Source organism: Hyperoodon ampullatus (assembly GCF_949752795.1).
Source record: "Hyperoodon ampullatus genome assembly, chromosome: 6".
NCBI lineage: Eukaryota > Metazoa > Chordata > Mammalia > Artiodactyla > Ziphiidae > Hyperoodon > Hyperoodon ampullatus.
The window spans coordinates 86049992-86122080 of NC_136919.1; positions in this window are offsets into that span (position 1 = coordinate 86049992).

Genomic DNA, 72089 nt, shown 5'->3' on the forward strand with positions numbered 1-72089 from the left:
GAGATTGGGATTGACATATATACACTCATATGTATAAAACATATTACTAATAAGAACCTGCTGTATAAAAAAATAAATAGAATTCAAAAAAACAACAAACCAAAAACCTATTGCACCTCTAGACTTTCCTCCCTAAGCAGAGGCCCTCTCATCTATTTCAGTTAACTATTAGAGCATCCTTCAACATTTGCCTTTGTCCCTAAAGTCTCTGTACCTATCCATGCATCGCTCTCAGTTCAAGAAAATGAAACATTTTCTTATCCCCAAAGCCCACTCTTCCACATATACCCTCAATCATATTCTTTCTTAATTCATTAAGTGACATAAGCTAGGCATTATTTCCTTTTTTGTATAGTGCCCTTCATTCCTGCTTTCAACTGGTTCTTTTTCTTCTAACATACATAGTTCTCCTTAAACTGAGAAATGAAATCTTCAGTTGAGTATGTTGTGGTTCCATATCTTCATTTCCTTTTATGCCAAACGACTCAAATGATGGGGCTATGTATACTGTTCCAATTTCCTTTTCACTCACTCTTCAAATAGCACTCTAAGAAAAGTCTCCCATTCTAATTATTTTATTTAAACTGCCCTTTTAAAAGATCATCTTTGGATTTTTCCCCAATTATTAAAATAATAAATGCTAATTTCAAAAAAATCAGAATGTATAAAAGAGACCTAATCTCTAATCTGCCATCTAGGATATATGTACATGTAATAAATATAAATGACATAGAATAATTATCCTATTATAAATATTATGACATAAACCAAATAGTATATGTAATATTTATATTATGTATGTCTAATATTAATATAATTTTATAATTTATATAATATAAATATAATTATATTTATTAATATTAATGTTTGATATATCTTAACCAAACATTGGTGTATTTATAATATTTTGTATATATTATATATTGTAATATATAATATTTGGTGTATATTTATTATAAGTATTAGTATTCATGCCAAATATTTTATATATAATATAAAATTATGTTATATATAATATTTGGTGTGCATCCTAATATTTACAATTATATCTATTTTTATATTTCTTTTCACAATGAAATCATACTCCATATATACTATATTCTACTTTTTAGATGAATAATATAGTTTGGATGTCTTTTCTCATCAATGTAGGTATCATGTTAATACCAAGAGAATATTGTATTAAGTAGATATGCATTAATTTATTTAAACAACCCCTTATGATTGAACATTTGGGCTGTTTTCAGTTCCTGCCATTATACACAATGTTTAAACATTCGTCACTACATGGCATGCTTGCTTTATCCTTTTTGTTCTCGCTGATGTTGGTCTCTTCCCCATGAAAAGTATTTTCCTCTGTAGTCTCCCATATTCAGTTCAGGCAGAAAAATCTGATCTAAATTTTTAATGAAATCTTCCCATTTTACTCTCCTCACTGGTGTCTGTCTTTCTGAATTTATGAACCCACTTTCCCCCTGCATTTTTTTTAACATCTTTATCGGAGTATAATTGCTTTACAATGTTGTGTTAGTTGCTGCTGTATAACAAAGTGAATGAGCTATACATATACATATATCCCCATATCTCTTCCCTCTTGCATCTCCCTCCCTCCCACCCTCCCTATCCCACCCCTCTAGGTGGACACAAAGCACTGAGCTGATCTCCCTCTACTATGTGGCTGCTTCCCACTAGCTATCTATTTTACATTTGGTAGTGTATATATGTCCATGCCACTCTCTCACTTGGACCCAGCTTACCCTTCCTTCTCCCTGTGTCCTCAAGTCCATTCTCTATGTCTGCGTCTTTATTTCTGTCCAGCCCCCAGGTTCCCGGATTCCCTCCTGGCTAGCTGTGGCGCACTAGCCCGCTTCAGGCTGTGTTCACTCAGCCAACCCCAGTCCTCTCCCTGGGATCTGACCTCTGAAGCCAGAGCCTCAGCTCCCAGCCCCGCCCCGCCCCAGCGTGTGAGCAGACAAGCATCTCAGGCTGGTGAGCGCTGGTCGGCCCCGATCCTCTGTTCAGGATTCTCTCCGCTTTGCCCTCCGCACCCCTGTTGCTGTGCTCTCCTCCGTGGCCCTGAAGCTTCCCCCCCACCCACCCCCATCTCCACCAGTGAAGGGGCATCCTAGTGTGTGGAAACTTTTCCTCCTTCACAGCTCCCTCCCAGAGGTGCAGGTCCTGTCCCTATTCTTTTGTCTCTGTTTTTTCGTTTGCCCTACCCAGGTACGTGGGGAGTTTCTTGCCTTTTGGGAAGTTTGAGGTCTTCTGCCAGCGTTCAGTAGGTGTTCTGTAGGAGTTGTTCCACATGTAGATGTAATTTTGATGTATTTGTGGTGAGGAAGGTGATCTCCACATCTTAGTCCTCTGCCATCTTGAAGGTCCCTCCTCTGCATTTTGGTACTTAATTATATATAGTCTTCAATTATTCACACTTGTATGCATGTTAATACTGAGACCTGTCAGACGGTGAATAGGCTTCTTCTGTTACCCCCAACTGAGTACCATTACTTTGTGAAAAGATGTGTCTCCTTTTGAAGAACTTCAGGTCTCACTTTTAGGAGTTCTCTCTCTCTCTCTCTCTGTGTGTGTGTGTGTGTGTGTGTGTGTGTGTGTGTGTAATAGAGAGCTTAGAAGGGAAGGGGCAAGGCAGAGAGGTTTAGAAGTTTTATTCTGGCTTATTTGATATATGATGTTCCCAATTCCCGGAATAAATTTGGTAAGAATCACTTGTCAAATTAATTTTGTCAGCTCAATTGACATTTGAACAAGGCCATCATGTTTATGACTCTAATGGAATCATGGGGTAGCACATGCAAGAAGGGGGACATGAAAGGGGGACAAAAGTGGAGCAGGAAGTGGTAAGGAAAAGAGCTGGAGGTCTGGAAGCAGAAGTGCATCAGATGAGGCAAATGGATTGAGGTAAATTACTCAGATTAAGATTAGAGACTAAGAATCTAGAGCTTTCTTTTTACATGACTCAGGTTAGCAGTCAGATTTTGGTTCTTATCCCACACAGACCACATACCTGAAAGCTGAATACTAATTATTTACCTTTCACAGGCCTCAGTCTGTGAAGTGCAGGTAGTATTTGCTGTCCTGCCTACATCGATGCAGCTGAAATTTCCAATTATGTAACAAATACACTTCAAAAACTGTAAACTCAGCAAATCTATGGCTGTTGGCTTTTTCTAAAGATGGCTGTGTAGCATTTCCATTTCCTATCCCACATCATCTGTGACAATGTGATCTTACTACTCTCCCATCAAGAGATGGGGATCTGTATCCCCTCCCCTTGAAACTGGCTGGGTTGCGACTACTTCAACCAATAGAGTATGCACATGTAATGCTTTGTGACTTCCAAGGCTAGGTCATGAGAGGCAATGCAGATTCTGCCTTGTTTTCTGGGACATAGTCATGAGAGCCCTGAGCTACCCTGTAGGAAGTCCAGCTACCCTGAGGCTGCCATGTTTTGAGGAAGCACTGATCACATGGAGAGGCCCTAGGTAGGTGTGGAATTAAACTACCTTCAAGTGATTACTATCCTATCCTCCATCAGTCATTCTAGTCTTCTCAGCTGAGGCCCCAGACATCATGCAGCAGAGACAAGTCATGCCCTGGCCCTGGCCAAATTCCGACCCAGAGAATCACTGGCCATAATAAGATGGTTATTGTTTTATGACCTAAGTTGGAGATGGTTTGTTATGCAGCATATATAAACAGAACAAAAATCTAAGATATGACCGTAATTGTTACTAAAATAAACTGGCTTAGAAAAACAGACTAGCATCACCTGATTTAGTCTGTGACAAAAACCAAGATGAGTGAGTTGGAAGCTACCGTAGGAAGTAAAGGAGATGAGGTATCATCAGTGCTTTTTTCAGAAGTGAAGCTTTAAAGCAGAGAGTGTCTGTGGACACAGTCTGACAAATTAGAGACCCCTTGCCCTGGCATCAGCTGGGATTATGAAGTTCACCAAGATTCTCTGGCCTTGCTCTTTAACAATGGACCTGGGAGAGGTACAAGCTGTCCCAGTCCCCAAGTGTGTCTTGTGTCTCTGCCAGACCGAACATCATGAGCCAGCACATGCAAACTGTCGCCCTGATCCAGAGCAGCTGTCTAATTACAATTTTGTTATTATTAATTACAGAGTAGAAAATCATTTGTAATTAGCTCAGCCTAAATCATAGTTTAAACAGCCAAAAATTACATTACAAGCTAAAGTGTAATTAAAGCACTACACTAAAGTGTTTATTTAAACCCAGTTAAGTTACTGCAAATTTTTCAATCAGCTTCTCAGGCTGATACATAGATTTAATTAGTCTCCAGTACTGACAGTTTAGTGCATTTATTCATTAAGCGTCAATATTGCCGAACAAATCTAAATAAAATATAGACAGAGCTGCTTTAAAGGGGCAGTCACGAAACATCTGGGCGAGATAATGAGGCTGGGAAAGATGTGAATGCTAATGAGTCTCCAAGGCTGCTGGAGGAACACTGGCTCTGGGAAGCAGGGGATCTCGGTACTGAGCACATTTGCAGTGTAGGTTTCTGCTGCAGATTGACTGGAATGGTCCTGTGGGGTGGGGCAGATATCAACTGAACTCAGTTCTTGCCTGTATTCTAGGGTCGATCTCAGGTGCCACTCAGTAGAATTCTGGATAAAGATAAAAGAGAACATCCCACTCTGTCGACCTCTGGGGCTCTATGTATCTTCTTAAGAAATAGAAGAGCTTATAAAGTGATTTTCAGGATGAAGCAGCTTCTTTCTTGAAGGGTTAAAGAAAGTGATCTCTGTGGTGATAAGTATCAAGCACATTCCAAGGAATGAATTTTCTATTTGAGGACTATTGTTTGGAAAATCGTCCTTGCCACACATGCAAAAATGCCTGTGCACACTTCTAAATGAGCTCCAGATTCTTTGAAGCACTCTTCAGGGGAGCTGTACACATTCCTTGATAAGGCTGCCATTTCTCAATGCATTCTTGGTAGTTCTTTCTGAAATGCCTTCAGAATCACCCTCATCATTTCTTGCTGGATTGCCTCCATAGCCTCCAAACACTTCTCCCATTTTCCAGTCCTGTTTCCCCACATCTGTTTTTTTTTTTTCATCCTACTGCCAGAATTGTTACTCTAGAATGCAAGCCTCTTTATGTCATTGCTCTGCCTACAACTTTAGGGTAGTGCCTCACTCCCTCCAAGGTTCAGAAGCTGAAACTTCTCTCCCAAGATCCTCTGTGAACAGTCCGTTCTCCGCTTCTCTGTCATCATCTCAGCACTCTGTCCTGTGCCCTAATTCTTTAGGATTCCCTAAAAGCATCAAGATTTCTTTTGCCTCCATGCATTTTGCAACTGAGGTATCCCCATTAAGTGAACTGATTTCCTTGCCTTGGCTTGACCAAATCCTATGCATCATTCAGAATTCAGCTCTGGCAATGTCTTTGGGAAATGTTTCCTGATCTGTCCTTCACTTTAAGTGACTAGCCTCCCACAATGTTTCCATGCTTTTATTGCTTTTATATCATTTACACTATATGTAGTAATCATCTAAGTCTGCTGAGACCTATAAAATAAGAGCTTTTTGAATTCAAGGAGGTGGTAATACATAATGACTTTAGGCAGTCATTATTCATTATTAATTTCAGTATCCCCAGCGCTGTCCATGGTGCTTGTCACATCCCAAGTGCCATGTAAATATCTGATGCATGAAACATGGCACTGTTATTTTAGGTGGTATTGATGATTGCCAACCTTTACTTATTTGAAGATAGACTATATTTTTGAAAATAGTCATAAATTGTTTAAAGAAAAGATTAATAAATGGCATGGGTAACAAAGTTGTGTTATAATTTTTGGTAAAATATGAGTAAAAGTAATGTTTTGTAGAATAAACTAGATGTAAATTAATTATTTCTGAAAAATCTCTCAGTAACATTAGAATAAGGATGATACTAATTTGGGTATTTTTAAATACTTATCAAAATCAGTTTGAATATAAAATTCAAGTCAGTAAGTGGTCTGCAATTTCATCCTAGAAATTGTAGAAGGAGCTAGTCTTATACATTAAAAGCCTTGGACTCCAAAAAGATTTCTTTTTTCTTCCCTGAAAATTCCTCAGAGGATAAAACTCATGATGCCATAATTGGATATAAAGCTTGCTATACAAACACCCTCGGGAGAAAGACATGTTTTCTTAAATTTATGCTAATATAAACAAAATAAATATCTCCCAGGTTTAGGACCAAGTTAGGAGCTGAACTCTGAGACAGTGTACCTCTGGGCATAAATTTGAGTTATATTTCAAGGTCTGATAGTAGAAGTTTGTGGTACTGTTTCTTATTCCCTTTTGCTAAGATGCCATGGAGAATAAGAGCTAAATCTACAGGCTCTCTAATACAGAGAAATCAGAGCCTGGCATGTAGAGAACTGCCTCCTACCATGTGGAACACCCTCAGAGTGTATGATGGTTCTGGAATTGACTGATAGGAGCCCGTAAGATCCAATCTGGTAGTTTTAGAATTGGATTTAATTTGGGTCCAGATATCTGGAAAGAAGAATTACACCAAAGCCATGACTTCTTACCACTACTACCAAGAGATCTGAGTTCTCTTCTCCGAATAGCTGGAGTGGTATATGTCCTCAAAAGCACAAATCCTGGAGCTGTTATCCCTGGAACAAGCCCTGGCCCTTCGGTTCCTGGAGACGTGATGCCATCAGATCAGTCCTTCCAAGACACAGCTCTGTTTATGCCACTGCTCTAGTTAAAAGACTTGAATGGACCAAGTTCTTCCTCTTAATATACCTGATTTTCTGGGTATGTTCCAAGTATTTTTGGAGCCCATGGCCCATATGGTAGGGGTCTCTCCTCCTAGTCCCAGCTCTTTCTCTCTTTTTCTCATTCCTCCTCCAATCTCTGTGAACCACCAAAAGTGACAGTGCTATCAGTGGCCTGACTTCAAGCTTTCACTTAGACTTATGGTCAGCCCCCCTTAGTCACAGCCTCTCTTGGGCCCACCTTTGAATTCCCAGCATGATGCTGCCTTCTCATATACTCTTCTTCTATGGTGTTCAGATTACCTGCTTGTTTGCTATAAGATTCATTTCCCACCACTTCCCCACTCTGCTTTGTATTACAAGGTACTGGGCTATGCTGATTAGATTTCCCAGGCTCCAAGGTCTGTTGGCTTCCATTGGAGATTTACGTCATGCACCCAGAGGTGTGGGATATTGGAGGAAGGAAGGAGCAGGTGTTTGTGTGCCTATCTTTCTCTACCCCAGGTAGCTGTCATCTCCTCCATGATTGCAGCTCCAACTGGGTAGCTCTTGCTGTGGTTCCAGTACCCTCTGGGTGGCCTCAACTCATTGGTTCAGGTAACTACATTTCCTCATTTGTTTCTCCATCCCTAGGGGTGATAAGGGGTTTCTGCTGTTGCTGTTCTGTCGCTTGCCTCACGATGAGGCTTTCCAGGCCTCCTAGCTCTTTGGGAACTGGTCCCTAGTACCACAGTCCCTCTACTCAAATTCTTTTTGGGAAGTGCTGTCTTCCTCAGTAGACTGTTGTTGATACAATATAGTTATCTTCATTATTCTCCTTCTCCAGCTCACTCAAACTGAACTTTTGTTTATTGACGAGTTATTTAGCAAGATGAGTCCTTTCGTAATGAAGAACAAAATAATTCATTAACTTTTCCAGTTAAACATCTGAAAGTTTGCTTAATGTCTTCAGATGGTGTGAAACACAGTATCCCATGCCTACAGCATGATAAACAAAAGAGGAATGTGTTTGTAGGCCTTCTGCTGATGGTGCTAGAAAATCAATCTCTTGTGAGAAAAAGCTCCCAGCAATATAGATCCTTAGAACTACTTACCATTATGTCAGATGCACTTTAGCAAAGAGACATAATGTATGAATACTGAGAGAAGCACTGTTTTCTCTGTTTATACTTAAAGTCCTAAAGGTTTATAGATTTTTATAATCAAGTAAACTTTATAATTCAATAACGAGCCCTTTATTTAACCCTTACAGTAACATTTGATGTTCTGGGTCAATTTCTGTCTCTCTCATTAAAAAAGAGTAAATAAGTTCACCCATGGTTCACTCCATCAAGACATAACTAAGTATTAAGGGAGAAACTTTCATTTTGAATGTTGATATCTCCTCATTCTCAATTCCCTGAAGACTCATGTTCCATTTCTCTTCCACCTCGAGCAATGGTGATATTACAGCCAGTTCAGTCAATGAAACTCCCAGAGAAAAACACATTTCCGTAAGACTTCAGCAAAGTGTACCAGCTGCTTCAATCCCAGGACAAATTAGGTGCAAACTATGTTTTCAAATTTTTCAGTGTTAATAGTCAAGGGCTTGGCTAGATATCCAGTGTATATTGATGAGCATTGAGGAGATGATTAGATGGGGGATGCAGGTGTGTTCCAGTTGGTCAGATGCTTACCTACAGGACAGAGGGAAAAGATGCTTGGGCTTCTTTCCTGGAAGTGTGTCTGTTACTCAGAAGAGTTCACCATGGCATGGACTCCTTGCCACTCTCCAGGTAGTACTTCTGCATCCAGAGCATCATGCATTCAGTCATTCACTCATTCAAATGCTCCCCGACACTGACCCTCCCAACACCTCATGCCAATGACTTAATGAAAAGGGCCCACACTCTTCATGTTCATATGCAGATCTCTTATAACAGAAATACTTTTTGTTATACATAAAATCGTTCCTGACTACTCTAAACTGCAGTGTTGTAGTCATAACTCCTTATGGTCACGTGTTCAGGGCTGATTTCAACTGTGATGCTCCCATGTATCAAAGAGGTGGTGTCCTTACCAAGCTAGTCATTTAGTAGTTTGAATACATCCTACACTTGTCAACACATTTAATGAACGAGTTCCTAAAATGTGCCAGGCACTGTGCTGTTAATATATTGTTGAACAAGACAGACATGATTCTTAGCCCATGGAGAGAAAACAGTATTAACAAATAATAAAAATAAAGTATGACGATAGTTTTAATAGGAAAAGGGGTGAATATTATGGAAGCACACTGCAGGTAGTTTAATGTAACATAGAAAACAGAGAAGGCCTCCTTAAGAAAGTGACATTCAAGATGAGATCTGATGGATGAGTGGAAGTTATCTAGAAAAAGTCTGTGTTATCTAAAAAATGTATGTCAGGGACAGGGGAGGGAAGGGTGACAGTTCCAGTAAGAGGGAGCAACATGTACTAAGATGTGACAGAAAGAACAGTGATGAAAGAGCTGAAAGAGTTCAGAAAGGCTGGAGTGAAAGGTGGATTCCCCACCAGGTAAGGCTATGGTGGGACTCTTGGGCAGGTTTGTAAAATATATTGTAAAGTTAGAACTTACCCTAAAGGCAAGGAAGCATCTTTCCAGCATAGAGTGTCATTCTTAGAAGATCTTTCTGCAGAGTTAAAAAATTGTTTTGAGATGAGAAAAATGTTACTGCAATCCAAGTGAAATAATTGGTGATGGCCAGGAGTGAATTCTGGTAATTGAAATGGAGAGAAATGGATGGATTCAAGAGGTATTTAAGAGGTAGGGCCATTTGTCACTAACATACATTGTGCAGCTTGAGTACTTGGTTGGTTTCATATGTGTGTGTGTGTGTGTGTGTGTGTGTGTGTGTGTGTATAATTTCTATGCTGCTCATATATTCTGAACCAAAAATGAGGACCCATTGTTCATCAATGGGGCAAAATTCTATAAATTGTACCTATCTTGGAAAAATCTGGGATTTTGATATTTACACTGATCTTCCTAATTGTATTAAAAGTCTGTAAAGGATATATCATGGTGTCTTCCACAGTACCTAGCACATATTAAGCAAATGTACTGAGCATTCCTTAGTTGCTCAGTAGTGTTGTTTGGTGAGCTCAAGCATGCCTGTGTGAAATTCACCAACTCCAAGGGCACATGTTCTGACCTCTTCCTACAAGAAGGGTGGCTGGATTGTTTGTTGCTGATATTCTTTTCTTTATGACCTAGGTAGAGTTATATAGTAGAAAGTGATAAACAACGTGGTATTTCTGGAATATCTTGAGTCTGGTGACCCCTGGACCAACACTGAGTTCACCACACTAGTAGTTCATAAACACATTCACCCTTAGGCTGTGTTTGAGAGGCAGAGGGCTTTCATTTAATAGGACGCTGATATTATTGATTTTTCTCCCACGCATGGTGGGAGTGTGATAACCCAGACCTTATATTTATTAGCCCGACTAATCATTAGTAGTGGTTGAACTTCAGAAAGTTCAGGGCTTTGGTGGAGCTTCAAATACTCAAGACTGGATGCTCATCAGGAGTGGAGGGAAAACACTGAAGGTTTTTTCTTTATTCCTGAACTGTTTTCTTAGTGGTATTTGTTTTCTTTTATTCCAGCCTTTCTGTTTAGGAACAATCCTGTAATTATCTCATTTATAAATTCCTTTTCTGTACTTATTTTTGTTCCATCCAAAGGTTGTACAGAACTCTTTAACAGAAAGATTCATTTTTAAAAATTACCATGGGGGAGGGTATTATTTCAAATAGTCTCCAATGTACAACATGGTGTAGTAGAAAGAACATAGGATGTGGCAAAATACCCCAGGTTGAAGACAGTTTCATCCACTTTCAGAATAAAATTGGGCAAATGACTTATCTTTTTGGCTTTTGTGCCCTTATTTACTGAATGTGGATAAAAATAATGCAATTCACAGGTTTTTAATACTAAGTGACATATGTAAAGGGTTCTTTTGTAACACAACCTGGCATATAGTAGATGGTCAAAAAATACTAACTTTACCATCCCATTTCTTTTTATTATCAACTTATCTATTAGTCAGAGATTGAGCTGAGACTGTCTAATGCTTCTTAGCTACCACTCTCAGACTTGCAAATAATCTATAACAACCTAAAGAGCCATATCCATGATGGATTGATTTTGTATTTCCCAGTCTCGACCTAGTACATGCTCAATAAGCTTTTTTGAAGAAATTCACAAAATAAACTTATTGAAGAGGGTGTTGCTACTATAAGCAATTTAAGAGAAGGAGCAAGCCTCATTCACTGTTATATTCCTAGTCTTTGTCTCACAGGAAGGACTCAGTTAATATTTGTCACTGAATTAGTGAATAAGTGAATGACTGAAAATCATGATCTATTCCAGCTTGCAATGATTTGGTGATGCAAAGCCCTAAGTAGAGAGAAAATTTATCTATCAATGTAGAATGTGCTTTGATTGGGTAGCCTGTAAGAAAAGACATGAAAAAGGAAGAGAAAAATTTCAGAGTAAGTAGATTTGATCTGAGAAAACACCTTACAAGGACATTAATATCATTTAAAATAAATTCTAAGAATCAAGGACAGGTTTTTGAGTTAGGGAAGAAATCAGCATATTAAGTGTTTCTACTGAAAGTGTAAGTCAGTTTGTCAGTAATCTGGCATAATTTTGAGGAAGATAAGGTTTATTTTTGTACCTCTTCTATCTTTTATTCATTATCTTTTTGTTTTTCCTTCACTTTTTTTTTTTTTTTTTAAATCTCCCAAACATTGACTGTTCCCTTTTAACCACACTGCATGCTGCTTGGGGTCCTAAAACTTTTCTCGCTGGTCATTCATTCAACAATTACAACTGCTCAAGGGCAGCCTGTAGCCAAATGACTGTCTGATGGCAGGTCTGAAAGTCCATCTCCTTGTCTTGAGGCAGGACAAATTCTGTGATATCATTTATGTTCAGATCTTCCTGTAGAATTAGGGTGGGTCTGGAAATTACCCAAAATTATATTACTTCTTGACTTTTCTCCCTGGCCTTTGTCCCACTTCCTCACTGATATCTCTTGGGACTGCTTTCTTAATAAATCACTGGCACAGGTACCCTCATCTCAGGCTCTGCTTTTTGAAGACACTGGAACACTACTCTAGGCCAGGTATTTCTCTCTAACTCTGCACCTGAAAACACTACTCACTATATATCTACTGACTAATGAAGCGAAGATGATGTCACTCCAATTACTTTTGTGGTAATCTGGACTACACAAAACTTGCTTATTTCTAACCTATTCTTAATTAAATTCAGTTTCCTATCCACTTTTCATTCTAATTTCCTTTGAACATGTAGCAGCTCCTACGATCTTAAAGTTTATTTTTACTCTTTTAAGCTCCTGACTTCGACTCCAACTCAAAGATTCTGGTTTGGATTGACCAGTAAACATTCCTAATTTTAGTTATCTAATAGTTGGATGTTTTCCCCACTTGACTCAGGCCTAGGACTCTAAGTGCTTTCTTATCGTATGCAAGCTTGAAGAGGGGTAGGGGTGGTGAAGCTTCAGGTACTCCGCTAGACAACTTGAATTCAAAGATGGCTAAAACTGTGTCTTGAAAAATAGCACCAAGTTAGCAGTTATTGGTGCAGTGGCTCTAAAATTCTAAGGGAACACCCTTAAAAATGCATGGAAAAAGGAGAAGAAAATTTGCAACACTATTCCAACTCTAAGTGACAGTTAACCTACTGCAAGTAGAGATGTCCACTTATAACTAGGTCTATGGAATAGAACTGACAAAACATTGGTGGCATCTGCTGCATAGCTGCTATCTTGAAAGACAATAAGGAGATCTTTCGCCAATTATATGCTGCCTATTCCTGGAATTTAAAAGGCAAGGTCTTTTGTTCACCCTATCTAGAAAAATGGGCAGCTATCTTTCTAATGCAAAGAAAATACTTTCTACAGTGCCAGAATGCACTCTTTTCTCTAGCATCAATACCAATTCCAAGATTTTGTACCAAGCCAAGTAGCTGTTCATGTGTAAGGAAGAGAGAAAGATGCTTAGAAATGGGTAGAGGCAGAGGCAGGTGGGCATACCTGATACCACCCATGAATGATTTATTAAATAATAATGTATAGATGAGAGACAGTTGACAAGGAGAAAAATCAACACTGAGAATTTAGGAACAAAATAGGTGTTAGTATAAAATATTGTCCGGTTAGGAGTAAAGCCAGTTAAATTTGACTAAAAATTATAAATATAGTTTTAATTTTAAAATTAGTCTGAAAAGAACACATATGTATGGAGAAGTAATCTGAAGCTATAATTTGATTCTAACTCCAGATTTTATTTATTTTAATGCAGATCATGAAATGGAAGGAAAGTTTGTAGAGAGAAATAAAAATTAGTAAACTCCTCATTTTATATAGGGGGCAATTATTTTTAACTTTGTTAATTAGCTTTATATAGGATAAGGTTCTATTTTGAAAACCTTGAAAGTAACCACAAATAGATTAAGATTTATAGCTTTCAAATTACTAAGGATAAATCGAGGCAGGCATTTGGTGAAAGAGAGGGAAAAGAAAGAAAAAAGCAAAAATTATATTTTAAAGAAAAGTTTTAAAACTTATCATATAAAAATATTATAAACAGTTTAAATTACCTTAGTAAAAAAACAAAGACCCAGACTTGGCTGAAAGCAAAATTTAAATGTGTGATGTTAAATTGATATACAGTTGGCCCTCTGTATCCACGGGTTCCACATCTGCATCCACATCCACTGTGGATTGAAAATATTCAGGAAAAAAAATTCCAGAAAGTTCCTAAAAGGAAAACTTGAATCCAAATTTGTCATCCACTGGCAACTATTTACAAAATATTTACAACTATTTCCATAACATTTACATTGTATTAGGTATTATAAGTGATCTAGAGATGATTTAAAGTATATGGGTGGATATGGGTAGGTTATATGCAAATACTACACTATATTATAGGAGGGATTTGAGCATCTGTGGATTTTGGTATCTGAGGGAGGTCCTGGACACAATCCCCCATGGATGCCATGGGACAATTGTATTCTTAAAGCAAAGCATAATTAAACAAAATTTACTTGGGTTTAGAACATTAAGGAGTAAAATATAAAATAAAAGATATAATTCATAATAGATATGGAATAGTAGTTTATCATGCAGAATAGCATCAATAATTCAAAAGCAAAAATAGAAATACAAAGAGTAATTGATTCTAGCATAATTATTGCTGAAGATTTTAATGGAGTTAAAAAACTGAATAACAATTTTATATCAACACACTCACATACGCGCGCACACACACACACACACACTTGTACCTAGTTGAGACTACGTATTTTTCTTAAAATTCTGTAAACATTTCAAAATTGATCATATGCTAGGCCATCAAGATATGTAAAGATATTTTTTAAAAATTTAAATTAGAAATAAACAAAAAGAAGTTTAAACTAATAAAACACTGAAAATAAATCTTTTAAAGTAAAACAAACATAATTTTAGATAACTATTGGGACAAAAAGAAATTAAATTTAGAAATACATAATTTTAGAAAATAATTAAAATTTAAATACTACACATCAAAATTTATGAGATGTGACCAACATGGCAAAGAGAAAAAAAATGCATAGCTTTAAATGTTTTCATTATTTGAAAATAAACACTGACAGAAGTGATTAAAATGCTTCATTCAAGAAGTTATGTAAAACATAGCAAACTTGCCTAAAGAAAACAGGAGAATATGATAAAAGCAGAAATCATTAAATTGGAATGCAAAGTTAAATTGATATATCAGTATTTTGTTGAGAAAACATGGAAATAAAAACTTCTAAAAAATCTGAAAAAATGGATATGACACATAAAGAGAAAATGAAAAAAAATATGGTCTTTTCATCATTCACATCCCTGAAGACACATAAGATAACACATCTGGTTAGTAATGCAGCTGACAGTTAACACCGCCAGAGATACAGTCTTAAATCTTATTGCCTGGTTAAAAGAAAAGAAAAAAAGAAAGAAAATAAGTAATATCTCAAAAATTTCAAAGCAGTTTCTTTAGGAAATAAAGAATAAGAAACTAAAGCTTAGTCTTAAAGAGTAAGTTACATAAAATGTCAGTTAAGAAATGGTAGAGATAGGATTCAGATTTAAGTTTGCTTGATCCTAACACTTTAATCTCCGGAGAACTTGCATAGAGCACTTGTCATATAGTTCTATGTCTCACGTTTGGCTAACACACAAAGGCAACTCTAGCAGTATCAGCCTGCGTGGCTATATGTGATTTTCTCTAGCAGTACTTTGCAAGTGAATATAGGACTAGATCACAAGGTGTAGGTCCATGCTTTCCTAAGGAGAAATCTACAAAGGACACTCTAGTTTGAATTTGCAACAATAACAACAAAAGAAGGAATGCACGAGGAGCAAGTTCCTCTTCAACTAAACTTCATCAACTAAAAGAAGGACAAATCTGCATACTTCCCAAGGTCCAAATATGGGTGCTAAATAAAGAAGGAAGCAGGTCTGGGTTCATCGGAAAAGGAATACCATATAAGAAAGTTTCCTTGAGGTGGGCATAAGACCCCAATGTGTGGAGGCCAGATGGAAGACTAGGGACTGTTTGGAGGTCCTAAGTGACAGCCAGATGGGAATTCTTGTTCTCACCAAGTAGCTTCAGTCAAAATCCCAGCAAGGGATCCCTAAGGAATCCACCTAAGTGCTCCAAAAGAGGAAGAATCCGCTTTTTACACATTTTAACACATGGTATCCCAGCAGATAACACTAACCCCAGATCATTATTGCTTTGATCAAGTATATCCTGTCTGCTCTTTTCTTTCCTCCTTCCTTCACCCCAGCCTAAAGAGATCAGAGGAGCAGTTAGGGAGTGGAAGAGGAGGTGGAGAGAGGAAGAGGGAGGAGGTTGGCCAGACCCATCTTCTCCATTGCGGGTTCCAGTCTAGGGCAGATGAAAGCCAGGGAAGGAAGAAGCTTTAAGTGGGACAAGAGTCTAGAGTTCTGAGATTACACTACATGGAAATTGTTAATTACAGAAACAAGATAAATCTTATGACTGAAAAGGCTTTTAAAAACTGTTTCTGACCTGAGATTTTACCTAAAGGATGGGAAAGAATGAACTCATAGAACGTGGTTGAAATGGCAAAAAAATACCATACGTACAGACTTTCAACAGGTACATGAAAAGGGGCTCAACCTCACTAATCATCAAGGAAATGCAAATCAAAAGCACAGTAAGATATCACCTCACACCTGTTAGAATGGCTGTTATCAAAAAGACAAGAGATAAAAAGTGTTGACAAGGCTGTGGATAAAAGGAACCCTTGTGCATCGCTGGTGGGAATGTAAATGGTGTGGCCACTACAGAAAACAGTATGGAGGTTACTCAAAAAATTAAAAATGGAATTACCATGTGATACAGCAATCTCACTTATGGGTATATATTCACAGGTAATGAAATCAGGAACTCGAAGAGTTATCTGCACTCCCATATTCATTGCATCGTCACTCACAGTAGCTAGGATATGAAAACAACACTTGCACAATGGAATAATATTCAGCCATGAGAAGGAAGGCAATTCTGCCATTTGTGACAATGTGGATGGACCTTGAGGGAATTATGCAAAGTGAGAAAAGTCAGAGAATAAGAAATACTGTACGGTCTCATTTATATGCAGAATCTGAAAAAGCAGAACTCAGAGTAGAATGGCGTTTGCAAGGGGCAGGGGATGGGGTGGTGGGAGAAATGGGCAGATTTTGGTCAAAGGGTACAGTTACAAGATGAATAAATTCTGGAGATTTAATTTACAGCATGATGACTATAGTTAACAATACTGTTAAGTTGCTGAGAGATTTAATTTTAAATATTCTCATCACAAAAAAGAAATGGTAATTATATGAGGTGATGGAGGTGTTAACTAACCTTACTGTGGCTATCATTTTGCAATATATAAGTGTATCAAATCATCAGTATGTACATCTTACACTTACACAATGTTATTTGTCAATTATATGTCAGTAAAGCTAGAAGGAAACAAACACCTACAAAATCAAACCAGTAAATCTAATCATCCAATGATCGAATTTTATGCTTCTGTTGTTTTTCTTGTCACCATCTGATGTCGCTGTGGAGCGCATATTGAGTGAAGCATGGTGAAGTCCTCTAGAACTGCAGCAGCATGATGGTGACCCAGGGACATATGGCTAAACAGCTGGCACTCTAGTAGGTACTTAAGCACTGTCACAAGCAGTGTGGTGACAGAGGTCAGAGTTGCTTGCTGGACAGTAATTTCTCAAGGTTTAAAATAAGTTGAAGTCAGTGTTCCACATGATTCCCCTAAGCTACAGTAGCCCCGCTATCCCTTTAGCTCTGCACGTACAGCCCTTTGCTACATCATTTCCCAGTGTACAGAAGTCCTTTACCTTACCAGTTCCAAAACTTGTTCCATTCTCTGTTCTAGGACATCTGACATTTCCTTGTTCAAATGGTCGAGAGAAGGAGATACTGAATTGATTTTGTTATAATTACAAGATTGGAAGTAATTTCTTGCTTTTGATCATTGTAGGAGTACTGTTTATGCCATTCATTTTCGTAAAAAGAAACCTTCCGAAAAGCATGCTGGGCAAAGTCTTGATCTGACCTCCAAATGCTGCATTGTCTCCATGCAGATTAATCAATATCTTTCTGTTGCTTTGTAAATTGACAGTCTAATGCACACCAGCCTCGACCAGCCAAAAAACAGAATGGCTTTACAGCACTTGTGGATACATGGACAACCATCTTCCTCTAAGTTGTGCCTGCTGCCCAGTTCATTACTCTCATTAATGACTCCAACCTCCTGGGGAAATGAAGTGCTTTGTCACACACTGATCTTGCTTAAAAGAAGGTGTCTTCGTCCTCTGCTCTTATTATCAAACAGTAAGTCTATTGTTACTCACAGTTCACTATTAACAATGCAGGAGGCAGGGGTGGACAATGCATACCTGGGCTTTGCAATGAGGTCTGGCAGGTCTCCTCAGGGAGAGACCAGGAGAAGAGTTTCCATATAGATGTTTTGCCCAGCTTCCTCCATCTACCTCCTGCTCCCATCAAAAAGACGTCATGATTAATAAAAGATGGGTCATTTGAGCAAACTTTGAATTTGGTCTCTGAGGCTTTTATTTTTGTTGCCACAAATGGATTAGCAGAGCAGCTTCCTGGCCCCATTGTGTATCTCAGGGCAAGGCAATGACAGTTGTTTCTTTCAGCTTTGATTAGTGTTTGCTTATCTGGGTTCATTTTCAGAAAATTCTAAGCTGAGTACTTTTGTTCTTTTAAGATGTGAATGTCTCCCCTCCCCCAAAATTCATATGTTGAAGCCCTAACACCCCCCCACCCCCCGCTTTGACTGTATTTGGAGACAGGGCCTGGGAGGAGGTGATAAAGGTTAAATGAGGTCATGAGGGTGGGGCCCTTGTACTGTAAGTTCTATGATAGGAGGGTTTGTATCTGTTTCCCTTGTGAATTTATCTCCAGTAACTGCCACAGACTTGTCAAAGGATAAGTGCCCAATGAATATTTATTGAATGAATGAATTTGAATAAATGAATTCCTGTTTCATCATGGCCTAACTTATGTTAGGGCTCAAGCCAAAATCCCTCACATCCTAATTAAGGTGACAGCTCTACATCTGGCAAGATTACAGAAGATCACACATATAAAGATGTTTGGATGCATGTACTCAGTTTTGGCAGGAGGGACATTTATCAGAATCTAATCATCCATATCTGTATCAATTCCTCTGCTTTTTTACCCCCCTCCCATGCAACCCACACAAAATCTTTGTAAAATTCTTTTCCCCTTCCCTCCAGTTCAGGGATTCCGAGTTAGATGGTTGTTATCTACCATAGTTCAACCCTAGAAAATGAATCTGATCAAGCAGATCTAAAGATTGAATGAAGAGGTTAGCAGTAAATGGATCCAATCCCTGGATGGCTCTGTCTAATTATTAGCAACCTACACTATATAGAATTAATCAAATTATGAAATTATTTTGGCCAGCATGCCTGTTAATAAGTTTAATTATTTTAAAACATACATGCAATTGAATTTATTAAATTGTCACAAATTATGATCACACCTCAATTATCCACAAGTTTGTGCATTGTGAATCAGGGTCTTGTCTTTGTACTGAATGACCACACCCTAATCTAAAGAGAATAGACCTGTACCGACAGGGGTCCAGGATAAGCAGAGAGTGCTGGATACTCCAGCACCTTGAGAATTTCCCTGTTTCTAAAAATAAAAAGCACTGTTGTTGACCTGGGGATTCATACTTTCTCTAGGTTCTCTCTTCCCTGTCTCTCTTTTGTCTGCATGGAGTCTCACTGTGTCATAGAGAGAGAGAGAGAGAGGATCGCATCCTCGGAGATTTACTATTGCTGGCATTTGTCTTCCCAGGCTTCACTGATGGGGAGGGGGCCATATTTCGAGGCAGCCCATTTTGTTGATAAGCAGCCTAATGGTGGAAAGTTCTTATGTTGATATGAAATCTATGCCTTTATGCCTTTACATGGAGTGTGTGTGTGTGTGTGAGAGAGAGAGAGAACCTACTGTATGAAATTCCACCGATACAGATGACACAGTTTTATTCTTCCTTCCTGCCTCTGGCCTTTCAACCCGTACTTGGGAGCCAGTTTTTTCTTTTGCTATTTGGATGACATTTCAGGCAGCTCCTATACTTTTTTGTGGTAACTTGTAGAAATACAAACATCCTCTGGTTATTATTAGTCATTAAAAGTCTCTTTTCAGTAGTTAAATGTCTATTTTCAAGCAGTTGTCAAAATTCTGAAACTAATGCTGCTCTAGTCCCCCAGCTTCTTGGTTGCCCTGAGCTCTGAAATCCTGCAGTGGGGAAGAGCTGAAATAGTTGTCACCTGGTGGTTGGGTCCCAGCCTTTTGTGATCTCAGCCAAAGGGGAGATAAACAGATGCTCCATTTTAATATCCTCTCATGTTGATAGAAAACCCAATTCTTGCTGCTTCTGAACAATGCAGATAGAACAATCCTATCTCGCATTTACACTCAACCAGTTCAAATATTTGAAGACAGCTATTTTGTCATCGCTTATACCTAGTCTGCTTTCCATTGCCTGTTCCTCAAAGATGATGGTGGCTTTCAGACTCCTCCCCACTATGATTTTCTCTTCTGGTCATATTCTAATTTGCCATGGTTCTTAAAATGTTGACCTGTAATTGAACATAATACTCCAGATGTGGCTCGATCAGAATATAGAAAGACGATTACTTCCCATAAACCAGAAATTACACTTTTATTAATGCAGTCTAAGATCCTTGGCTTTTTAGCAGCCACATCACACTGAATTACAGAGTTGACTGTAATTCAGAATAATATCCAATTTAAAGCAAGTGCTATTCCCCTGCCAGCTGGATAGGGTTTCCCATTTAAATGGAACATTTAAGCCAAAATGAGGTTAATATGTGACCAGAGGTGACATTAGACCACCAAATCACGTTGTGCTCCTAAATTGGTTGACTAATAAGTGTCACAAATCAGCTCAAGTGAAACTGGAAGTGTCAACTACCCTGACTACTTGTCAACAGGAGGAGAAATTGGGGTGGTGGTGATAATAAGTCATTCTCCAGAATTATTCATAAGTGTTTTGTCTGAAGGAATAGGCTTATTTATTATACAACTTGTTGTCTTCAGATGTTAATGATATTTAAAATTTGGCTCCCTTTAATCTTTAAAAACAACATGTTTCTGATTTGAAAATACTTGTTCATTGTAGAAATTTGGAAAATATGGTAAAGTGTAAAGAAGAAAAATTAACCTGTATCTGCAGAGATAACTACTGATAGCATTTTTTTAGTGTCATTGCTTTTTTGTTTGAAATTGCTTTAGCAAAAGGGAACAGTCACATGAATTAACACAGGTTTATAATATTCATCTTCACTAATCAAAAATAAATGCCCCTGAGTTTCTTCAACCAGGAAGAGCTTCCCTGAACAATGTTCATGGAGGACTTGACTGATAGCTTATTATTCAAGAATTAGAGAAGTGTGATCCATAACGTGTCTGCGTCTTTGTGACACTACCATATTTGTAGGCAAAAAATAGTTGAATATTGGAATATTGGCAATATCATATGGTTCAGCATAGTCAATTTGTGACAGTCTTGCAAAGAGTTTCTTGAATTTTGTGGGTGTTAAGACAATTCTTCTGTAGTTGATATAAGTAGCTCCATTTGGCAGGAGAATGTCGGAGACTAGATAAAAGCTGCCCACTCTTATGTTTTTTAATGATTAAAATGCAAAGACTAAACAGCCAAAACACTTTGCATAAATGTTGATGTGTTAAGTATATTTTAATATACCTTTAATGTGCTTGGTAACTGGTCTTAGGTAATGTATTTCTAAATATGAGCTTTTTATTGATGGTGTCTCTCTGTTTTGCACTCTCTGTCTAATATAAATAGTGCTGACCAGGAACTTAGATGGATGTCCTCAGGAGGGGTGAAATAATGCAGGAGTTCTGTTCCCACTCATTTTCATTTTAAGGAAATCCCAGGCCTGTGTGTCCATACAAACACATTTTCAAATAGGTTGAATAAAGCATCCCTCTCTTGATCTAAAGAAAATATCTTAAGAAGAGCGGTATAAATCTAATTACTGGTACCAATCTTCCACGTGGGCAGCACTTGCGTGAAAGAGAAATACATTTCTTTGTGGTGATTATTGCTTAGTGATCAACTGTTCAATTGAATTAGCCTTAATTTTCCATTTTGCTTGCCTTTCAAGGTATAATTAAAGCCTGATGTCAAATCTCACTCCAGCTCTCATCGATAACTTCCACTTAACCACTTTTAAGAAGACAGCCAGGCTTTAGGCTCAGACAAAGAGGCTACAATTCACAACTTACTGTTTAGATGACCCTTGAAAGCCATCCCTGGTCGATAATTCAAAACAGTGTCCAAGTCTCTGTGTAAAGGGAAGGAATTAACCTTTCATGCCCTCATAGCAATGTTTCAGCTAGGTAATGTAAATCATTTAGACTGAAAACATAACAAGATAAAGAGCAAATTTTTTCTCTGAACATGAGTGAAGTGGGCTAAGAAAAGAAAAGCAGTCATTTCCTTTATATGATGCTAGAAACAGAAAGAATAACACTTCTGTGGTTGGGCTGAGAAAGCTACTTGTTAGGCTGGTGTTGGCAATGGAAGAGGTCAGAAGTGGCACCAGATAGCTGCAGGGATCACCAAGAAGCAGGTTACGTGGGAAACAAATGATGTGCAAGCTGTTATATTAACCACTGTTTCATTACTTAAAGCAGAAGAATACTCTCCTGTTTGTAACCTCCATTCATTCCCTCAACAAATCTCAAACACCTTTACACAAAAGAAGCTGAATCGAGGAGAAATTAAGTGATGGATTGGGTGTGGCACAGTAGAGTCAGAACTTGAATTCAAAACTTCTAAATCCGTGACCCATGCTTTTTCCACTAACCCACAGCTGCTGGAACGGCCTTGTGTCTTCCTCTCCATTCTCATAGAAAGCCACATAGGGGAGTACTAATATATCTACGACCAAGTGGTGGAGAGGTTCATCTCCCTTCTGAGTGCTGGATATCAGAGGTGATGACCTTTGACTAGTGAGAGTGAAATCAAATTCAGTGTCAGACATACAGTTAGCAATGAAGTCAGCATGGCACTTGACAAGTAAGTGTTATTGCGTAGTGCGGAGTTTAGTTACAGTGATGATATTTTCTCAGTTCAGTTTCTTGGAAATCATAAAATAAGTACATTCTTTTCTTTTTAATTGAGTCCAAATAGTACAGAAGGGTATAAAGTGGAAACTAAATCATCCTTCCATCCCACTTCCTCCCTCTCATGCCCACTCCTATTCCTAAACTGTAACCATTTTAATTATATTCTAGTTAATCTGGTACTTGTCACCTTACTTTAAAATAGTAGGCTCACACTTGACTCTATTCTTCGCTTTATAAATTTACAATTTTCCTTTAACTTGTATTGTAGAAGATTAAAGTAAACCCATTTTTTACTCCCTCCCATATAGCCTCCATTCCTTTTTTCTGCTTTTAAAACAATAAGTATTATATCATATATAACATATTATTATATTTTATAATAATTATAGTTAAGGACACTATTATATTATAATTTGTGTATTAAATATAATATTGTATGTTCAATTTGTAATGTATGGTTATAATATAATATATATTATTTTAATTTTTATTTTGGATACCTTTGCAACTCCAAATAATTCAGCTGTTTCAACACTCATATGTGAGACTGAAACAACAGAAAGTTTGATAGTGAGTTTTCATACATAGGTAGGGCTTGTGGATGGGGGGAGATACAGGCTTTACATGAGAGGACTTGCTATAAAGCTAGCTTCAATTTATTGCATTAAAATATGGAAAAAAATTTAGCTAAAGTATACATAGGAAATGTTCTTTATCATAAAAGATTCTGTATTTGACAATTAATGTGGGAATATTTTATATCTTATATCTTGTTAGTAGAAGTAGACCTCATTAAGTCAGGAGATTTAGACAAACATTCCCCCATCAAGAAGAAGAAAAAATTTTGGTCAGAAAGACACTTGATCCAGAAACGATAAAGGAGCAGAGGTAATTCTTGAGGCCATCACAAAGGGAAATGAGAAGGTGACTTTGAAGTGTTTGAGGAGAAAACAATAGTCAAAATATCATCCTCATTATGGAGATGTTAAACTAGGGGTAGAAGGGCAAACAGTGAGTCTGCAAGATCTCAAGAATGTGCGGCATGTTTTTTGTCTTTCTCCCTCTGGCATATTTTTGAACAGCCGAGATAAACCAAGTGTTTCGGGGTCAGCTTTGATTTGCATGTATGACTTGCTAATAACTCTGTGAAGGAAACCTGGAAATGAGGAATTGTGGAGGCCATTCGCCTGGAGGTTTCTGTGAATTAGAGTAGAGCAGGTTGCTAGAAACCACTCAGCAATTGCTTGCTCTCCCTGTCTTTTGTACTCACTGGCCGCGAGTCTTTGGCGTCCTCAGATAAATTAAAGACACGCATGCACACACAAAACAAACAATTATCTTTTACATAACTGCCCTTAGCGTAATGAGTTCTGGCCGAGATTCTGCTCTTCTGTTTCTGTCTTTCCCATCTTCAGCAGATAGAATTATCACATAAGATTTTAAGGATATCTCTCTCTCTCGAAACAGATATATGGCCTCAGGACTAGAAGCAAAGTTATTTCTTCTGATCAACACTGATTTAGATATCCATAGACACTACATTTGATCATTAAGAAAAACTGAAGCAGTTTCAAAGTAGAATAACGGTTTCATCTTGCCCATGAAAACTCACCCTCTGTGCATGCTCTAAGGAAAAACTCACCTCCTGTATTTCTCCTCTTCTGTCAACTACTTCACTTCTGACACCAGATATGTCGATTTTCTACATAAAAAGCAATGCTGTAATACCGGCTGGATGTTGTGAGATTTAACTCTATTCTGACACTGTCTACCTGGAGTTAGCGTCAGATACCACAGGTTAAGGGGTCAGTCCCACAAGCCTGTCTTTCCCTTTCCCCCAACTTCAGACGCCGATTGCAAGTCTAGGCTGTTACCTATGCTATGAATTGTTATGTTACCTGTGCTGTGACTGGCTATGAATTAGAGGTTTGCATAACCCCCTCCTCGGATTCAGTAAATTTGCTAGAACAGCTCACAGAACTCAGGAAAACAGTTTACTTAGTAGAGTACCCATTTATTGTAAAAGGATATACAGTAGTCCCCCCTTATCCATGGCATATACATTACAAAACTCCCAGTGGATGCTTGAAACTGCAGATAGTAGTGAATTCTATATATACTATGTTTTTTTCCTATACATACATAACCTATGATAAAGTTTAATTTATAAATTAGGCACAGTAAGAGACTAAAAATAATAACCAATAATAAATTAGAACAGTTATAACAATATGCTGTAGTAAAAGTCATGTGAATATGGTGTCTCTCTCAAAGTATCTTATTGTACAAATTTAATGCCTTTTCCATTTTATCTGCGCACTATCACATACCGTGGCCATAACTTTTACATTTTGGTGTATGACAGCAAAATTAGCACAAATTTATTCTTCCTTTTTCACACTTTCATGGATAGAAGATTCACTCTTATAGTAGATCTTAGCTTCCTCAGCATATGATTTTTTTTCTTACTGAGTGGAGAAGTTTCACCTTTTCCCTTAAAGGAAGCACTTTACGGCTTCTCTTTAGCATATCTGAGTTGCCAGCATCACTACTCTTGCGATTTCGGGCCGTTATTAAATAAAATAAGGGTTACTTTAACATTAGCACTGCAGTAACGAGACAGTTGATCTAGTAAGACACTACTAAGTAACTAAGGGGCGGGGTAAGCTGGACGAAGGGATGACTAACCTTCCAGGTGGGAGAGCACAGGACATACTACTCTGAATGATGCACAATTTTAAACTTATCAATTGTTTATTTGTGGAATTTTCCACTTAATATTTTCAGACTGTGGTTGACCGTGGGTAAGTGAAACTGCAGAAAGTGAAACTGCAAACAGGGAGACTATTGTAATTCAGATGGAAGAGATGCATAGGGAAAGATATGTGGGAAGGGGCGCAAAGCTTCCATGCCACCTTCAGGGGCACCACTCTCTCTGAGCTTCCACAAGTTCACCAAACCAGGTCTCCCCTTAGTTCATACATTTTTAGGGGAGACTTCATTAGATAGGAATGATTGATTAAATCACTGGCCATTGGTGGTTGATTTAACGTCCACCCCTCTCTCCACCCCTGAGGTCATGGTGGGCTGAAAGTTTCAACCCTCCTATCACATAGTTTGCTCCCCTGGTAACCAACCTCAGTTCTTGTGCTTTCTAACAGTCACCTCACTAACATAAACTCAGGTGTGGTTGTAGGGGACATACACTTCACCTTTATGGATTTAAAGCTATTTCAGGAATGGAGGACAAAAATCAAATATTATATAAAAAGAGGCCAATATTGCTCTAATTACTTGAGAAATTACAAGGGTTTCGGGACCTGTGAGCCAGGAACCAGTGGATAAGACCAAGATATATATTTCTTATTATAAATCACATTATCAGGCAAGTGTTATAAACAAAGGTGAAATTGATGAGATTAATTCCCATAGTAAGATGAACTATTTTATAGATTTATAGCTTATCATTTCTTCTTTACCAAAATATGTATCGATGCTTGGAAGGATGTATTTAAGAAGTCAGTCGCTTTTCATCATCATCAGTTTGAGGAAGAGAAGCTGTGAAAGTATTTTATTACTAAGTCCTAACATAAAACGTCATTTATGGTTCAACAGTTTTCCTTAAAATGTGCTTAATCACCAAGTATTTCACAATCTACAGTTTTCTAATATACAGTTTCTAGATAAAATTCTGGAAAGTAGAAATTTCCAAGACCTATAATAATATTTTTTATTCTACAGTTGAAGTATGCTTTGATAAACATCACCAATAGGAGACAATATTACATAAAAATAATCTACTGTTACTATAAATTTCATATAAAAGTTTTAAATTATTTTTCCTGCATTTATTAGGAATTCTTCTACCTGTATTTTTTAATTGACTTAGAAATATAAGGAGGAACAGATACTGTCTTTTAAGATTTTCCCCATACTAGTCCTTCTAATATAATTATAACACATTTCACTTGCATATAATTTTAAGGTTCTTGAAGTGACTATGAAAGGAACATCACAAGTAACCACAGTTAATTTAGAGACATTTTGATTCATCGTGATTTTTATCATATCATTCATATGTCAGTAAGCTTGTAGAGTTGAGTGAGAGTTTTGATCTGTAAATCAGTGGTGGGTAGTGTTTACCCACTGGACATGGTATGTAGTCTCTGATGACTGTCATATGTTATAGTCCATTGACTATGCAGCATTGCTGTGGTACATGTATATCCTCACAGTTTGAGGACACATAAAATTAGCAGCTTATACAATTGCTTTTAATAATGATTTCCTGAATATATATCATGCTTGAGGGTAACTCTCTCATGGATCTAGTTTCTCATTCTTTCCAATATTAGAGCTGCTTTCATCTAATTGCAAACAGTCCTCTGACATTTCCTAGACTATTTCATTATCATGTATCTGTCATTTTATCATCAGTTAATAGACATAAGTATGAACTTCATTAATTAGTATATGGTTGTTCATAGTACCATGTTAGTTGATGTGCAAAACTTCTGCCAATTTTGAGCTTTTTTATATATATTTGAGATAGATAATATTTACATGGGTACATTTTCAAGGACTTCTAGATAGCCAAATAAAATAATACACATAAACACTGCCATGAGGTTATATATTTCAAACACCAATCTGAGTAAGTCCTCTTTGATATGGGAGAGGGGATTGATGTATAATCAGGGGACTAGATAATAAAGTTCCAATTGTAGAGTAGAATTCTAGGGGAGTTAAGAAGAGCTTCATTTATTCAGCACCATGGACAGCTCTGCAAGGATCACAATGAATGAGAAATTTATGCTATAAACAGGTTCAGAATTCATCAACTTTGCTCTGTAAGGAAACAGAATTTAACTTTAAAAAAATTGAGGGATTTGGTAAGTATAAAAGTCGTAGAACAACAGCACAGTTCCATGCTAATGGTACTCACTGATTAAAGGCTGTCTGACTGAATGGATGAATGAGTGAGATGCTCATGAAATGAGTGAGTATGAAGAAATAGTGTTAAGTTCATGAGTTGGGTAGAGGTGGCTCCTACGGATAGAAAGTCTATAACTCAGATATTTTGGGTAGGGATAACTTTAAGTGATCTTATTCAGATTTCATGTTTTCATGGTCCAAATATTACCAGATTAATTTTTTTAAGGAGAAAAAAGAAGCACTGGAAAAATATGTTTCCTGATTTGGGGCTTGGAAATTGAGGTCACCATACTTAATCAGGGTGTATTTTAATAACTAACTGATGGGCTTTAAGGTCTTGGGTTATGTATGTTTCCTTCCAGACAACATAAACTACACAAAGATTAACTTCTCCAAGAACGTACTCTACACTAAATATCAAATATTTGAAATGAAAGGATTTATGGGAGGTCTTATGCTTGCTATTTTAGCATGGCCTGTCCTCTTTTGCTTATATTGTTTTTTCCTTTCTATAACAGATCGATAAATTTTACCTGACTAATAAAGCAGTTATTCAATTCTGATTTATTCTGAGTAGTTTGCGTCAGTGACTGGGAGATAATTCACAAGATCTGTCTGCTGTTTTTCTGCTAAGGGGTCTCGAAGGCTGGCCAGAGAACAGTTTATCTAATCCTTCTCTTCAACTCCTCTCCAGAGAGTCTTCATTCAGCTGGTCTGTGAAATTGCTTGGGTGGCTAGCATTTAGGAACAGGGACTTAGAAAGATGAGGGAGACAGAAAGAGAGGTGGGGAGAGGAAGAAGAGGGAGGGAGGAAGCAGGAGAGAGGGGGAAAGAATAAGAGTAAGAGAGAATTTTAATTTGGTCTGGTGGGAACAAATTTTTGTTGTACATGTTAGGGGTCAGTGTTTCCTAACAGAATGAAATAAGCAATAATGGTGGGTTAGCAAAAGGTCCCGGTTTATTAAAGGAAATGTGGTAATTTTCTCAATTGAGACAGAAGCTCACAGGAGGAAGCTTCATAAACAATGCATGGCTTAACAGCTGTCTTTTGCAGCTACAAACATTTTTAATATGGTGGGAAAAGATGGAAAGCAACATTGTAGAGTCTTCATTTGTCTCTTCTTTCAACATGTGTGCACACACACACACAAGGCAAATGTTTTAATGATTAACTCTTCAGACTTTCATTTGAAAGAGATAAAAAAATAATAAAAGGTGCCAGCAAGAACCACAGCTCCTACTGGCAAGTGGAACAGACCTATAAAGGGCTTTTATCTCCTGCCCATCATCTCCAATTGTATTGTTTACCCCCCTAAATCCTGATCAGGCACCATTACTGCACTCAGTGTCCACAGCACTCTTGTGAAGAAAAAATTAATTCTGAATTACTGGCCCCATAACTGCCTGTTCTTCACATTATCTGTCAGGAAAATAAGCAGACAATAGCTAGCTAAGTGGATTTCTTAGCCGCCATTCAAAAAGAAGGGACAGGTGTTCAATAGGGCTTCTTTCTTTCCTCAACTGCTATTTAACAATACATACAGTAGGAGTTTAATTGCCTACACCCACCTGCACCCTTGTCATTTCTTGGTTTTATTGGTTTTAATGAAAGTATTAAGTGCACTCTAGGAACAGCGGCTAGGTGACATTTTGATTGAAATATACAGGGAAATGTATAATGAAAGCAGGCACTATTACAGTTTTAATAGAAACTGAAAGAAGTAACATCCAGAACAACACTTTTTGCTATTATTATGCATATAGCTAGTCCTGAGAAGGGTAACTGGGGACTGAAAAAAAAAAAAAAAAGGTTGTTTAAAAAAAAAAAAAGAAACAACTTTTCACCTTAGCTACCTGACTTTTTTCTTCCTAGAAGAATAAAGTGGCCAGGCTTTGACATGTTTACTTTCATTAGTTACCCCTTAGGTAGCATCCATGGTCAAGTATGCCTTGGAATACCTTTCCTCTTCTCTGGAATCACAACACATTAGCGTTTCTGGAGAGAACTTAGATTCATTGGCAAAAGTGTGGGATGAAGAAAAGAACAATGATTCATTGCAGCTGACCTGGTAGAATAGGGACTAGTGACTTTTTTCACCAGCCAGCAAAGACTTGTGTTTGTCTGAACCCATCACCCAGACTCAAAATAGAGAAAGAAGAATGTCAGTGTAAAACTCGTGCTATGAATCATCCTCACTGCACATAATGGCTTTAATTTTTGCTGTATTTCAGTCATGTTTATTATAAGAACAATAGCTGATTGTGTAATAAACATAAAATAAAAAAATCATCATTCCCACATGCATGCTCATACATGCACACAAATATACAAATTACACCTTCAAATTTAAATTGCTAGTATTGGAAATTAAAAATCCCAGAAGTTTCCCATTTTTCTATTTAAAAGTTAGAATATTTTCTAGTGGGTGTCAGAGAAGGACAGGTACATTGAGAAGGTTCCTGAATGTATATAGCTATGTAAATGGGTAATGTTCATACTCCTTCTTTAGTAAGAAGTTCTCTGTTCACACATGATTTTTAAAAAAAAAGAGAAGTTTAAAATACATTACAGTGCTAAAGGATAAAGTAAAAGTGCAGTGGGACATGTGTCACATACCTGTGCATACATGGAATTGTCCCAGGTATTTTTTTGCCCAGTACACACCTAAATAAATGATCTCATTCATTCATCCATTTATTCATTCATCCTTCCATGCATCCACCCATCTATCCATCCATCCATCCATCCATCCACTTTAACTTTTTGCTGCAAGTTATAGAATATTCAGTGAAAATTGCCCTAAGAAATGAAGGTCATTTGTTGACACTTAACGAGATACCTGAGGCAGGACATTTCCACATTTGGTCCTGGGTCATCAAAAACCCAGGGATTCTTTTTTTCCTTCATATTTCTTTGCATTCATTGTATGCCTCTTTTTCATTTCTAAGCCTGCCTCTCTTGATTGCAAATTGGCTACAAGTATCACATTTTTAAAAGGCAATATTTAAAGGTAGGAAATCCAAGCATCTTTCTTTTTATTTCAGAAGCAAATCCAAGAAAGCCCAGATCCCACTGATAGAAATGGGTCACAGGCTTAATGAATTCCTAAAAAATGAGGCTTGGGATTTCCATTATTAGCTTAGACCAACCATGATTCTGGCTGTGCCAATAGTATGATGATAAATGTTTAATAACCTGCACTCTGGGGAGGAAAAAAAAAACAAGCACTGATTGCAACATTGACTGATTTCTGTGGTGCAAATACTCTCATCATGGCTGATGATTTCAAGCTACAAACATGGCTTCACTAAGGCAGAGTTGGGAAGAGAGGTGCATTAACTGGCTCCCTCAAGCCAATGTAAGCTATCTCCAGTACCCCACCAAGCTGGGTCCACATTCCCTGAGCCTAATGCCACCTAATATTGAGCTAAAGTGGGATTACTTTAGAGGGAAGTAAGGGGAAACTGTTTGGCATGTTACCTACAATGTCTGCCACATTCATTTGTTCATTCATTTAAAACATAATTTTGATGCCCCTTAGGTATCAGGTATTAAGTATGGGACACCTTTGAGGGAACTGCCTTGTCTGTGCTGCTTTATCAGGGAGTCTGCTCATTCCCACAGCTTTTGTTGCTTGGGGAGTGAGCAGTGTACCATATGACTGTTCCCTCTCATCCCCCACTAACATTGACCTGAAGGGAAGTATGTATTGATACAAGCTGATGATAGGGCCCTGCACAGGAAGAAACTGGACAAATCAGACTTTCTCTATGAGCACTTGGAAGTCATTTATCAGTATTTAATGTTGGATTAGGTAGGTTTTATTGAAATAAGGTAAGCTGGGTTCATGCAGTATGAATAATCAATAGCCTGTGGTCAAGAAAGGGAAAATGGAGAGCTACTCAAGAGTAGGAAAAAACAAGAGACTTGATGGGGGTCAGAGAGATGTAAAAAGAGTGGTGTCAGTTCCATATTTTTATTCTAATCCACCTTGAGGTCCAGCTGCTTCTCACTCCCTGTACTTGAATAAAGCCTTAAAATATATTATTCTTGTGGGCCACCATTTTATTTACTCCATATTAGAGTTTTTTTAACAATTATTTTTATTATCTCAAATGTGTTCCCATTCTTTGCCATCAAAACTGTAGTAGACACAACAGGGAGTATGAAACTACTCCCGTCCTCCATGAACTCATGATCCAGCAATGACAATACAGAAATAAACCAACAGACAATGACTTTTCAGTGAAAGAAAACGCTTCACTTAGACAAAGTACACAACATAATGGGAACACACTGGAGGGACACTTTTGCCTAGTCTTTATGAGGCAAGAGGAAGTTCTTTGATGATATTTTAAGAGTTTCAGAATTAATGTGTTATGCTATATAAGAATTCTTGTTCACTCTGGCTATAAGATTATGTTTTCGGGTATAAAATTTTTGGCCTCAACTCTGTCCCTGTTATTTCAGATTTTACATTTTGGGGACTCTTGTTTATTGGATCACTTTCAGACTCAGATAAGAAAATAACCAAGTATCATCAGCACCTTTAAGTCAAGGTAGAAACTCTCCCTAATAAAGTAAGGGAAAGGTATGTGTCTCACAACCTTTAACACAGAGCACATTTGTGCAAAGGGCCTTAAGGAATGGACATGTTGTCATTATTTTCTCTAAAGTACTTGTGAAGAATTAGTCTGTTCAGGCACAATAAAACAAGACCAAACCAAAAACAATAACAAGAAAAAAAATCAGGAAAAAATATTGTTGAAAACACCTTTCTTCTGCAGTGTGATTTAGGAGTCCTACCTCGTATAGGTAAAATAGAGTGTGTGGCTCTGTAAGCAGAGTTCTCTGTTTTAAGGGACTGTTGACACTCAATTAAGTCCTTCCCAGTGATTTCTGGGTTATAGACAATCTTATTTGGAGGCATGTTTCTGCGTAAAATACAAAAAGAGTCTGTAATGTATTTCAGAAAAACCCTTCCTCTTCCTTCATTGTTGGCCTTTACTCCCTAGCTTAATTCCAGTTTATGCAATTACACCCTGATTATCTGAAGCTCACCTTGCTGTCACTTCAATTGGTTAAAGGGTTCTTCTTTATCTCTCCTTCAACAGTCTTGCTAAGTGGCTGAAGAGACTGTTATTACATTTGCTGCATCTTCTGCTATCACTGAAATGATCTTAGGGGCACATATTAATAGCAGAGACTGCCAATATTGTATGGCAGAAACCATACAAGTGTGTTAAAATGTCTTTGTCTTCCAATAAAGAGCTAAAAAATGTATCAGTATGAACATAAAAGGTATGTCCCATCAGCCAGTATGCATCCAGATTTGTGGTAAAAGATAACCCTTTATAAAATGACCTTAATCATTTATTTTATTTATAATAATTTCCAAAATAATTAAAGCTGTGTTTCTTAAGTGTGATTCCTAGATCACTGGCATTAGGACTCTAGGAATGAAGAGCTGTTAAACTGAAGATTTCTGTGGTCCATTTCAGACCTCCTGAATCACAATACCTGTGATTAGCATCAGGAATCTGAATATTTAACAAGATTTCTAGGTGATTCTGATAGGCAATAAAGTATGAAAACAACTGATTTAGATGACACTTCTAGAGAAACTGACAAGAAATAAGAATTATTATGAACTAAAGTTCTCTGGCCTTACCAAAAGCATGGTATATCATATTTAATCTTTATATTCCTTTTATTTTTCTTTGGGTTCTCCTCAGAGCACAACCATCTCCACTGAACTGTTAAAATAACACATTGTATCCATTAGAAAGGGCTACGTTTTAATACATGAAAAAATAAACGCCCAAAAGTCAGTAGCTTACAAAGAAGAACATTTTATTTCTCATTCATGCTATTAATACATGCCCGTTGTAGGTTAACTGATGGCTGTGCTCTATGTCATCTTTACTCAAAGACATAGGCTACCATCTTAAACATTGTATGTCACCTTGGAAGAGGGAAAGAGAGCTCTGGAGGATCTCCACGAGCAATTGAAGAATCCTTCTGGAATCACTTCCTTCCAGAACTCAAATTATCCCAACCAACCACCAGGGCCCAGGAAGTAAAGTTCTACCCCACCCCAGGGAAGGAGAGAGAAAGAAATCATTTTGAAAAAACATTAATGACTATGATGCACAAACCTGGAAAATTTCTCTTGGGCAAGACCTCTAAGCAGAAGGAAAATCAAATCACACATTCTTGCTTCTTACTTTTTATTCTTCCTCCCTTCACAGAGAAAATACAATCCAAATACTGCAAATTATATTGCAGGCCATAGAGAATACAGTCAGTTCTCATTATTCACAGTAGTTATTTTATATAAAATTATTGGAAACACGATGGTTCATGAATACTGAACCATTGCTTCTAGAGGAAATACAGGGTTATATTCCTGTGAATATCTAGTCAAAACATTTTTGTCAACCAATCAATACAGAATCTTGTTTTATGTGTAATTCTGTTTAAATACACTTTATTATACATTGTTGATTCATTAACATTGAACTCATGGCCAGCAGCACTATAACTCATGTCTGAACAAGGCTTACCTAGTGCATGTATTTTCTCCATAAGGCACATCCCAATCTTCTTGCACCTAGGAACACTAGACAGAGCTTCAGCACTATGCTTAGGGGACATTTTAAACAGCGAAATCACCAAAAAAAAAAAAAAAAAAGCACAGAAATGAGGAGCGGCTGGGCCCGTGAGCCATGGCCGCTGTGCCTGCGCGTCCGGAGCCTGTGCTCTGCAACGGGAGAGGCCGCAACAGTGAGAGGCCCGCATACCGCAAAAAAAAAAAAAAAAAAAAAAAAAAAAAAGGACAGAATCCAGAACACTGAAAATACCAAATGCTGGCAAGCATGTGGAGCAACAGGAACTTTCATTCATTGGTGGGAAAAAAAAAATGGAATAGCCACTGTGGAAGACAGTTTGGCAGTTTCTAAACATACTTTTACCAAATGATTCAGAATCTTATTTCTTGATACTTATGCAAAGGAATAGAAAAAACCTGCACACAAATGTGTATAGCAGCTTTATTCGTAATTGCCAAGACTTGAAGACAACCAAGATGTCCTTCAGTAAGTGAATGAATAAACTGTGATACATGCAGACAATAGAGTATATTTAACACTAGAAAGAAATAAGCTATCAATCCATTAAAAGATATGGAGGAAACTTAAATGTATATTAGTAAGTGAAAGAAGCCAATCTGAAAAGGCTACATGCTGTGTGATCCCCACTCTTTGACATTCTGGAAAAGGCAAAACCATGGAGTCAGTAAAAAGATCAGTGGTTGTCAGGGGTTAGGAAAGAGGAAGGGATGGACAGGTGGAGCACAGAGGATTTTTAGGGCAGTTAAACTATTCTATATGATACTAAAACGATGGAATCATGTCATTATAAATTTGTCTAAACCCACAGAATATACAGCACCAAGAGTGATCCCTAATGTAAACTATGGATTCTCCTACCATGATTCTTGACTTATAACATATATCTGGCTTCTGGTAGATTATATCTATCATTCATATTATTTTAATATGAGAAGCTAAATTTCCTTTTCCTCATAAGATCTCATTGTTGATTTTCAGACTGATCTGCTTTCAAATACTGGTTTGGCCATTCATTAACTATGTGTCCTTGGACAAGTTGATTAACCTCTTTGAACTTTAATCATCCATAGATAAGAGGAACTAATACTGAACCCTGTATAATTATTGTGAGAAGTAAGGAGATGATGAATATAAGACAACTACCACCCTACCTGGCCCATTGTAGGAGTTAATATACGGTAACTGCTCTAATATCTATTACAATGGCCACCAAAGAAAACTACACTTATCCTTCAGTATCCATGGAAGACTGGTCCCAGGCCCGCGGCCCCCACCATACCAAAATCCACAACTGGTCAAGTCCCTTATATAAAATGGTGTAGTACTTGCATATAACATATCCACATCCACTCATACTTTAAATCATCTCTAGATTACTTATAATACCTAATACAATGTAAATGCTTTGTTAATAGTTGTAAATACAATGTAAATGCTATATAAGTAGTTGCAAGCACACAGGACATTCAAGTTTTGCTTTTTGCACATTTCTGGAATTTTTTTCTGAATGTTTTTGGTCTGTGACTGATTGAATCTACAGATGTGGAACCTGTGGATATGGGAGAGCTGACTGTAATTAGGTCCTGTGAGTTTGACATAGGTACATATGGGAACTCACTTATGTAAAGATTCATTCTTTCAATCATTCAGTCATGCATTCAGAATTTACTGAACACCTACATAGAATAACATTGAATTGAGTAAGGATACATCTAAGCAAATCACATAAAATATAGAAATACATGTTTGGTTGAAGGCAGTACAGACTACCAAGGTTAGGGAAGACTTCACCAAGGAGGTGATGACTAAGCTAAATCTTAAGGAGGTATAAGAATTTACCACATGAAGAAAATCAAGTTTGCATGTACAGAAGCATTGAAGTGAGAGAGAATATGGCATATTTTGAGAACACTAAGAATTTTGATGTCACACAAACAGGGTTGAGTGTCCAAAAAGAAGTAAACATGTATGAAGAAAGCAAATCAGTCTAGCTAAAAACTTTAAACCTTACTCTGAGGTCGATGGAAAACCAAAGCAGTGTTAAAACAGGGATTGATATAAATAAATTTGCATTTATGACAAGCACTGGGTCATGAATGCAAGACAGTTTGGAGGAGCAATACTGAGGGAAGGGAGGTAATTTATGAGGTTGTTATACAGGTTCATGGTGGAGGGGTTGGCAACTAAACAGTGGGGTGGAAATAAACAAAGACCTACCCAGATGATGACAATTAAAGGCTCTTTATTCAGAACTTGCTGTAGCGAGGAAGTCAGCCACAACCAGTTGACATTTGACAGAGATCAAAGCAGGCAGGAGAGTGGAAAAGCTTTATACTGGAAAGAAAGGGAAAGTCTGTGGTATCTTTGACTGGAGGAAGTTGACATGCAGAAGCTGTAGGCAGCTAACTAGAAGCAGGACATGTTATGTAATTGGTTAGGGGTACGCATTTGACTTTTTCTGGTTGGTCCGAAATTGGAAATAGAGGAAAAATTCATGAAGTTTTTAATTGTTACTCAAGTCCTGGCCATTTGGAGTCAGTAGTTTCAGAGATGATTGTTTGGCTTCCTGGACTGCTTGATAGTGATAGTAGTCAGACTTCTTGGGTTTATTATTATAGGTAGTAAGTTGGCTTCCTGTGCCAATTGCTGAAAACTGCAGATCAGAATTTCATTTTTACGTATAGTCTGACCGTTGTCTGATTGTGTATCTTAGTCTGTAAGTGGGTAGTGCATTCTAGGAAGATCACAAGGGATCACTGAAATAGAAGAGAAAACTGATATTCAGACAGGATATATAACTTGCTCATGGTCACATATGGCAAATCTCAGCCCAATCTAGTGCAATTACTAATTTACAAAACTGCACCTAAACTAACTGATAAACAGCTAGGATAAAAGGTGGAAGCATGGCACAGAAAATTCCCCTTCTACTTTAAGAGCAAAAGTAAATGAGATTAGCATATACTACCATGTTATGGTCTTGATATAACCTCCACAGTGGGGGGAAAATCTCCACTGTTTGAACTTCAAAATATTATCTCCTGTCCTGAAAACGTGCTCCTTTTCATCAAGTGGCATCCTGATTTTCCTACTACTATGTACTTTACTCTGGTATATTCTGCACAAACTAGAAACTGAGAGGATGGAACAGTTTTTATTTGGATGAACTGCCTGAACCTGTATGTTTTATGTCAAGGAAGAATACTTCTTTATTTCTTCTCTTCATGCCATTTAAAGTATTTTTTTCTTACTGGATGAAAAGAAATACTGGACAATTTAATTTGAGACATTGGATTAAATGTTAGTAAATTTTCAGATTTAGTTCTGACTAATAGGGATCAGTGTCTGAAGATTCAAAAGCTATTAGCAGAGCAGTGAAGCCTGACAAAAACTACAGCTGAAATAGAGCTAATAAGTGTATCAACTTGGTCATCAGTGCCCACAATAGCCCAGGACATAAATACTGATGACATGAAAGTGCTTTTTAAAAAAAGGAGTTGGGGGAAAGGATGAACAGAAACTTCTAGTAAATTGTTTCAAAATATCAAAAGCAAAATATTTCCTCTGCCTCAAATACAGTTATTTGTACCCAGTCAATAACAGAGGCAGGGTGAAGAAGCTGCTTACCTAGAACTAAGGCCTTTTGTACCCCGGCCTCTTAATTTATTTAACCTGGCCAGAGTCCTCACATTTTGTAGTCAAGTTGCACCTCAGTGAACACCTTACCATGTCTAATGACTGAAACCCTTTTACTTCATAATTCCTTCAGTTTTGTTTTCTCTCTCTGAAAACTATTGGAATAGTTTAGGACTAGAGCATTTCCTGTCTCCTCCCTTTTAAACAGGGACTTTAAAGGAAAAAAATAATGCAGGGAGGGGAAATTCTCCTCCCATGTTGGGGTTCACATTCCCCCTCAACCCTGTCTATGCCCCCAGAACTAACTACCTAGTGTCAGAAGTATGAGGAACCACACCTAAAACGTCACTGTGATCTTCAGGAGGAAAACACTAACCTTAGAGCAAGGCTGAACTTGTGCTCAAGTTTTACTGATTGACAATATTAAAATAATATCCATAATCAAGTGGATCAGACACTACGAATCTCCTTTCATTGTTTTACCAAAGTAGGCCCTCCAGTTAGTCAAAGAAGGAATAGACTCTCAAGACCTCATTTCTAGATAACCACATGCCCCCAAAATGAGATCTGCAGAAGGTACTAGGACTGCTGACTGTGGAAAACCCTAATACTCCTGCTTCCTGGGAAGATGGAGAAGCAGCAAGAACCCAAAGAGCTGAGCAGCAGAACTGTCACATTGTGTTAAACCCATGATTCATAGTGCCTCCCTCATTAAAATTCTTCAACAGCTCCACACAGTGTAGGATAAAGTCACACTCTTGGCCAAGCATGTTCAGCCTCTTTACAACATGGCCCTTAGCCACTTCTCCAGCTTCTTCTGCTGTCAACCCCCTGCCCCCGACTTCCCCAAACTCCACTGCCCCCAGTGCTCCTCTCCAGCCGTCACTGGAGGATTTTAGGTTGCCCTTCCCTCCTTATACTTTTCCTGCCTGACCAACTTTTCCATTTCTCAAGACCTTAGGCCATTATTATTTCTTCTATGAAGCCTCTTCTGACTTCCCTTCTTTTGTCCCAGAGAATTATCTCTCTTCTTCCTTTGTTCTACCACCATTTCTTGTATTTGCTCAATAATCTTTGCACTCTATAATGTTTATTGCAAATATGTCTGTCTTCTGTCCCAGGAGAGTCCCTTGAAAGCAGTAAACGCATCTGTCATAACTCATTTCCAGATCCAAACACATTCCCTGGCACAATAGTAGGTGCTTGATAATTATTTACTGAATAAATGAATTAATATATGACAGAGGTAGCCCCAAATTCTGCTTCTGACAGTAGACTTAACATTTTTAAAAAAGATATACCCAAATAACTTGCATTTCCCTTGTTAAGGCATTGTAAATATAGCATTTGTAAATGTAACTAAAGCTTTTATGCTATACATATTTTTTAACCAGCACAAACTCTTTAAGTAATGAAATTCACATTTATTTCACACTTTGTAAATATTTAATTCATCTCAAAAATTTTTTGGTGCATGGTGGGGCGGCTTCAGGGGATAATATCAATTTCTAAAATCTGCTGCATAAGTCCAGTTGAGTTTTGTACTATTTTGCTTCTTCATGATTTTCCGGTTATACTTTATCCCTTTGGAAGACTGAAAAATCATTACTTTAAAACAGTGTATTGGTCAGGATAATGGGAACTGACTGACACATGGAATTTGGAATTCTGGCCAGAGCTGTACCTAGCAGTTCAAATGATGTCATTAGAAATCTCACATTTTCCCGGTTTCTCTCAGCTCTGCTTATCTGTATGTTGCTTTCTTTCCAGGTAAGCAATATCCATATGATAGCAAAGATAGCCACTGGCAACTTTAGGTTCCCCTGGTATTTCCAGTAAGCCATCCTAGTTAAAGCCTGTATTTCTTTCCCCATAGCATAAACACAAGTCATGTAGATGACTCACTGGCCTGAATTGTATCCCATGTCCCTCCTTGGATCAGGCACTATGACATTCGACACTAATTGGATAGAATAGGTTATAAATAAATCTTCCTGCTAGGGATGGTATGGGATTCATTCTCGTGTACTCTATGAGAACTGCATTTTTAAAAACGTAAAAGAGATGACTTCCCCAAAGAGATGCCAAATAAACAACACAAAACAACAAAAATATTTTGACCCACCACAAAAGATGCTTGTAGTCTCCACAGCTGTTCTATGTATTCCTTGAAGTTAAAGCAATCAGAATGCCATAAAGTATACAGTATTAAAATGGCCATCATATTATACAAGACAGTAACAATTTGTTTTGCTTCTAAACATTGGTTCTAAACATTAGATGATTTATGTGTTTCTTTTTTGACTTTTTTCTCCATAAAGCTTCATCTTGAGAAAGTATTTATGATAATTCTTTGCTCCCATTCCGGAATCATAATTGATTGCTTTGGGCCCAAGATTCTCTGAAGAGAGTTCAACTTTTATTTTTCTTGAACGTTTTGCCTTGCCCTAAGATCATATTAAATTCACTTGCCACTTTTCTGCTCACTTTCACAGCTTCAGAACTTTCCCTACCATTATCGTACCCTGTATCCATCCAAGGATGGAACATTCAGAAGAGTTTACTGTAATACTTAAACTAAGATTTTTGTGCCTATTTTCTTCAGAGTAATTTATGACATCATCATCATCATCGTCGTCATCAAAAAGCAGTTACAATGAACATAACAACAACAGCCACAAAATATCCAAGCTTGGTAACCCTTGCTTTTTATACTGTGTCAATGATCTTATTCTAATCTTCTAAGCCACAGGTAGACCTGGGGAATGGGATTATGAGAAAGGAAATTTCTACTTCTGGAGTGCAGTAATAGTGGGGGAAACTTCATTCCTGAAGAAGACAAAACCTGACTGCAGCTGTTATATCATTTCCAAATATCCATTTGAAATTCATCTCACCAGAAGGAAATAAGGTTTCCTTTTCAGAAAGTCCCTTTGATCAGTTATACAAAGAAAAGTGTAAAGAAACAATAAAATGCTTCAATAATCATATGGTTACTTGGCAAGTTCCCAGTTACCAAATACAACAATTTCTAGAATTTTACAATTAATTTCTAGAATTTTTTATTGTAGTGAACTGTGAGTAGATTTTGTAAATCATCCGTATTGTTAATAATGGAAATTATGGCAAATGGAGCTTAACTCTTGTAAAAATTTTTGTGTCCTTGCATTTCACATGGAATCAGCTGGTGAAAGTAGCTGTTTATTGTCTATCTAACCTGAAACAGTCTTCTTCGGAGTAAAATTCCTATTAAGGTAGACCCTTAAGAAAATCCCTTACATGGGGCTTGAGAGCCTCGTGACCTCCATTTTTCCTTCTAATGGGAAGCAGTTCAAATGAAAAGACTTTAATTATTATGCACAAGCAGCCTATGCAAAAATCTCTGACTCCTTCCAGAGAAAGGCTCTCTATTTCCAATTAGAGAGAAGAACATGTAATTTCTGTGAGTCTCCTGTCATTCATCTCTTACTTGTTTTCTTTTTTGGTATACCTATAGGATCTCTCTTTTTTCTTTTTCTGGAAAAGATTAAGGGAAAATTTGTTTATCAGAGTCATCAAGAAGGTGAAAGAAGAAGATATGATTCTAAGTCATAATGGATACTTTCATTCTGCATTGAGCAAGACAATCCCCCATTCAACATTTTCTTGATCGTCCCTTTGGGAACTTGACTATAGGCAACAGGGATATATCTCTGGAGTCTATTCCCATTTTAGCTCTATGATCTCTACTCCTATAGGAGTAATGCAGTCTAGAAACAGTTCAGGCAGCTGAATGTTTTATATATATACTCTCAAAAACTTTTTTTGGTTTAAAGCCACTAAGATAAGTGTTTAATAGAGATGATATTCCACTGTGTGACTTAATGGTATATGGTTACCATCTGTTTCGTACAACCTTGAATAACATGAGATAGTTTAATACTGGAGGCTTCATTCATCTCACATCAGGGATACATTAAAAACCATTCAGTTTTACTAATTAAAACATATTAAGTTCACACATAGCCTAAATGCACTGAAGGTTTAAACCCAGCACTATAATTACTAGGACGTAATTAGACTTTGATTTTCATTATCTTATGACTTCAATTTCATTGCAATCAAGACCTAAAATATGATTTGCTGTGGGGAGAGGAGGACAGCCTTAATTTGGAAGACTCCAAGATCATTCTTTTCTGCCTTAACTCCTTCAGTAATCAAATATCCCTTTTATGGCTTACCTATACTTCCTTCTTGCTTAGCATCTGATAGTCTATCACTTCATCACTAGTGAGTCATGTTGACTCACTGAAGACAAGTATCACAACTTTGAATCTTTGTGTCCATGTGTCTACCACAGTAAATAGCAGATATTTGCTGAAAGTTTGTTGACTAGAAAATCAGCCTACTTTCTGATATCTCTACTTAAAATTATTTTTTAAAGCAGATCTTAATTTTGACACTGGGAACTCTCCTGTATATATCAGTCCCCTGTCCAAAACTTTTTAATGGATCTCTGTTATCTAAATACTAAAGTTCAAAATCCTTAGCCTGGTATCTTGCACAATCTGTTGCTAATCTGATTTTCCAACTTCATTTTCCATTCCTCCAAGGTACCCTTACATTTTAGCCATCGAATTTACTTTCTGTATATATGCTGTATTCTTCAACCTGCATATCTTTGTACAAGCCATTTCAGAAGTCTGAGATGTCCCAATCTCCATCCTCATGTTTCCAAATCCTACCAACCCTTTAAAGCCTCCCTCAAATAATAGTTTCTATTGAGGTACAGCCTCCTATCCTGATCTTTCCTGTGCCAGTCCTTTATCTGCACATTCATTAGGGCACTTATTCCATTATTCCAATATTTCATTATTCCAATATTCCAATATTTCCATTATTGTTCTTCATGTTACTCATTCCCCCAATCCCAGACCAAACTAAAGCTTGCTTGAAGTCTGTTTCTGATTCATGTTCTTTCAGTTCCTACACCTGTGTCTTACACTCAGCAGGTACATAATTATCATTGTCTGAACAAATATGTATTTAACACCTATTACGCTTTCCAGAACATCATTCTATTTAAACATGACAATAGTCCTGTGTATTTATCATTATTATTATCCTCATTTTTCAGATGACAGTCTAAGACTTCTTGTGTTGTCTATGACAGTGCTCATCAGACTTTAGGGTGTATCAGTATTATCTGGAGGGGTTGTTAAAACACAGATCACTGATTTCTGATCCAGTAAATATGGGGTAAGTCTAAGAATTTGCATTTTTATCAAGTTCCCAGGTGATGATGGTTCTGTTATTCCAGGGACTACAGTTTGAGAACCATTGGTCTGTGGCCTTACAGCTGCATTCCTATCTCAACTTCATTGAGTGAGGCGGAGTGAGTGCTTGAGCAGTGATAATTTTCTTTATTGACATATAGTTGATTTACAATATTATATTAGTTTCAGACATATAGTGTAGTGATTCAATATTTTTAGATTATACTCCATTTAAAGTTATTATAAAATAATGGCTGTATTTCCCTGTATTATGTAATATATTCTTGTTGCTTATTTATGTTGTACATAGTAGTTTGTATCTCTTAATCCCCTAACTCATCTTGACCCTCCCCCCTTCCTTCTCCCCACTGATAACCACTACTTTGTTCTCTATATCTGTGAGTCTGTTTCTATTTTATTTTTATTCATTTGTTTTATTTTTTAGATTCCACATATAAGTGATAACATACAGTGTTTGTTTCTCTGTCTGACTTATTTCACTAAGTATAGTACCCTCTAGGTCCATCCACATTGTTGCATATGGCAGAATATCATTCTTTTTATGGCTGAGTAACACACACACACACACATCATATCACATCTTCTTTATCCATTCGTCTGTTGGACATATGGACACTTAGGTTGATGGACACTTAGGTTGCTTTCATATCTTGGCTATTGTAAATGCTGCTATGAACATGGTGGTACATGTATCTTTTCAAATTGTGTTTTCATTTTCTTTGGATATAGATCCAGGAGTGGAACTGCTGAATCATATGGTAGTTCTACTTTTATTTTTTTTCGGATGGTCCACACTTTTCTATAGTGGCTGCACCAATTTACATTCCCACCCACAGTATACAAGTGATCCCTTTTCTCCACATCCTCTCCAACTTTTGTTATTTGTAGACTTTTTGATGACAGCCATCCTGACAAGTGTGAGGTGATCTCTCATTGTGATTTTGATTTGCATTTCTTTGATAATTAGTAATATTGAGCATCTTCTCATGTGCCTATTCACCCTCTGTATGTCTTCTTTGGAGAATTGTCTATTCAGGTGTTCTGCCCAGTTATTGATTGGGTTGTTTTTTTGTTTTTTTAAAAATTTATTTTATTTATTTTTGGTTGCATTGGGTCTTTGTTGCTGCTCGTGGGCTTTCTCTAGTTGTGGTGAGCGGGGGCTACTCTTCATTGTGGTGCGCGGGTTTCTCGTTGTGGTGGCTTGTTGCGGAGCACAGGCTTCAGTAGTGTGGCACACAGGCTCAGTAGTTGTGGCTCACAGGCTCTAGAGCTCAGGCTCAGTAGTTGTGGCGCACAGGCTTAGTTGCTCCACGGTATGTGGGATCCTCCCGGACCAGGGCTTGAACCCGTTTCCCTGCATTGGCAAGGAGATTCTTAACCACTGTGCTACCAGGGAAGTCCCCAGGTTGTTTGTTTCTTTGATATTGAGCTGTATGAGCTCTTTACGTATTTTGGATATTAACCCCTTTTGGGGCATATTATTTGCAAATATTTTCTCCCATCCCATAAGTTGTCTTTTCCTTTTGTCAATGGTTTCCTTTGCAAAAGCTTTTTAAGTTTAATTAGGTCCTATTTGTTTGTTTTTGCTTGTATTTCTTTTGCCTTAGGAGACAGATACAAAAAATATTGCTACAGTTTATGTCAAAGGGAGTTCTGCCTATGTTCTCTTCTAGGGGTGTTATGGTTTCAGGTCCTACATTTAGGTCTTTAATCCATTTTGAATTTATTTTTGTATTTGGTGTGAGAAAAATGTTCCAATTTCATTATTCTACATGTAGCTGTCCATTTTCCCCAGCACCACTTGTTGAAAAGACTGTCTTTTCTCTGTTGTATATTCTTACCTCCTTTGTTGTGGATTAGTTGACCATTACTATGTGGGTTTAGCTCTGGGTTCTCTATTCTGTTCCATTGAGCTATGTGTCTGTTTTTGTGCTAGTACCATGTGGTTTTGATTACTGTAGCCTTGTAGTACAGTCTGAAGTCAGGGAGTGTGATTCCTCCAGGTTTGTTCTTTTTTCTTAAGATTGTTTTGTCAATTTGGGGTCTTTTGTGGTTTCATATAAATTTTACAATTATTTGTTCTAGTTCTGTGAAAAATGTCAGGGGTGTTTTGAAAGAGATTCCATTAAATCTGTAGATTGCTTTGGGTAGTGTGGACATTTTCAAAATATTAATTCTTTCAATCTAAGAACACAGGATATCTTTCCATTTCTTTGTATCATCTTCAGTGTCTTTCATCAATGCTTTAGAGTTTTCAGAGTACAGGTCTTTCAATTCCTTGGTTAAGTTTATTCCCAGGTATTTTCTTTTTTTTTTTGATGCAATTTTAAACAGGATCGTTTTCTTGCTTTCTCTTTCTGTCAGTTCATTATTAGTGTATAGAATAGCAACAGCTTTCTGTATATTAATCTTGTATCCTACAGCTTTACTGAATTCATTTACTAAATCTAGTGTTTTTTGGTGGAGACTTTAGGGTTCTCTATATAGAGTATCATGTCATCTGCAAAAAATGACAGTTTTACTTCTTTCTTTTCAATATGGATGCATTTTGTTTCTTTTTCTTTTTTGGTTGCTGTGGCTAGGACTTCCAATACTAGGTTAAATAGACATGGCAAGAGTGGGCATCCTTGTATTGTTCCTGATTTTAGAGGAAAAGGTTTCAGCTTTTCACTGTTGAGTTTGATGTTAGCTGTTGGTTTTTCATAAATGGTCTTTATTATGTTGAGATATGTTTCCTCCATATCAATTTTGGTGAGAGTTTTTATTATGAATGGATATTGAATTTTGTCAACACCTGCATCTATTGAGAAGATCATGTGATTTTTATTCTTCCTTTTGTAAATGTGGTATATCACATTGATTGATTTGTGGGTATTGAACCATCCTTGCATCCCTGGAATAAATCCCACTTGAATAAGATGTATGATACTTTTTTTATATTGTTGAATTCAGTTTGCTAATATTTTGTTGAGGATTTTTGCATCTATATTCATCAGAGATATTGACCTATAATTTTCTTTTCTTTTCCTCTTCTTTTTTTTTTTTTTTTTTTTTTTTTTTTTTTAGTGTTTTTGTCTGTTTTTGGTATCAGGGTGATAGTGGCCTCGTAGAATGAATTTGAGAATGTTCCATCCACTTCAATTTTTTGGTATAGTTTGAGAATAGGTATTAGTTCTTCTTTATATGTTTGATAGAATTCCCCTGTGAAGCTCTCCAATCCTGTACTTTGGTTTGCTGGGAGTTTTCTTTATTATAAATTCATTTTTACTACTAGTGATTGGTCTGTTCAGATTGTCTATTTCTTCTTGATTCATTCTTGGAATGTTGTATGTTTCTAGAAATTTGTCCATTTTTCATAGGTTGTCTAATTTGTTGGCACATAACTGTTCAGATTATTCTCTTATGTTTTTTTTTGTATCTCTGTAATATTGATTTTTATTTCTCCTCTTTAATTTCTTATTTTGTTTATTTGAGGTTTTTTTGGTCTCTTATTTATTTCCTCTGATTTTTATTATTTCCTTCCTTTTGCTGACTTAGAGCTTTGGTTGTTCTTTTTCTAATTCCTTTATAGGGTAGGTTAGGTTGTTTGAGACTTTTCTTATTTATTGAGGTAGGCCTGTATTGCTATATTCTCCCTCTTAGAACTCCTTTTGCTGCATCCCATAAATTTTGCAAAGTTGGGTTTTCATTTTCATTAGCTTCAAGGTGTTTTCTGATTTCCTCTTTAATTTCTTCATTTACCCATTGGTTGTTTAGTAGCATGTTGTTTATTCTCTAAGTGTTTTTCCCATTTTTCTTCCTATAATTGATTTCTAGTTTCATACCGTTGTGGTCTGAAAACATGCTTGATATAATTTCTATCCTCTTAAATTTGTTGAGACTTGTTTTGTGGCCTGGCATGTGATCTATCCTGGAAAATATGTGTACTTGAAAAGAAGGTGTATTCTGCTCTTTCTGTATAAAATGTCCTGTAAATATATATTAAGTCCACTTGATCTATTTGGTCACTTAAGACCACCATTGCCTTATTGATTTTCTGTCTGGATGATCTGTCCATTGATGTAAGTGGGGTGTTAAAGTCCCTTACAATTATTGTATTACTGTCAGTTTCTCCGTTTATGTCTGTTAATATATGCCTTATATATATAGGTGCTCCTGTACTAGGTGCATATATGTTAACGAATGTTATATCCTCTTCTTAAATTGGTCCCTTTATCATTATATAATGTCCTTCTTTGTCTTTTCTTATAGCCTTTGTTTTAAAGTCTATTTTGTCTGATACGAATATTGCTACCCCCACTTTCTTATCATTTGCATTTGCATGAAATATCTTTTTCCATCCTCTCACTTTTAGTCTGTGTCTTTAGCTCTGGTGAGTCTCTTTTTTTTTTTTTAGGATTTTTTTTTTTATTAGTTTCTGCTTTATAACAGAGTGAATCAGTCATACATATACATCTGTTCCCACATCCCTTCCCTCATGCGTCTCCCTCCCTCCCACCCTCCCCATCCCACCCCTCCAGGCGGTCACAAAGCACCGAGCTGATCTCCCTGTGCTCTGCGGCTGCTTCCCACTATCTATCTACCTTACATTTGGTAGTGTATATATGTCCATGCCTCTCTTTCACTTTGTCACAGCTTACCCTTCCCCCTCCCCATATCCTCAAGTCCATTCTCAAGTAGGTCTGTGTCTTTATTCCCGTTTTACCCCTAGGTTCTTCATGACATTTTTTTTTAATTCCATATATATGTGTTAGCATACGGTATTTGTCTTTCTCTTTCTGACTTACTTCACTCTGTATGACAGACTCTAGGTCTATCCACCTCATTACAAATAGCTCAGTTTCGTTTCTTTTTATGGCTGAGTAATATTCCATTGTATATATGTGCCACATCTTCTTTATCCATTCATCCAATGATGGACACTTAGGTTGTTTCCATCTCCGGGCTATTGTGAATAGAGCTGCAATGAACATTTTGGTACATGTCTCTTTTTGAATTATGGTTTTCTCAGGGTATATGCCCAGTAGTGGGATTGCTGGGTCATATGGTAGTTCTATTTGTAGTTTTTTAAGGAACCTCCATACTGTTCTCCATAGTGGCTGTACCAATTCACATTCCCACCAGCAGTGCAAGAGTGTTCCCTTTTCTCCACACCCTCTCCAGCATTTATTGTTTCTAGATTTCTTGATGATGGCCATTCTGACTGGTGTGAGATGATATCTCATTGTAGTTTTGATTTGCATTTCTCTAATGATTAATGATGTTGAGCATTCTTTCATGTGTTTGTTGGCAGTCTGTATATCTTCTTTGGAGAAATGCCTGTTTAAGTCTTCTGCCCATTTTTGGATTGGGTTGTTTGTTTTTTTGCTATTGAGCTGCATGAGCTGTTTATAAATTTTGGAGATTAATCCTTTGTCAGTTGCTTCCTTTGCAAATATTTTCTCCCATTCTGAGGGTTGTCTTTTGGTCTTGTTTATGGTTTCCTTTGCTGTGCAAAAGCTTTGAAGTTTCATTAGGTCCCATTTGTTTATCTTTGTTTTTATTTCCATTTCTCTAGGAGGTGGGTCCAAAAGGATCTTGCTGTGATTTATGTCATAGAGTGTTCTACCTATGTTTTCCTCTAAGAGTTTGATAGTTTCTGGCCTTACATTTAGGTCTTTAATCCATTTTGAGCTTATTTTTGTGTATGGTGTTAGGGAATGATCTAATCTCATACTTTTACATGTCCCTGTCCAGTTTTCCCAGCACCACTTATTGAAGAAGCTGTCCTTTGTCCACTGTACATTCTTGCCTCTTTTATCAAAGATAAGTTGACCATATGTGCGTGGGTTTATCTCTGGGCTTTCTATCCTGTTCCATTGATCTATCTTTCTGTTTTTGTGCCAGTACCACACTGTCTTGATTACTGTAGCTTTGTAGTATAGTCTGAAGTCAGGGAGCCTGATTCCTCCAGCTGCATTTTTCGTTCTCAAGATTGCTTTGGCTATTCGGGGTCTTTTGTTTTTCCAAACAAATTTTGAAATTTTTTGTTCTACTTCTGTGAAAAATGCCAGTGGTAGTTTGATAGGGATTGCATTGAATCTGTAGATTGCTTTCGGTAGTAGAGTCATTTTCACAACATTGATTCTTCCAATCCAGGAGCATGGTATATCTCTCCATCTATTTGTATCATCTTTAATTTCTTTCATCAGTGTCTTATAATTTTCTGCATACAGGTCTTTTGTCTCCTTAGGTAGGTTTATTCCTAGATATTTTATTCTTTTTGTTGCAATGGTAAATGGGAGTGTTTTCTTGATTTCATTTTCAGATTTTTCATAATTAGTGTACAGGAATGCCAGAGATTTCTGTGCATTAATTTTGTATCCTGCTACTTTACCAAATTCATTGATTAGCTCTAGTAGTTTTCTGGTAGCATCTTTAGGATTCTCTATGTATAGTATCATGTCATCTGCAAACAGTGACAGCTTTACTTCTTCTTTTCCAATTTGGATTCCTTTTATTTCCTTTTCTTCTCTGATTGCTGTGGCTAAAACTTCCAAAACTAGGTTGAATAAGAGTGGTGAGAGTGGGCAGCCTTGTCTTGTTCCTGATCTTAGTGGAAATGGTTTCAGTTTTTCACCATTGAGGACAATGTTGGCTGTGGGTTTGTCATATATGGCCTTCATTATGTTGAGGAAAGTTCCCTCTATGCCTACTTTCTGCAGGGTTTTTATCATAAATGGGTGTTGAATTTTGTCGAAAGCTTTCTCTGCATCTATTGAGATGATCATATGGTTTTTCTCCTTCAACTTGTTAATATGGTGTATCACATTGATTGATTTGTGTATATTGAAGAATCCTTGCATTCCTGGAATAAACCCCACTTGATCATGGTGTATGATCCTTTTAATGTGCTGTTGGATTCTGTTTGCTAGTATTTTGTTGAGGATTTTTGCATCTATGTTCATCAGTGATATTGGCCTGTAGTTTTCTTTCTTTGTGACATCCTTGCCTGGTTTTGGTATCAAGGTGATGGTGGCCTCGTAGAATGAGTTTGGGAGTGTTCCTTCCTCTGAAATTGTTTGGAAGAGTTTGAGAAGGATGGGTGTTAGCTCTTCTCTAAATGTTTGATAGAATTCGCCTGTGAAGCCATCTGGTCCTGGGCTTTTGTTTGTTGGAAGATTTTTAATCACAGTTTCAATTTCAGTGCTTGTGATTGGTCTATTCATATTTTCTATTTCTTCCTGATTCAGTCTTGGCAGGTTGTGCATTTCTAAGAATTTGTCCATTTCTTCCAGGTTGTCCATTTTATTGGCATAGAGTTGCTTGTAGTAATCTCTCATGATCTTTTGTATTTCTGCAGTGTCAGTTGTTACTTCTCCTTTTTCATTTCTAATTCTATTGATTTGAGTCTTCTCCCTTCTTTTCTTGATGAGTCTGGCTAATGGTTTGTCAATTTTGTTTATCTTCTCAAAGAACCAGCTTTTAGTTTGATTGATCTTTGCTATCGTTTCCTTCATTTCTTTTTCATTTATTTCTGATCTGATGTTTATGATTTCTTTCCTTCTGCTAGCTTTGGGGGCTTTTTGTTCTTCTTTCTCTAATTGCTTTAGGTTGGTGAGTCTCTTGTAAGCAGCATATAAGTGGGTCTTGTTTTTTAATCCAGTCAGCCACCCTGTGTCTTTTGATTGGAACATCACTTCCATTAACATTTAAAGTGGTTATTGATGGGTATGTGCTTATTTCTAGTTTGTTACTTTTTTTCTAGTTGTTTGTGTAATTCTTCTCTGTTTCTTTTTCTTCTTTTAGCTTCCCTTGTGGTTTGATGGTTTTCTTTAGTGCTATGCTTGTGTTCCTTTCTCTCTAGTTTTTGTGTATCTATCGTAGGTTTTTGATTTGTCATTTCCATAAATTTCATACATATTGCCCTATAACTATATCTACTTGTTTTAAACTGGTAGTCATTAAAGTTTACATTCTAAAAGATCTGCATTTTTTAGTCCCCTCCCCAACACTTTGTGTTTTTGATGTCATATTTTACATTTTCATGCTTATCCCTTAGCTCTTTATTTTAGTTATGGTTGATATAGTTTTTGTCTTGTAATCTTCATACTAGCTTATTTAAGTGGTTGATTTTCAGCCTTTAGCATATATTTGCCTTTACTATTGAGATTTTTCCTTTCATATAAATACTTCTTACAATAGACTTTTCCTTTCCACTCAGAGAAGACCCTTTAAGTTTCTTTTAGAGTAGGTTTAGTATTGATGAACTGTTTTATTTTTTGCTTGTCTGAGAAGGTCTTTATCTCTCCTTCAATTCTAAATGATAGTGTTGCTAAGTAGAGTATCCTAGGTTGCAGATTTCTCCCTTTCAGCATTTTAAATATATCATGCCACTCCTTCCGGCCTGCAAAGTTTCTGCAGAAAAATCAACTGATAGCCTTATGGAGGTTCCCTTGTATATGAGTTTATATACTTGCTGACTTTAGAATTGTCTCTTTAACCTTTGCCATTTTAATTATGATGTGTCTTGGTGTGGGTGTGTTTGGGTTGATCTTGTTTGGGACCCTGTGTTCTTCCTGCACCTGGACATCTGTTTCCTTCTTCAGGTTCAGAACGTTTTCAGCCATAGTTTTATCAAATACATTTTTTACACTCACCTTATCCTTCTAGGACCCCTATAATGAATGTTGGTATACTTGATGTTGTCTCAGAGGTCCCATAAACTATTATCATTTTAAAATTTGTTTTTCTTTTTTCTGTACTTATTGGATGATTTCCATTATTCTGTCTTCCAGATCACTTATGCATTCTTCTGTATCATGTAGTCTGCTATTAATTTCTTCTAGTGTGCTTTTCATTTCTGTTATTGTATTTTTCACTTCTGACTGGTTCTTTTTTATATTTTCTGGTTCCTTTTTAAAATTCTTATTGGTTTCATCTAGTCTTTCCCCTAGTACAGTTAGCATTCTTATTACTAATGTTTTGAACACTTTATCCAATAAATTATTTTCTGTTTTGTTAGTTGTTTTGGGTTTTTTTTTTTTTTGCTCTTGTTCTTTCAAATGAAACAAATTACTCTGTCTTCTCATTTTATTTAAATTTTTCTGTCTCTATGAAATTAAGTAGAATGGTTATCTATTACAGTCTTGAAGGGGTGTCCTTGTATAGGAGTATCCCTAAACAATCTGTGTGTGCCCAGTGACTTTGGTGTGAGAGCTGGATCCAATGTGAGAACTTGTTGTTTCTTTCCCCAGGGTGTGCTGACAGCTTTCACCTTGGTAGGAGGTGGGGCTGGAGATGGCGGGGATAAGGCCAGAGCCAGCAGTGAGCCAGGGCTTCTCCTCTGTTCAGTGGCAACACCAACCTTTTGGGGTCAGAGTTGGGTCCCAAGATGCTGGAGCAAAAGCCCTGAGGGTTGGGTCCAATCTGGCTTTTTTACCTCTCCCTCCCAGCACTGGCACTCTCACCCAGTGCTGGAGCAAGAGGGGCTGGAGAGGGTGCTTGGTGTGGGTCTGGGTGTAGGCTGTGATGGCCTCAGCCCCAGTCAGGGTCCTGGACTGCCTCTGATGCACTGCCTCTGTAAAGTGCCGGTAGTGGCTTCCACTGTCTTTCTCACATGCCATTCCAGGTCTGAGCTGGTTCCATCCCTCACAACTGAGTTCTCCCTCCAGCTTCCTTCAACTGCAGCTCATCCTAGTGTGGAGCTGTGGCACAAAGCTAGTGGGGCCAGAGTGGGCACTCAGTTCAGTTTGGGGCATGTGCTGGAGCAGTCAGGGGAAACTGACCAGAGTCCCGGGCAGTTTCAATCTGCTTTCTCCACCATGTTTTGAGAGCTAGCAAGTGTGTGTATGCTCTTCACCAGCAGAGTCTAGGTTTCTTACAGCCCTCCTTTTAGTTTCACTGGTTTTCTAACCAGCTAAGGGGACTCATCTTCCTGGTGTCAGACTCCAGGGCTGGGGTGCCCAATATGTGGCTCTAACCACTTATGACAAGGGAATAACTCTGTCCCCCCTCTTCTCTAGCCCTGTCCTCTCCCAGGGCTACAGGTCCTGACCTCATCACCTCTCTTCCCTTCCTACTTGATTCTTTGTGTATCTTTCTTATAGCCTTGTTTGTATAAGAATAAGAATATTTCTTCCAGTCTCCAGTGAGTTTTCAGTGAGAATTGCTCCACGTGTAGATGTATTCCTGGAGGGAGGTGAGCTCAGTGTCTTCCTACTCTGCCATCTTGATCTCTCCCCAACAATGATAGATTTTACATGATTGAAAGAAATAGTGAATACATTTAATTCCAAACTGCCTCCTCTGTAACTGATATTTAATTTAATTGTATTTGTGAGATTAAAAATAAATTAGAGGGAAGGGCCACAAAGTGAAGGAAGGAAGGGAGGGAGGGAAACGGAGGAAGGAAGGAGTTTTGTGAGGAAGTCTGTATTGTTAATTTATAGTAAATTACATTCCAGTGATAGTGGAAAGCAATTGAGAAGGTTAAATCATGATCCACTACTGCCCAGTGGTAAAATTTTAGGCCAGTTGAGGAGAATATAAAATATTTCTACTATTCCAACTTTATGGATGAAGAAAGGGCCTCAGGAAGTTTAATTGTACTTTAGACTAAGAAGTGTCCTTTTTAAAATCATGTTGAATGAATGAAAAATTTGTCAGCCAAGAACAAGTTTTCTGACTTTTAACCTTAATTTTCTCACAAAGGGAATAGGAAAAGAAGCTCTCTGGAGGATTTTTCAAATACAGACGTATTTTACTTCTTGGATGTTGTTAATGGGAATGCTGTAATATAGATTTTCTTTTCTTTCTTTCTTTAAAAAAAAATTCCTGAGCAGTAAGATAATACAACACTTAAAATTGAATAATATAAAAAATACCCTCCATTTTGGACTTTTAGGACTGGAATTAAAGTTTCTCATAGGTGATTTCCCATCAAGTAGGGCAAAGGTTCACCTGTGTGGATCTTTCCGAGATTGAAATTTATTTTTATTTTCCCAGAGGTTTCTGAGAATTGGCCTGTTACTGCTCTTTGACTGTCTTCAGAGATGGTGTGACCTGGTATGACCCACAGCATATTAAAATTCTGAGATAATGAGTTTTAAAAAAAAGAAAACTCCACAATTTATGGGCTGTCATTAAAAGGCACAGGGTTGTAAATAAGATGATTATTTGAAAATAGAAAAAAGACATTCTTAGAGGATATTATTCAGGTCCTCATTATCTCTAGTATACTCCTGTCCTGTATGCTTAGCTGCCCCCTGCCTAGTGACCTCCGTCCAAGGGCTCTTTCTAATATGATTATATGATTGCCCTGCTTTCCTCAATAACTCACCATTGTCTACAGGAGAAAAAAATCTAAATTTTGTTTTGTATCTCATAGAGAGTTGTATGTGAGCCATTCCACTGTCCATTTTGTCTTAAGCTTCAGTGATACTGAGCTCACTGCCCTTCCCTCAAACATGACGTTCTTTCTCATGCCCCCCCACCCCTTTACGTTTCCCTTAACTTTCTTCGCTCTGGAAAAACCCTTCTATTCCAAACCCCGTCTAATCCCTCTTGTACTTTGTTCTTGTTATTATTAATTTTTAACAAGCCACATGCTGTCCAGGCCTTGTACTAACACTTCCTCTTTTGTGAGGCCTTAACTACCTGGGTTGACATGGGTGTGCCTTCTCACATACCCCTCCCTCTGTGGGAGGTTGACTAATGCCCTTCAAGAATATCCAGGTCCTGATGCTTGGAATCTATGAATTTTACATTATATGTCAAATGTGACTTTGCTGATGTGATTAAGTTATTCTGGATTATGCAAGTGGCCCCAAATGTAAGCATAAGTGTCCTTGAGGCAGACGGAGAAGGCTACATAGTGACAGACCCAGAGATTGGAGTGACATGCCTTAAAGATGGAGGAAGGGGTTGCAAGCCAAGGAATACAGGCAGCCACTAGAAGATGGACAAAGCAAGGAGGTGAATTATTCCCTAGAGATTCTAGAGGTAGTGCAGGCTTGCCAACACTTTGATTTTAGGCCAGTGAAACGCATTTCAGACTTCTGGTCTCCAGAACTACAAGGGAATCATTTTCTCATATGTTAAGCCACTAAGTTTATGGTAGTTTTTTTACAGTAGCACTAGGAAACTAATACAACTTCTTTGCTCTGTACATTCCTCCATTTTAGAAGAGTTTCATATTTTAATAATCATTTGTGCACTTGCCTTCCCTTTAGATCAGTGGATATCTACTCTATCAGATCCAACAATCTAATTTGTCATGCTGCTTTCACTGTCCTGAAATGGAATTCATGTATACTCATAATCTGAAAAATCTAACACAATTCCCTACATATAATATATGAAGAAATGCAAGTAGTTTGTAATAAAATGATATTTACTTCTATGTGTTAATATTTGGGCATGATTATATGTCCAGACAGCTAAAATAGACACTAGCTCCTATAATAGAATCATTATGAATCTGGTAGCTGCATATGCAAACCAATGCAGATGTGTTTTGTTGGTGATTCAAATCCTGAAAGAGACATTGCTGTTCATGACGTTTGTTCTTGAAACCATGTAGAACTCTCGGTAAGTTCCAGAAAATAAAAATAAAAACCAAATGAAAGCATAGTCATCCCTTGACTTTCATGGGAGTTGCATTGTTGGAGAATTCAAGGTAAATTAAAACTGTATGAAAATTCTTTGTGCTTATTGGTTAAGTTCTGTGCTTAGATAACTTCAAAAAATGTTTTTACCACATGTCTGGTAAGAAATTGGGAAGTCATGTTGGATAAGAAACTTTTCTTCATGTGTGAAGCATCCCACGACCTGCAGAATGTCCAACATCTTGAGCCTCTGGCCACTAAATGCTAATAGCACCTTGTAATCATTATTGTCATAATGATATCCCCACAAATAGTCAAAATCCTCTGCTGAGAACCACTGCTATGTACTCTCAGAATTGCTGCTTCACATATTTTGAGGATTTTTCAGCATATATACATTTATTTTATAGTTATGCAATGTACCTCTTTATCTCTGATCATACTGTTTGCCTTAAAGTTTATTTTATGTAAGAGCATTAAATACAGGTCAGCGTTTTATACTTCCTGTTTGCATCATATATTTTTCTGTGTGTTTACCTAAACGTTTTCTTTGCATACAGTTAGATCTTGCTTTTATATCTACTCTGATAATCTCTTTCTTTTAATTGCAAAATGTAGTCTACTAACATTTGTTTTCAATTTGTTATCTATATTTTCTCATCCTTTGTTTTCATTTCCTACATTCCTATGAATATTTTATAGAATTCTATTCTAATTTTTTATTGACTGCTTAGTTCTAGCTCTTTGAATACATTATTAACTCCTCAATTTTTTCTTTAAAGTCATATATATTTTAAATAAATTGTGAGAGAAAAAGTCTTTTATAATTACCCATGCTTTTGTAATCATTTGTTTAAACATTGCCATTTTGGATGCTTTTTATTCATTCCTGAAGATCTGAATTTCCCTCTGATATAATTTCTCTTCAGCCTGAAAAACTTTTTCTTTTTTTTCAGCATTGTCTTGTCAGGACAGATTCTCTTAGTGTTCCTTTATTTGACTTGATATGTTCAGATATGTGTTCTTGGAATTAAGTCAATTTGAAGTTTGCTAAGTTTTTGAATCTATAAATGTATATCTTTGACCAAATCAGGAAGTTTTCTGTCATTGTGTGTCCAAATACTTCTTCTGCCCCATTTTCTCTTCTGGGATAAACAGCTGTATATAAGACCTTTCGCAAGTGTCCCATAGATCTCTGAGGCTCTTTTACTTTTTTCCAGTCTTTTTCTCTCTCTTCTCCAAATGTAATATTTTCTATCGATCTGTTTTTAAGATCATCACCTCTTCCTTCGTCATCTTGTATTCTGCTGTTATATTCTCCAGTGAATTTTTAATTTGAGATTTTATAGTTTTAGTTTAAAGTTTCCCTTTGGTTCTTTTTTTCATTTTTCCTACTTATGTGCTGTTTCTATTTTTCCATTCAACAGAAGTGTTTTTGTTTTTTGTTTAACCTCACTGATCATAGTTAAAATAGTGACTCTAAAGTCCTTGTCTAATGGGTCCAGCGTCTGGGTCATCTCAGGGTTAGTGAACTGTGGGTAATTATTAGTCAAATCCATTTCACCTGCCTTAACTAATCAAGGTCCTCTACAAAAGACCTGCATGTCCTCCAAGTGGCATGTAGCCTAAACAATGTTTGCCTGCATTGTTTTATAGGAACTTGGAGTCAGCTGTGTCTAGTTCGAACTGAGCCAGTTAAGACTGGATAGGACCACTGACTTTCCAGCTGGGTATGTGTGAGTGTCTGCTTGGTGACTTTTTGACATCAGAAGGCCAAAAGTCCACCGTCAGATCATGCTAAGTGCTTCTATTTTTTGAACCGACAGAGGTCTGTAGCTTAGTTACACTCGTGCAGAACAATTACTGCACCTTTTTGTAATCACCGTTCCTCAGGCCTCAGATTGCTGTACTTTTTTATTCTTTATCCCATAAATACCCCAAGCCCTTTGTCTTCGGGGAGGTGGATCTGAGACTTGCTCTTCTGTCTCCTCTCTTGGCTGCCTTGTGAATAAACCCTTTCTTTGCTGCAAACCTTGGTGCCTCAGTGTTTGGCTTGCTGTGCTTCAGGCAAAACAAACCTGGTTCTGTAACATTAGCATTTATCAATTGTCTTTTCCTTTGAGAACAAGTTACATTTTCCTGGCTCTTGGTGTGTCAGCTAATTTGGGGGTTATATACTGGATATTATAAATGTTGTGTTGTGGATTATTTGGATTGTTATATTGCTTCAACAAATGTTGATAGTTTTGTTTCGTTCAGACTGTTAATTCAGATAGATGAAAATTGCTGACCGTCACTACCTGTGGTGGGCAGTGGTTCAGCTCTGAGTTCAGTTATTTAAGCCTCAGGTCTTTGTTGCTTTTAGTCATCCCTGTGCAAGCCTGATTCAGGGTCAGCCAGTGATTTCCTTCTCTGCCTCTCTCCACTCTGGCGTTCCTGTATCACTCTCTAGTAGTTGTGGTTACTCTCAGCCTCCTTTCTCTGATTCCTCTGGGTTAAAAGGTGATTAATTTTTTTAATCATAATTTTAACCATCACTTCAACTGTGGCTGACCTCAGGGTAAAGCTGCAACAAAACAAGGAACTCGGGCTTCCCTGGTGGCGCAGTGGTTGGGAGTCCGCCTGCCGATGCAGGGGACGCGGGTTCGTGCCCCGGTCTGGGAGGATCCCACATGCCATGGAGCGGCTGGGCCTGTGAGCCATGGCCGCTGAGCCTGCGCATCCGGAGCCTGCGTGTCCGGAGCCTGTGCTCCGCAACAGGAGAGGCCGCAACAGTGAGAGGCCCGCGTACCACAAAAACAAACAAACAAACAAAAAAAAACAAACAAGGAACTCTATTCAGTTGCTCCAAATTTCAACTCTCCCAACCAGATATGCCTGCTTATTAGTCTCCAGATGCCTCTAGATCTTTCCATTAGGTTTTTTTTTGGGGGGGGTTGTTTTGTTTTTTGGGGTGTTTTTGCATTTTGGCCAGGGATGATGACTGTTCTTTGTGAGAGGACTGGTTTCTTAAAAGCTCACTGTTCCATATCAGAAGCATATTAGTTTTCTTTTCAGGAAAAGAAAAAGTCTTAAAAAGTATTAAAATAAATAACTGCTAGTTAAGCTCTATCTTATTTTACATGAACTTGAAGTTGTCAGGCACAATTTGTGATATGTGTTCTGCTTACTTAGGTATTAGACTATCTTTTGCTCTAGAAATTCAGCAGTTTCTACACCTGTAATAGTTCAGACCTCTGGATAGAAGAGTGCTTGTTTAAAGCTACTACCATGTCTCGGTTAAAAGTGGGAAGGTTCTGTGATAATTTTGCAAATGGATGAAAATACTAGTGGGCTTTCTTTGAACTCACCCTGGGTGTTAATTGCCCCTATCTCTGAAGGCAGCAGGGAAGAGGGAAGTTGGCAAGGAAGAGTAAGAGCAGCCAACATTGCCTTCTCTTTTCTCTGTGCTCTAGTGAAAAGGGGATGAAACATCACAGAGAGATGAAAATCTTTTGGTTTGCCCTGAATCAGGCCAGCCCGCTTGATGACTCAGGGAAGGCATTGATGGGTACAATGTTAGAAGAAGAAAGTAACAGCAAGGGCAGGTTATGAACATATTGTTCTGCCTGTAAAATAGCTACTTGCCTACTTGCCTGGTACAAAGAATGATTTATTCAGGGAAGAATGCCCTGTAGGGAAGTGGATCAAAGGAGAAAACCAAGAAGTGAGATGAAGTGGAGAAGGGCTTTTCAAACTTTAATGTGCAAGCCAGTTTCCTGGGGGACCTTGTTCAACTGCAGGTTTAGACTCAGGAGTTCTGGGTAGCCCTGACATTCTGCATTTCTAACAAGCTCAGGGGTGATGCCAATGTTGCTCTAAGTAGCAACAAGCCAGAGGCTTTCTTATAGCAGCATTTTACCTAGAGCTGACCCTGGTGCCACGTGAGAAGAGTTAAATGATGATTTCATTTATTTTACTGCTAGGAAAAATTCCATGGGGGAAAGCAGAAATGTTTTTGCTTGGGTTGGTCAATTTTTGTGCATATTCAAATTATGATGTTAATTTATTGCCAAGGATAGCACTTATTAAGCTCCCACTCATTCTGACTGCTGTGCAACAACACAGCTTGTTATGTGTTGTGAGGTGTCAACAGCTGTGTTATAGATGCTAATGCAGTTTCCCTCACTAATAATTATTATCAGCTACTATTTTAAATTTGAGACTATTTTAGCCTGGTATTCTTTTTGGTGCATTTCATACTGTACTTCAAATCTTTGCGTTTTTTGTTTTCCCTGTGTGTTAAGAAATGAACATCTATTCCTATTTGTAATTAAGCATGAGTTTTTATGTTATATTTTACTCTAGTGTTTAATATTTATGATTAATAAACACAGAAAAATTAAGTAGCTTATTCTTTGCTTTGTAGCTGTATTCTCTGAAACACAAATTGAGACTGGTAGAAAGACAAAGGATTGTCATGCCTTATCTGGGTTTGGAGAGCAAGGACACCAAAATGTTAGAATATTAGGAATCAGAGTATTATGATGGTTTAGTAGGCTGATGGAAAATAATATTAGAGAAGTATTTCCAGGGAAATTTGTTAAATATGATTGGCTAATTTTTAAAATATGATGTCAAAAATAGTCTTGAAAATTTATCTGACACTCCCTGCATTTCAGTCACCCCGATCTTAGCACTGTCCAAACAGAACTCTTTCCCAATTACTTTGTCTTTGTTAGTTCCACAGTATATTTTACCCTGAAAAATTAGCTGCATATTGATGATTTATAACTCTCATTCAACAAATATTCTATATTTCTATAATGCATTGTTGAGAGGCACAGATGAAGAAGTACATTTTAATTCAGTAGACAAGAAAGACCTATTCTCAAAAAGCAAAAGACAAAAGAAAATTAAATAAACCACATAAATGTGAGGCAAAGTAATTTGGTGATTCAAAAGAGATGGACAAAGCCACATTCCTTTGAAAACTTTAGGGGAGCTCATAGGAAAAGAGAATCACAAAACCTGATCTTGAAGGATTGGTAAGTTTTTAATAGGCATACAGGGCTGTCCATGCTTGAAGACCTTCCTCTCAGAGGCTCACATGATCATAGACTTAGAGATAAGAGAGTATAGCATGTTTAGAGAATAAGTGCTGTAAATCAGTTGTAAGTAAGCTGAGTCTCACCCTGGTCAAATCTCAGCTTCAGTTCTTTACACCATTGAGGTATACTAATGTTATTTTCACACAGATTTAGGTTGGTGTTTGGATTATCTGCTACTGTGAAATAAACTACCCCTAATAGCTTAAGAGAGCAACCCCACTTATTTTTGCCTCATGATTCTCTGGGTTGACTGGGTGGATTTTCTGCTATGTCATATGATGGAAGTCAGAAGTCGGCTGGGGCTGAAGTCATATATAATCTTGACAAGGATGCTGCCATAGCTAGTGCTCTCTCCCTCTTCATGTGGCCTCTCCTTGTGGTTTCTTCAGGTGTGGACTGGCCTTCAGGAAAGCAGGACTTATTACATGGTGATTCAGTGTTCCCAAAAGTGAGAATTCCAAGAGAAAGGAAGTGAAATCTGCCCGTCCTCTTAAAAACTAGTCCTGGAATTGGCACCCCTGCCATATTCTGTTGGTTAATATGTGTCCCAAAGCCAGCGAGCTTAGTTTCAATGTGGGAGGGGACTATATAGTAAGGAATATCAGATGATGTGGTTCATTTGGGACCATCTTTGGACACTAGCTACCCCAGTAAGTAATATTGAAGGTTTAAATTATGAAATGTCCATGGAAATATAAACAGGAAAACACCATTTTGCCTTTGTAGAACCATTTCATGGTTGCATTAAGACTTGGTGATCAGTTTGGCAGTGGAATGTAGGGAAGAGAATATTAGGACAAAGCTAAGATTTGAGCCTGTGTAGCTATAAAAATTATGGTATAGTAGTAATGACTATTTATACAAACCAAAGACTTAAGGTAACTTATTCATAGAAAAACAATGTCAGGAAGCAGATCTTCAGTGTAAGATTATGAACTTTGCTGAATCTAGGTTACCAGCAGAACACTTATGATGTGGAAAGGCAAGTACGCAAGTGTGCCATTCGTAGTGAGGTTAGAGCAGGAGATACAAATGTGAAAGTTATGTCAACAAAGGTGATAGGGGATAAGGGTTCTGGTGCATACAGCTGAGACACTGGTGAAGGAAAGACATCCAAAGGTTGGATTTGGGAACCTTTTGGAAAACTATTTTTATGATAGAGAGAGTGAAAAAATGAGCCAGAATGGGGAGAGTGGTAATGAGGTAAGAGATACATAACAAGTTAGATCAATATCATAGTGGCCAAAAGAGTGTTTAACAATGCTAATTGTTCCAGAAAGTTGGAAGAACACGAAGCCTGAGAAATGTTGTTTGAATAGTAATTGAAAGGACAGAAATGAAGGCAGTGATCCTTCCAGGGAATCTCTCAGCAAATGTTCTCTAACCTCAAGAGATGCTGGAAAAATACATGTATGGTGCTTATTGCCTCTCTAGAGGGAAGCAAACTCTAGCAGCATAGAAGGCAGAGGAAGAGCTATTGGGTCAGGAACCAACAATGTTTGCCATACTTCAAAATCTTTATGTATTTTACTTCTTTTTCTTGTTTTGTTTTTCTGGCTAAAATTTTCAGTACATTGCTGAATAGAAGTAGTAAGATCTTGCATTCATGGTTTTTAACTGGACTTGAAAGTTTCTAATATTGTACTTTTGAGTATGAAATTTACTGTAAGTTTTTGGAAGATAACTTTTATTGGTTAAGAATAGTAGTTAAGAAAATTCAATTTACTCTCTGCATTACATTTTCTGCTTCTATTGAGATAATGATATGTTGTTCTTCCTTTAATTTGTTAATGTAGCAGATTATACGGATAGTTCTCAGTGTAAAACCATCCTTGGACTCCTTGAAAATTAATTGACTTCCAGGGAAAAAGCTCAAACTGGTTATGACTGTTATTATTGTTTGTTATGCATTGATGGCCTTATCAAATTTTGTCTGCGATTTATTTATTTAAAATTTATTTAAATTTAATTACAATTTACTTAAAATTTAAATTAATATATTATTTGAAATTTGTCTGCTGTGGTCCTTTCTCATAGTGTTCTTGTCAGATAATAGTATTAACAGTTTAATAGTGTCATAAAATGAGTTGAAAACCTGTTCCTCTATTTGGTTTTTCTTGAACTTTGCATTAGAGGAGAATGATCTGGTTTCAGAAGACTGGTTGTAATGTTCAATTGAATCTTGTAGGCTTAAGAAAAATAGTCTTTTGTACATTTAAAATTGGTACTACATCCAGAGATTTGTCCATTCTTCATTTTTGATTGTGTTTGTGTGTGTATCTTCACTTTACTGTTTCTTTCAAAAAAAAAAAAACTGCCCTTAATTTTAAAAATTCTTACATTATGTCTTTGGTAGGCAGAATACTGGCACTTCCACTTCCAAAGAGGTCCACTGCCTAATCCTTAGAACCTGTTAGTTTGTTTTGTTGCATGTCAAGGGGCAATTAAGATTGTAGCCGGAATTAAGGATTCTAGGCATCTGACTTTAAAATAAGGGCTTTATCATGGATTATCTGGGTGGTCCCAATATAATCAGCAGGATTCTTAAAAATGTCAGTGTGATGCAGTATGAGAAAGAATTAACTGACTATTGGCTTTGAGGATGGAAGGAGGCTACAAGCCAAGGAAGGTTGATGGCCTCTAGAAGCTGGAGAAAGCAAGGAAATGGATTCTGCCCTAGAACCTCTACAAGGAATGCAGCTCTGCTGACACCTTGGTTTTAGCTCATTGAAACACACTTCAGACTTTTGACCCCTCCCAAATTGTAAGGTAATACATATGTATTATTTTAAGTTACTAAATTTGTGGAAATTTCTTATAGCAGCAATAGAAATTTGCTATTTTGGTATCTGGAATGTGAAACCTTAAAATGTGACCTTAAAATGTGAAAGTGCCTTTGGAATTAGCCAGTGAGCAGAGGAGGAAAGAATTTTGAGGAGCCCGATAGAGCAAGCCCAGACAGCCTTACAGAGACTGCTAGTAGAAATATGGGTGTTAACCGCTCTGTTACTGAGGGCTCAGAAGGAAGTGAAGAGCATGGTAGAGAAAACATTTATTGTTTTAGAGAAAACCTAAGTCCTCATGAACAGACTTTGTAGAAATATGACATGAAAGGCTCTGCCAGTGGGGATTCAGATGAAAATGAAATGAGCATGTTATTGGAAATTGGAAGAAAATGGTAGAAAGTTAGCTGAATTGTGTCCTGCAGTTATGTGAAAAGCAAAGCTTGTAAATGATGAAGTTGGATATTTAGCCTGTGATTTCCAAGCAAAGGGTTGAAAGTGTGGCCTAGTTTCTTCTTATTGCTTATAATAAAATGCAAGGGGAATGAGTTATATTGAGGAAGAACTGTTAATCAAAAAGACACCAGGACTTCATGATTTGAGACATTCTCAGTCTGTTGCAGGCTGAAAAAGATGCTAACGTGAGGATATTCACCCTAAGGAAAGTGTTCTCTGAAGAGAAAGCCAAAAGCGTGTCTGGACAAACTTTTGCCAGTGCCTTAGAATGATCAAAAGGTCACAGTACTTTTGGACAGAGGACTTTTTCATCATTATGTCATGGCTTTATCCATAAAAGTGCTTATTTCCTTAGTCCTTTGTCCTGTATTATGTTTTTTGGATAGGTTTTATATAGTACTTTTTGCTTATCCCTTTACACTGAAAGTGTCTTGAGTTTTGTTTGAGGTATCACTTTTAAAATATATAGGGAGCTTCCCTGGTGGCGCAGTGGCTGAGAGTCCGCCTGCCGATGCAGGGGGCACGGGTTCGTGCCCCGGTCCGGGAAGAGCCCACATGCCGTGGAGCAGCTGGGCCCATGAGCCATGGCCGCTGAGCCTGCGCGTCTGGAGCCTGTGCTCCGCAACGGGAGAGGCCACAACAGTGAGAGGCCCACGTACCGCAAAAATAAGTAAATAAATAAATAATAATAATAATAGGAATTATTCTTCCAGTTCTGGTGGCTAGAAGTCTGAAATCAAGATGTCAGCAGGGCCATGCAGTCTCTGAAGGCTCTAGGGGAGAATCTCTTCCATGCCTTTCTCTCAACTTCTGGTGGTGGCTCTCCATCCTTGGTGTTCCTTGGCTTACAGCTGCATAACTCCAATCTCTGTCTCCACTGACACATGCATGCTCCCTTCCTGTGTCTAGTTCTCTGTGCCTCTTTTGGAGCCATCAAGGCCATGGCCCTTAACTGTCTGCTTGCCCAGACCCTTAGGTGCAACCTAGTTGCCTGAAACCTAGCTTCTGCTGGTGCACAGCATGCGCTGGTGGAAATGAACAGAACCCTGCACCCACCCCCATCTCCCTGCCAAGGACAAAGGCCCCTCCATATCCCCTGCCTCTTGTTTATAAAAAAGTACTAGATCTATGGCTAGCACAGTTTCAAGAACTTGGCCTTAAGAGAATGGGATTAACACTGTTGCTTATAGTGATCTATATCTTTGTGGGCATCAAAATAATTGTAGCTTGTTCTGCTCGTATATGTAAATGGTCAACTACAGTTGTCAGCAAAGAGATGCTACAGACCCATGTCAACATCTCCCACTCTAAGAATATGGTGCCCTATGTCAGCATGAAGTTACAGAAGACAGACCTTCGACCATAATCCAATAAAAATGGAATGATGTTCTGACAAGTGGGGATTTATAAGCAGCTTTTGGCAGGAAAAAGCTCTTTGCAGGAAAGAGCTCTCTGCAGGAGGCCCCTTTTGTCTTGTCACTAACCTTAAACCAGTTTCCCCCATGCTTTACTCATCTCTGGCCCTAGCACACTTTCACATCTTTTGATCAGGTAATACCTTGCCTAATCTGTTCTTTCCATAAATCAAAGAAGCAGAAATAAAGAATAAGTAATTAACAGATGACCCTAGCTTCCCCTTCAGTAATCTCATGAACAAACAGTATGAACAAGATGGTATTGAAAGAAAGATCTCAAGAAGTCAACAAGCCTGCATGACAAGCCTGCATGCAGTGGGGATGGCAATGACTCTGACCTCCTATCTCAATGATTAATTGAGATTACTTACCTTTTTCCTTGAAAAACTTCTCATGGCTGAGCAGAATCTTGGGAGGTGGTTTTTTGAGGAGTCCACTATCTCCTCAGCATTCTGATTAAAAGCAACTTTCCTTTCTACCAACATTTGTCTCTCTTGAGTATTGATTTCTGAGCAGCAAGCATCCAGACCTGATTTGGTAACACTGGGACTTGCAGCACGAGGTGTGTGGAGGGTGGGGGGTCTTTTCTTTTTATTGCCTTGTTGCACAGACTAAACATCTGAGACAATGTTGACTAGAAGTGATGAGTAGACATCTTTGCCTTGTTCCCAGTCTTAGGAGGAAACTGCTGTTTATTTCACCATAAAATATGATGTCAGATATATGTTCTTTCATAAATGCCCTTTATTAGATTGAGGATGATTCCTTTAATTCCTAATTAATTGAGAGTTTTAAATCATGAATGTGTTGAATTTTTTCAAATGCTTTTTCTACATTATAAAGATATGGTTTTGGTTTTGGTTTTGTTTTTTTGCTGTACGCGGGCTTTTCACTGTTGTGGCCTCTCCTGTTGCGGAGCACAGGCTCCGGACACGCAGGCTCAGCGGCCATGGCTCACAGGCCTAGCCGCTCCGCGGCATGTGGGATCTTCCCGGACCGGGGCATGAACCTGTGTCCCCTGCATTGGCAGGCGGACTCTCAACCACTGCGCCACCAGGGAAACCGAAGCTATGTTTTTTCTTTTTTAGTATGTTAATATGACGAAATACATTGATTTTGAATACTAAGGCAACCTTGCATTTCTAGGATAAAGCCTACTTGGGCACGATGCATTACCATCTTTTATAGATTAAAAGTTTCAATTTGCTATTTTTTAAAAGAATTTTTGCATTTATGTTCATGAGAATTATTGATCTATGATTTTCTTTTCTTGTGATGTCTTTGTCTGGCTTTGGTATGTAGGTAATGCTGGCTCGTAAAATAAGTTGGAAAATGTTTATTCCTAGAGGAGTTTGTGTACAGTTGTTACTATGTCTTCTGTAAATGTTTGGTAGAATTCACTTGTGCCATCTGGCCTGTACTTTTTTTTGTGGGAAGGTTGTCAGCTACAAGTCATTTGTTTAATAGGACTATTCAGGTTTTCTCTTTCTTCTTGAGTGACCTTTGGTAGTTTGTACCTTTCAAGGACTTTTTCTATTTCAACTACGTTGCTGAATTTATTGGCATTATTATTAATAAAATTCCATGCTGCTTTAAAAATAAATAAATAAAATATATAGAGAGACATAAATTATACATTTTTTTAAAAATTGAGAATCTTCGTATTTGGTGATTTTAATTCATTTATATATATTGTTATTGCTGGTATATTTGCTTATATATCTACCATCTTATATTTTCTTCTATTTGGTATAATTTTCTTTGCTTATTTGATTTATCTTTCCTGCATTTTATATGAATGATAGAGTTTTCCTTTTTTTTTTTTTTAGGAGTTTATTTATTTATTTATTTATTTTTGCTGTGTTGGGTCTTTGTTTCTGTGCAAGGGCTTTCTCTAGTTGTGGCAAGCGGGGGCCACTCTTCATCATGGTGCGCGAGCCTCTCACTATCGCGGCCTCTCTTGTTGCGGAGCACAGGCTCCAGACGCGCAGGCTCAGTAGTTTTGTGGCTCATGACCTAGTTGCTCCACGGCATGTGGGATCTTCCCAGACGAGGGCTCGAACCCGTGTCCCCTGCATTAGCAGGCAGATTCTCAACCACTGCACCACCAGGGAAGCCCGAGTTTTCTTTTTTATCATCCTATCTTCTTTCTACTGGTTTGGAAATTATACTTTCATATCTATTACTTCAACATTTACACTTAAATTTTTGCATAGGTAGAATGTCCAAGCTACTTTTCTGCATTTAAAAAAGATTTTAGCAACATGCTCACTGTCATTCCATCAAACTCTACTCTTTTGTTAATTCTTGGTTATTTGAATAGTCCCAAGAATGTTCCTCTTAAAATCCTGACTCTCAGTTCCTTGACCTTTTCTCCCCTAATGAACTTAATCTTTCATCCAACCACAAAAAGACGTTCTATTATCCTACCCTGGACTTTTTCATTACCAATAAATGCACTTCTTCCATAATCCCAACTGTAAGCATCCTGCTTTCCAACCACTGCCTCTTCTCTTTTTATCTCATACCTTCTGCTCATGCCTTAAATAAGTTTTATTTTAAAACTTATTTAAATAAGTTTAAAAAAGCTGACTCAGACCTATAATTCATTGATTTTTACTATACCACATCTCTCTTTGATTTTTCTAAAACTGAAATAAATTACCAACTTGACATCTTGAATTTCAACTTGATATTTTTAATGGCATACTATCATCCTTCAAAAGATGAGGAAATATAAAGTGAGAAGAAAACCAAAACAGTCCTAACACTAACCACAACTTTTCACATGTTTCTTCTTAAAAGAAAGATCTGATAGAAGATATTAGGAATAGGATCTTTAATGTAGTACTGTATGTGTCCATAATGAGGGATTTAAAGCAACTAAAAGAAAAACTCTGAGTTTCCTGAATTTTAGATCCCACTTCACTGATAACTCAGGTTTTTTTCATCATTTGGGATTGAACTCAACATGAAAACTTTTATTATAGGATCAAGTTAGAAAAATGGATCCAAAAATCATACATCTAGATATATACAACCAATTGTCATATATCTTGTAAAAAATAGAATTTGTTCATTTATATATACACTGATCACATTTATTAAGCATCTATTTTTTGTCAAGCACTGGAATAGAAGCTGGGGATTCAAAGATGAGTAAAAGACAGACAAAAACAATTGCCAAATATATTTATTAGAATAAGAATAATTTATAAAGAAATTGATAGTTTAGTTTCCCTGAACATATTATTTGTTCAGAACAAAAGACCCTGATTACGCCTTAGTGAACCTCTTCTAAAGACATCTATGAATAAGAGGATTGATAATATTTCTAAATTATTTAATTAAAATGTACTTAGAGGCATTTTAGAAAAGATAGAGCAGAAAGAACTGAGGAATAAATTCAAAGACTATACCTACATTAGTACAGCTTTCAGTAAAACCCCAAAATGGTTTTTAAAAACAAATATTTATATATTTATCAGATTACCTTGGTCTCTGGGTCACCTGTGGTTCTATCTCACTGTACCTTCACTGTTCTGGGTTCCAAGGTGAGGAAGCATACTTTATCTGAGGGAAATCATTCTTGTGGGAGAGAGGAGCTAGCAATGTTGAACTAGCCAATGGCTCTTAAAGTGTCTATTCATACATAGCTTATCTTCTACTCACATTCCACTGACCAAAGCAAATCAGATAGCCAAGGCATTGTCAATGTGTGAGAGGAAATACATCTCTAAGAGAGGAGAGAAAATAATTGGGAACAATAAATTGATATAAATAAAATATAAATGAGTTTTTAAAGAAAACAGAGTAGAAAGATTGGTAAAAAAATAACAGAGAACGTATATTCCAAATAAATTTGTCAGTGATTTAGAATTTCTAATTAGTATTGGCCTTATATGGTTAAAGAGGAAGATGGTTATATTGATCAGGGTTAAACTGCATATAACAGAACTCACTCTAGTTAGTCAGAAGGGGATCTTTACACCAAGAAATAGAAATTTACAATATTATTGTAAAGGCTAGGAATAGGTTCCAGGCTAAATTTAAGGAACTATTTCTAGGCTCAGAATTGATCTACCTCTGCTGCAATTATAAATTTACCTCTGCCTTTAAAGAAAGCTGACAATTTAGGAAGCTGCTGTTACCAATGTTGACTGCAGAATACACTGCTTCTGCCATGACCAGGAGAATAAGCTGCAAGTTGAGAAGCAGCTAATACATCTCTAGAGCCACATCATATCTGCTATATTCTGGGCCAGCAAAATATATGCTCTACTCCCTGTCTCCTCACATGACATTTTTAGGAATCAAAGTCCACACAAAAGCATTAACTGGTGGAATATGTCTCATTGAGAAACCTAGCTACAAGAGAATCTGGGAATGTGTTCTTTTTTGTAATAGAAAGGGTTTATTTGCTCTTTATAATATTTATGCTATTTGATTACAGTGTTTTTCTGATCTACTCTAATCACACAAATAAAGAGAAACAAAACTTAATTAGAAATTTGATAAAATTATACATGTTTTATATTGTTTTTTTTCAGAAGTCTGGTATATTAGGTAGAAAATTTAGAGTCCTAAGAAATGAAGGATATTCTTCTTGAAGGCTAATAAAAAAATTAACAATGATTTACATTTAATGAACTCATTTGAAGAGAACAAACATACTGATTAAAATTTGTCATGAAATTAAATATACTTTTGTTTGTTTACTTATTCACTTTTTTTAAACATCTTTATTGGAGTATAATTAGCACTTTTCCTCCAAATTTTGTTTAAAAAGAAAGAAAGCTACAGGTAAATTGAAAGAACAGTATTTGAATGCGTGTTTACCATTTACTTATTTCACCAACTGTTAAACTATCGCTACATTTGCATCCTCCCTCTCTCTCTCTCTCTCTCTCTCTCTCTCTCGTACATGCTTTATTAAGGCCCTCTACACATGACTTAGTTTTTGCGGGACCATTTGAAAGTAAGGTACACATATCATGATACTTCACCCTTAAATATAGTTCTCAGCTTATGATGGTTTGACTTATGATTTTTCAACTTTATGATGGTACAAAAGCGATACACATTCAACAGAAACTGTATTTCAGATTTTGAATTTTGATCTTTTCCCGAGCTGGCAATATGTGGTAGATACTCTTGTAATGGTAGGCAGTGGCAGCGAGCCACAGCTTCCAGTCAGCCACGCAATCACAAGGGTAAACTATTGATACACTTACAACAATTCTGTACCCATACGGCCATTCTTTTTTTCACTTCCAATACAGTATTCAATAAATTACATGAGATTTTTAATACTTTATCATCAAATAGGATTTGTGTTAGATAATTTTGCCCAACATAGGCTAATGTAAGTGTTCGAGCAGGTTTAAGCTAGGCTAGGCTGGGCTATGATGTTCAGTAGGTTAGGTGTATTCAATGCATTTTTTTACTTTTAAGATATTTTTAACTTACAATGGGTTTATTAGGATGTAACCCCATCATAAGTTGAGGAGGATCTGTAATTCAACATGAATATCCTAAGAACAAGGACGTTTTCCTACATAAGCACAATACTATTAACACATCCAAGAAACTTAACATTAACTCAATGGGAAATGTAACTTTTAGCTTTCTCTGCATTAAAAATGAGGTTGGAATGGATGTTTACTGAACCTAGGTACATTATCTTTCATTTTTAAGTTCAAGAAACGCCTTCCCTTATATAGGGGTTGACTTTGATGTCTAATACTGTCACTATCCTGTCAGCCCCTGAAGGTGAATTTTCTACTCAATTCCATTCAAAATCATTTTCCTTCTGGAAAGAAATTACCATAAATGGAGCAATTTATTCCTGTGATGGCCTGAGGATAAACTCAGGGTAAGTTAAACTTGCCATGCCAAGTCAGGCTCTGACAGAACACATGTGTTTGGTGTCAGCAGCTGTGGTGTTGGCCATGGAATTCCTTTTCAAAGTGATGAACAGGGATAAAATGGGATGTTTTTGTGTACCTGTTTGGTTTTAATGAAGTGCACAAATAATAAGAATAGAAGTAAACATACTCTAGTTATTGCCTCTATTACTTGTGTAACTGATGTGCAGCACATTAATATAAAATAAAATTCAGAAGGAAAAGCAAAAAAATCTGTTTTCTTCTATAAATTTTATAATTTATAAAATTCATCTGAACTCCCGTTGTGGCAGTAAGTTGCAAAGTCACTACCCAGACCATAACTAACTTCAACCTCTTTTATATTATTCATGTCTAGAGAGAGGACCTTTAAAAGCATATAAAATTGTTTGTTAACCCACTTTAAGAGCAGTCCAAAATGCAGGGAGAGAAAGGTGGAGACTTCTGAAATAGAAAGAAGCAGTTTCCTGGGTTGATTGCCTCTTAATAACCCTGGATTTCCTTTGGAGATATAATTACTGTAAGTCAAACTTCCACATTTCAATTTTAAAAATGGCACAAGCTTTCTATACACCCAAATATGAGCATTTCTGGAAAAGTTTAAAGCCCACTATTCTTAGATTTTCATTTAGCTCTTCCAACACCTGCCACTTCCAATACAATGATGAAGAGGCTTTCATTTTATTATTTTCTTATAAGAATTTAAAATGAATCCAGATTGGACTTTACACTGTTTTCATTTTCTTCCTAGAAAGTTAAAAATTCTGAGATAGAAATTTCAGAATTTTTAAGGTTAACAATA